Genomic DNA, 72,089 nt, shown 5'->3' on the forward strand with positions numbered 1-72,089 from the left:
AAAAGAAAAGGCTCGAACAAAGTGCGTTACGACTCCCTTGTGTACATAAGACACGACAGCGATCCTTAATTAAAAACCTGAAATCACATATAAAGGAAAAACACACAAGTTAAAAGATAGACCAAGAGCTCGGAAATATTTAATAACATATGAAAAAAAAATCTTTTAAACGTAGGAACTAGCATGTACAAAGTTAAAATTATGAATCGTTTATTTACTATGAGGTCCTGAGGTGAAAGTAAGTATGACGGATCAATTATAAATTAAAAAATATACAATAGTTTTTTTATGTCTAGTTGTATTATTAATAACTAACTAGAAATTCAAATGATTGTAATTAATAATCTTGGATATACAAAATGAAATCAATAAAGATTTTGATGTTAATTTTATTAGATATATCAGCTATAATAATTAACTAACTAAATCTCATCCCGTTACATAAATCATTGCATTGTGATACATAACTGCAGTTGCAGATGAGGTACTTATAGGAATTAGTAGATTGTCACCATTATATAGTAAAAGATGGCCGTAACAGGCAATTAATCCATATTAAAAAAAAACATAATTTTATAATTATGTTTTTTTTAAATATGGAATAAGTTCTATCACTTATGTGATAGAACTCAGTTGGTAATAGGTGACTAAATATGGGTTTACTTATTGTAAACCTAAAATAATTATCAGCAAAATCCTTTCAGATTGCCAAAAAAATTTTGGAACACACACATGAAATAGAAAGTAAAGTGTGAACTTCTGTCTTTTTAAAGTAGGTTGAAATTGGTTTTAATACCAGGATTCCCCTGATGCGGGTATTAAAACCAATTTCATATACGAACGCTAACCATATGTATCGATTCACATGAAACTAATTAAAGGGATTGTATTTTGTTCATTATCAATAGCGATCTTTAATCAACGTATCTACTATAATAATTATATGATGTGGGAATCATAAAATGATCATATTCGGGAAACATTGTTTGTGTTTAATTTAGGATTCAGCTCTGAATTTCTCGGCAGTCTCACATGTTTGTGCGTCATATTGAGATTTGTATTTATTTTGTATTCAGAATAGAATTAAATTCTAAAGCGCTGTGTTGCTTCTAGTTTACTTAATATCAAAGTGTCGTTATAAAAACAACTGAATATTATACTTATCATTATTATAATATCAAATTAGAAAACAACTACAATTGTTACTTATTAAATCATAATAATAGTTCACTAACTGGAACATTAAATAAATAAAAGGAAAGTAGTACAATTACTAACGGAATTATTAAAATTAATTTACAATTAATTAAGGCACAAAATTATAGTCGAGTCAATTGAGAATATATTCTACATATATATATGGTTTGAAGAATAATAAAAATGTTTTTTATTAATCGCAGAAATCCGGCTCCGAGACTAACTATCCCTCCGGTAGCAAACAATCGTAAATCTGATGCGCCGCTTAGGTAATGGGTTTTCGTATGTCAACAAATCGTACGTACCATAGATAGGTACTTACATATACAGTACTTGAAGGTGAGTATATCAGGCTTTTTATATTTATCGAACATCACAGTTATTTTCAATTTATATACCGAGATTTATTTTAATCGTTTAAAATTAAAAATATTAATATGAATGTATGTACCATATCATGCATTAAACTACAAAGTTTTGTATTTATTTAACCCGCATTTGTTAATCGTGATATATATGAGCATCAAAATTCTTTTATCGAAATATTCTCATAAACAAGAAATTAAACATTAATTCCAATAAAACCCACTCCATGTCTTAGTACTTACTATTAGAGTACGAAAACAATTTTTTCTATGTTTGTTTCCGCTTCTCCGTCTAACATATTTTCAAAAGAAAATAAAGGCAATAAGTGTACCGCTCGTTTCACTTAGGAAAGACTTATCTCGATAACGATAGAATAAACTGAAAATGCGAGAAAACAGTATAAGGGGCTCTTTAAACCCAACAAAATGGCACTTGCGTCGCTTGTCATCACGAGTGGTGCTTCGACACACGGCCTCCCAACCCGAGCCACTTTCATATTCTAAGACTAAAAAGCCGTTATGGATGAAAAAGTATTATGTCAATTTTATAGTTCCTGGTTTTATATTTAACATAAATCATAAAGACGAATACGAAAGCAAAAGAAGAGAGAGGTGTCTGCGATTGTTAGTGATTATGACTTGGTCTCGTTATTAGCAATGTACCATGTAGTCCACACAGCAAGAGGTTGTGGTTAACTCATAGTGTATTCGCATATTATTAGATTCATATATTCATATATTAGAATTATTCATTCATATATTAGAACAAAATAAGAAAGATAATAATAAAACAGAATATAAATAATGGATATCACATAACTTGGGCGCCTCAAAATAAGTTTTGCACCCTTAGCGAAACTCAAGACAAGAATGAAAGGTCTAGTGGGTCCGAGATCAATTATCTAGGTAAATAATAAAGTTTGGCCTGGAAGAGACTGCTTTTAGGTAGCGATAAAGTTCATTGATGTTTCATGTGATCACACTTTATGTGTTTTAATGTAATGGAATCTATTGGCGGGTAGTACAGGAAGAACCAATCTTCAAGTCACACGGGGCGGAGATTCGATGTGATATATCAGGATTTGCAAATACTCTTGGCTGACGGTGCCAGAACATGCTTTTTAAGTCAAACATAGACGCAGTTTATCTAATTTAAGAATTTGAAAAACTGAAAGAGATGAACGTACTTTTAACTTTAATAGAATAACTAAATAAAATCATTTATATTTCATATCATATGTAAGTCAGAAAACCAAACTAATTATTATTAGACAAAAACTTTTATTTTTATTTTATAAATATAATAATATATACATATGTACATACGTCGTTACTGTCTTTAAAGATATATACACATTTTTTTATATATAAGTATCAAAATTATGTATATTATAAGAAAATGATCGGTCGTATCATGTAAGGTACACAATTTTAAACGGATCAATTGAATGTAAGTTCAGAAGCCAAAGTTATAAACGTTGTATAGAGTAATAATAGGCATAGTGCATATTCATGTAGCGGTGCTGTCGAGTAAGATATAGGACGTCGAACATTTCATGGTATTGAGCATAACAGAATAGAAAAAGCCCGTGAACGTTTAAAATAATATAAAAGAGTTAAAATTTCGACATGTAGGAACGCAATACATTCCTTTATTGTGTTTTAGAAATATTAAAATGTATGGGTTGTTTAACTGTTATACGTTGTCTCCAAAGTTATTTAAACACTTGTTTTTATTTAATCTTTGTTTTTTATTTGTGATCTCTGCTTGGGTGAAATTATTGTGGTTACCTATATTTTTTATAATATAAAATACAATCCGGACTCATGTCTAATCACTTATCTCCATCCTAAGGTTGCCTGGAAGAAATCGTTTTCAAGTAAACAAGCTTGCTCATTGTTGAATGCTTATACATATTTATTTATTTTAGGAAATTTAACGTTGTAATTTTACATGTTACTTGTTATATAAAAATTATATGTATATCTGTACCTACATAATACTAAATTTATATATTGAAGCTTACAATAATCTTCAATATATAAATTTTGTGTAATCATTTGACCTATTTGTTTTGTAAATGTAATTGTTGTATCTGTATTGTAAATTATTGGTGGCGCCATGCAACGTCGTGACCCTCTAATACGCATATTTATATGGGAATCAGACAGGGAGCGGCCTTCTTTCTGTTTGAGGCAGCCGAGACGACCAGATATGGGATTTATGTGGAGTTTAATTTAAAAAAGAGAAATATAAATCAAGTACCGCTACATGGACGTATTATTTATGAAATTTCCCAATAGTATGTAAATATTTTTTTTTATTCTGTGAAAAGAATAATAAAGAATTTTCAAAATCATTACAATCCTAATTATTCGCTATTAATGTAGCTTTTATAGGAAAATCAGCAATTCATGTATAAGGTGCTTAATTTTGACTAGCAGACAGTATATGTAACTAAACTTGTCGAATGACTGAGATAGTCTACGTACCACCGCATATCTATTTGTATAGCAAGTGAGCTATTGGAGCATGATTGCTCTCGTGAATGCTCCATGCTATTGTCTATAATGTTGCTGGAATACCTACAGAATACGTCGATATTAATATTATAAATGCGAAAGTGTATCTCTTGATTTGTTACCATTTAACTATTAAAATCGAAATGGAGCCTAATAAAAATTGATGAAAAGGAAAATTGTGTCATGAGTAAATAAAGGCTATCTTTTATGTCTGAAATGGCAAGCGAAGGTTACAATCAGTTCAGTGTATGGTGTATCTAAAACGATTACAAGGCAAGTCTATAAAAACCACACTTTTAAGAATCTTGAAATATGTTTATTGGTCTAACAATGTAACTTATTATAAATAAATTAGATGATTATAGTAGGTATAATATATATTACAATCGATAGGATTACTTAATGTGAAATTATAACTGTGTCTATAATTTATTTTTCAATATTAATAGTTAAAAAAACTCAATATTGAATTAAAATTAAAAATCAAATATTTTATGTTAATATCTCTGTTAACTATATGTAATCATAATAAAATTTAGTGAGCTATTAGCTATTATTATTACTAATCGTTTAGTATATTTTAGATCCATAATATTCCCTTCTGAAAGTGATTTCATAATGATGTTTACAATGTTAGGAATGCTGAAGTTGAAATTATCAGCGAAAATCTAGACCAGATAGCAATTTTGCGTACGATTTGGAGTATGTATTTAGAATCCAACTGTAAGTATGTTTTGTTGATAAACCACTGTAATTGTATTTAAATGAAATACATTACAAATTTATGAACTCTTAAATTAAATAACCAATATAGTCTTCATCTTATATATTTCATAAATGTTGAATTAGGGTTATTACATTTTTTGTCTCTCCTTATACTTTTTTATTTTTGCGCTAACGGTATACACTACCACTGGAAAATCAAAATATGAAATCAGGTCCATCGTGTCGAATTCATCAAGATTAACCATAATGATTTTCGACGGGACTGCATGAAGAACGATATAATATGGTAAGTTGGTGGCAATGAGGTCAATAGTCCTTATTACTATTAATACCAAGCACTAATTATATAATTATTATTATTTTATATATGATAGTAGTAATTTTAAAAGTATGGTAATGTCAAAAAGTATAATTGTTTCTTATATAGACTTAGTTTTCAATTGTTGTTTGATTAGCTACACTGTGAGTGTATATAATAATTAGGCCGTAGACTACGATAAAACTTATTGTTGCCACCAGAATATTTCATGGTAGCAGTCATCCTCCAACGGGAGCATTATTTTATACGTATTTGTCCCAAAAGTAACCCCAGTCCATTACGCGAGTAAATAATTTACAAGCAAGTCGGCTGTTGTAAATAATAGCCTAGTACCTATTTGTGAACATTAAATAGTGAATGTGACGTTTCACTAATCGTTTTATAATATATTTTCATTACTACAGGTTAAGTATACAAGTTATAAATACATGAAGTAATTCCTTGGAAGTAATAATTACGGAGTTGTAATTAGAATACAGTAAAGTGTGTAGATGAGAAATTCTTGCAATTTATCCTAGTGATGTTTTAATTTTAGTAAATTACAAGAAACGCTAATAAGGCTCTTTAATATCATTTTTCACTTGTTTGAACTTTGCACTTTAAATATTTTCCAATTTAGATGTCTAAGTTATAATATATTTATCTACGTAGTATATAATTTATAGCAAAATATATATAAATTTAGATATTTCGACATACGCCTCATTATTTTCCTAATACTTAATAAATAAAACAGTAATATTTAAATTATTAATATTGCATTATTGTCAAATAATATATTAGAGATTAGTTGGGCAGAATTTTCGAAATCAGTACAATTAAATATGTTTCTATATTCAGCTGTATAAAATAAATAGGCACATCAGAATACTGTACTGAACATTAAATAAGAATTAACTTCCGCTTATTTTCCCAATAAAGTCAAAGTTCAAGCTCATTATCAGTAATTCATCGCTTTTTGAGTCAACGAAATACGCGTAGCTATAAATTACTGGCCCCTTTCTCCTTGCCCGGTATGTAAATTCGTCTTCATGGCGACACCTGGTGTAGCTATAAATTATTTAGATATCGCCTGAGATTGTGTACTTATGCTCTCATTAATATACAGTAAAAAGTATCCCATTCCAGAAAGTACTGAAATAATCGGAATATATTTGTTAAGAAACATTACGCACATATTTGCTTACTCTCTAAATTATTATTTAGAAAGTAGGTCAATAATGTGCGTAATGTAAAGGATAAAAGCAATTTAAATCAATAGCGACTGAGGCAGACATTGTACATTTTCGTTTGTAAATTGTCTGTGTTCGTATCTCTGTCTCAACTATCAGTCGCTAATCAGTTCGCTTTGTAAGATGTATTTCGGATGAATGGTGAAAAGAGGCAGCGAAATTAAAGGGTATAAAGGCATGATCGTAGTCCTACGGATCGGCAACGAGTTCTGTGGTGCTATTGATGTATATACATATTGGCGAATGTTACCACTTACCATCACGTGAGCCGCAAGCTTGTTTACCTTACCTTACAGTTATGCAAAAAAAAACTTCACAAAATAAAGATAGACGTTTAAGTAATGACTATGTATGTACTAGATAATATTTTATCAATAAATCTTATCTAGTATAAATATATCATCCTGTATTCCAAAAAAAACATATATTAAATTATTCCTTATCATGGGTGTGTACAGACAATAGATATATATGATGTGATATTTCCAATACATAAACTCTTAGACCGACGTCTTGCTTTCCGCTCTGTCGAGATTGATAAACCAGAACACAGATCTAGATTATTTGGTCGAATCCGTGCCCTGTGGGACGTATAAATTCTCAATATCCGACACGAGGTCTAAATAAAATGCAGTTGGGCGAACAAAGACTCCAGGCTCAAAGCGACATGTGTAACCCGGACGTTGGATAAAGCACTATTAAGATAGTAGAATTAGGCTATTTACACACTTGTCTGTAGTTATTAGGCTTTCGATAAAAATTACTTATCTACAGATTTTTTCATATTTGTGTCTGTCAGTTCGTTAGATTTCCAAGCCGATCGATAATTTAAATATTTCACGTGATGATAGTGTGTAACACGATTGTAATTCATGATTTATTTAAAAAAACAAACGAAACAGCGGGATACAATTCGATTTTATTTAAAATGGTAGTTCATGTCCAGTAATAATTTACCTACTTTGTATATATACTACCTGAGACGTCATTCACGCGACAAGATTTCATTAAAAATATATTATTTTCCTATCCAACAAAAGAATTCTTTATTATTTAATAAAGTAAGGGCAAGTTATGTATAATAAAACTTTGTAAAAATAAAATAAATTAAAAAAATTCATCTCTATAGGACGGACTTTTGTGTAATGAACCAATATACAAATTGATTCTAAATATTATGAATAGGAATTGTAAACAATTTATATATAAAAATAACTTTGACTTAAATTGAATTAACAATCTCAATATGACGATAAAATATATCGTTTTGTTTAGAATGTATTTTCTAAACCTATATATGTTGTTGTCTATAAGTATTTTTACATTATTTTTTCTGACTCTGTACTAAAAAAATAACAATCGTCGATTTCGATACAGTCATGTAAAATCTTATCAAGCTTCGTCTTCAGACTTCGAATCAATAGAAACAAGTTTATTTTACTTATCCTTTCACATATATTTTCGGAAGCAGTAATTGTGTTTATATAATAGTTATTTTCGCCGAGAAATTATATGTTACGGGACGGCAACAGCAACGATACATGAAAACTTTTCACTTCGAACGCTTAAACCGAACTGGACAGTGCATAGAATATCGTGAATATATTTTTAAAGATAGTAGGTAGGTAGGACTGTTATGGTCAAATCAAAACTTATATCTTGCACTCAAAATTAAACACAATTATATTAAACTTCTAGAATATATATTTTATCATAATTATAATTAGATTTAATCTTTAATATTTATATATTTACTTTCGGTTTAGAAGATTTATGCTTATATTTATTAATTAAAAATATTTTGTGGTGGTTATCTCACTCAAACTAGATGGCGTTGTAGTCACTGAGGTCTCTTTTTAGCGAGGCATGATATTGGTACGCTTACTTCTTAACAGGGTTTGAACCTACTATTATCATAGGTGTGTTAAGAATATCCACCATGTTGATAGATAAAACATTACCATTAGTATAAAATTTAAATAAGCATTGTGCTGACTAGAATAAAAACCATAATGCAATATGTAGGCACCGGACTGCTATTTCTACTTTTATTATTTACTCATATAAGTAACACCATCTAAAAATAAGCAAACTTGATAGATGCATATAGTATATATTTATGATATAAACCATATTTATAAATTATAAATCAATAAGTTGTTTGAAACATAGTATTATTTATGGAAAAATTATCTATTAATGCAATGGCATGTAAATAAATATTGATATACTTGTAACACTTTTACATATTAAAAGTATAAATATTACTAAACAATGACACGCCACAAAAGTCTGGTCTCTACGGTATAATCGGCGAGTATGTAGACCGCCTATACTCTTCTTGAGTTTATTGCAACTTTGTTTGCTCGGCAAGCAATAGAGGTTCGCCCTCCCTTGTAATTCTACCGACTACCCGCTTCCGATTGTTATTACCGAGCAACTACGGTAGCGTTGGTATCGGGGGTATACGAATGATTGATGTATACATTTCCGTGAGAGTTTTTAAATATGTTTTACTTGATATCGCCTTTCGATTAATTACACAGACATGTATTTACTTGGTGATTAATTATTTTCTACCAGTCAACTATAATTGTAGTAGAAAATAAATTTCTTGGGGAAAGCAAAACACGTAACAATTACTTGAAATAAAACTTTTCGTTCCTTAATACAAAAGTAATAATGAATAAATTATACTATATATTATTTTGGTAGAGTAAAATATAGTTTCAATAAAAAAAAATATAGTTAATCCACTTATAATAAATAATTTTTGAATATTTAAAGAGTAAGTGTTAAAAGAAAGAAAGATATCAAATGCGTGATGTTGCGGATATTACATGATTACAATTACAATTACAATATATAGAAAGTTACAACTTGCTACCTGGTGAGACGGCAGCTTGCCATGCCATTCAAATGACATTAAAAGCCAAATAAATAAATGTCTGTGAAAAACTCAGGGCCACAGGTAGTGTGAAAAATGCAATTAAAAAAAGAATGCAAATGTATTCGAAACAAAAATTGCGACCTTGTATTTATGGTCTATGTAAATGAAGGAAGAAAATACGAAAAATGAAACGACTTGATACCTTGAGCTGGAGTAACTAACTTACTTAAATATAGGAAAGAATGCGCGTTTTCTTATAATGAAGAATTAATCTTCTTTCATTATGAAAGACAAATTGCTGCCTAGAATACATTCTATAACTAACGATATTAATAAGAACATTATTTTATTAGAAATTACAATTATGTACTGAATCATTATAATTAGATGAGTATTTTGGAATCAATATTTGTACTTATAATTAACTGAATGGTCAGTTCCAAATTTAAGTTATTCTGAAAATAAATATTGTAAATATTATTACGTTATTAGTAAATTACGGATGTGTACGTAATATTATTTCCACTCACTGGCTACTTACAGTAAATTATTTTATTATATTATAAATAGATTGAGTAAAATAACTACTTACGTGTCTATTCAGGTAAAGATATTTTATTAAATTATTACATGTAACCAGATACAAACATGTACTACGTATTTGTGACGTCTGTACGAACTGACATAGAGGTAATACAAAAAACTATTCTGAAAATACAAATACTAAACACTATTTAAACCTATCACTGTAGTTTACAATTGTAATAATTATTTAAATATTACGATGAAGCTTTTAGAAGACCAGCTATTTCTACACGTTAATCTTTCATTATATAAAAAGGATATTATTAAATGTAATAAAATTATTTATGATTCGCAACTACGACTAATAAAGTTGTAGTTGGAGAGCAGTTGCCTTAAATTACCTATATAATAGATTGAATGAAACTATATATATATTTTAATACGTAAACGGTTACCTTTATATATGACTGTAATATTAATATTTCAAAGTCTATGGAATTCATAGTCAGGTATCTTTAGGTATCTACTACAGACTGCACTGACATAAAATATAAAGAAATTTATTCTTTGAATCGCCCCTACAATTGCTACAGACATTTGCCCCTTCATTTATTCATAAGCAAAAGCGTACAGAAGCTTCTCGAAAAGTACGTGACTCACTAAACTTAAATAATATACGAGAAGAGGTAGAAAACTAGCCTAGGTATGATAGGTGTATAATGTTTTTTAAACTAGCCAGTCTATCTATGTCACATGAAGTTAAACAATTGCCTAATTTTACAATAATTTTAAAGAAGAAGCCGTTACTAATATCTAATCTTCTAGTTCTCACATTAAGATAAACAAATATTTTATAGAATTTGTATGTTGGCTAATACTGCCATTTTTGGTAGAACTTGTATATAAACATGTAACAATGTAAGAAAATAGGGATAGACAGATAAGAGATAAAAATGTCCATAAATAAAATAATCTTAAATTTTAATAGCTCAATTACCCCAACCATTTAATTCAAAGTGAAACTTTGGTATGTTACAAAAATAAAATGTTTCAGCACCTGCACCTACTACGAGTATTAGGGTCGTTTTATAAAACATTCCGTGAATCCATTTCCGTCTATAAACGTGTTTATTCACTGCATAACTTTTTTCAAATAACATTATGTATTGAGTCCATAACCATTAATCAATATTACCCAGTAATCATTACTGCTATGACCTACATTGGTTAGTTTTATCCGACTTTAAAAGTTGAAACCGTTTCTGTATTGGACGAGTATTTTTTTATTTGTCGCAATTTCCGGTTGTGACAACGCCCTCTATAATACAAGGTGACCCATCTACAATGACGGCTAAAAGTATCCGTCTTTCATAATTGACAAATTCAGAACTTTATTTATTCTTTATTACATCAATTATAAAAGAAATACAATATTTTTAAACAATCCTAGATAAAAGCATTGAACATTCACTTTTCTGTAATAACACAAAGGTAATTATCACAATTGGAATCACAACTCCAAAATAATAAAATTAACATGAATTGCGTTAACAAGACTGAATTATAAGTACAAAAATACCAGTTAGACGCTGTTGTAATTGTTTAATCAAAAATATTCCAATACTTTCTTTCCATTTATTATCTAGGTATATAAATGTTACAAAATACTCAAAATTACGAGAGAAGCAAATACTAGAAAAAAGTGTTTACTGTTCTCTATATGCCTCGACTAGAGTAAACTTACCTACTCTATTATAGAAACAGTACTACAGTCTACATGTACGTAAACTCTCTCTGTACCTCCCTCGTTCGTAGTAGTTATTTGATTAACTAGCTTCTTCCATAGTGAAGAAAAATGTTATTTTATTCACTATTTTTATGTGCTTCAGTGTAAAAATAAATATTTATATATAGGAACCTGTACTCGTGTACTTGTTAAGAGTACAGTCAAGGCTGCTATTTAGGAAGCTGCCGTGTCATTTAATGGAATTCTTCGAACCTTAAGTCATACATTAATTCCTTATCTTATCATTGTCATTTCCGTCACACCGTGCTTTCGTTCGCGTGTCTCTTGAGCACTAAACCAGATAGTTGTCTTTAATTTTATTGTATATAAATCTATTTAAGGGTAGATAATCCTTTTAAATGTAAGTCGGTTTATTGCACAGACTGATACAGACAAATATGTAGTTCAGTGTGTAGATGAAAATAAAAAATATTATTATTCAGTTGATCTAATACATAGATGAGAAACTGAACATGAAATAATTTAATACTACATTTCTATTATACGACACTAATATATTATATAATACCATTAACTGTAATATTTTAGTTAGTTATAGTCATTACATAGAATGAATAGCACCATATAGAATAGAATGTACAAGCTAATTATCTTGTCTCTCTAAGTAGGTGTAGATTTATATAAAAACAGGTTAAAATTTTAAATGACTTTTATGTTAACGATGGTAGGTACCATAATGAGTCGGTAGTACAAGGTGAAGCTTTTAGAAGGCCCGCTATTTCTACATCTTAATCTTGAGTGATGGTCGCCACGCAGCTAAGCACAAAGTAATCTCCGCGAATACTTACGTATCGCCGAGAAGAAAATTAGCGAGAATCCTTAGCAACTGTATGAAATATTAAGTCTATTAATTAAAGAAGATCACAAAAGAGTAGCACGGTAAGCAATGACTCGACAGGCGCTTCTGATCTTAATGATCATATGATCCAAGTTGTAGGAATTGTGGAGTCGACAAATTTATGTTACAAGTGACGTATGGAGGTTGGGATGGCAACTTTACATTATGGGAAGGCTTGGACCTACATAATTTGATGGGGGGATCTACTTTAGGACAAATCAATTTACTTTTTTTACGCAAGGGCCAGAGAGTAATTGTAGCACATGTGTGGACCAGTATGTAAGATTCTTATGTTCGAAATAAATAAACGTCACTAACAAGTGGCAGTTAATATTATACCCACCGTATTACTTCCGATGATCCAGGTTTCAATCTTCGCACGGGGCAAATTTATGAGTAAGATTGTTTGTATAGGTTTGGGTGCTTTCTGTGTATATTTTGTATACATTTACAAACAATATATCTGAGTATTTATATCAGTGGTCTAATACTTATAACACTACATACAATGTCGCCGTGTAAATTGATCTGGGGTTTTTTCTCTGTCCACAGTCATCTCATTGTTCACTCCATTTCTTGCCTTATCATCTTTTCATCTTCGGCCTTGCTCTGCCATTATAACCATAATCATTCAAATCTGTATAATGTTTTCTAAAAAAATCATTTTAGAACAAGTCATTTCAACAAATTCATTAACTATAGAAACTTACTTTAATACTAATATGAAGTACAGTAATACATCAAAGATTATTACTTGAAAAAAAATCCTTAAAAAGTAAATTGTTAGGCTACTTCTGATTATTAACTGAATTTAAAACATTCTTTCGTTATTCAACCATAAGTAGATATCTTACTTGCGATGCGAAGACGAGAGTCTTTGAAAGCATCTTATTATATTGCTACAGAGAGGACGTAAAACGTATTTACTTTCTCATTCTCATTAAAAACGTCTTTGGTACAAATGCATATACGTTTCATGGCACTCATTAGCCTGAATCATGTCACAGAGCTAAGATTGCGGTAGGTACCGTTCTGTTTATACCACATACGTTTGCCTTTGTTTCCAATTATTAACTAGAATACAATATAGTTTTATTATATCCATACATATGTGATAAATATAGGCTTCTTATTCTCTTGCGCACAATTAATCGTTGACATATTAAAACAATTGGTACTGTTGTAGGAGGAGATACAGACTTAAAAAAAGTTTTAATGATTTCAATTACAAAAAAATCTAAAAAGTAATTTTTATCAAATCAACACATTATATACACACAATTGTTTATATTTTCATAATCTACTTGATATCAAAAATTGAATTATGTACCTATCTACGATAACACAATTTATTTTCGGTAAAAAAAAACTAGTTCCAACAATAACATAATAATAACACAACGTGTTCATAGATCGGATTGAAAAAGTCATTTCGATAATCCCTATATCGAATCTCCTGTAACAAGATTTTGTATAAAAAATATTCGTAGATAATTTAGATATGTAAGAGATACAATTTTTTGATGATAATAATAAAAATACTGTGCTTTTTTCACGTCTAGCCGTCAACGTCTCTTTGAATTTTGTAACAGGTACAATGAGATATTAGTTTCTTTTACCTTTTTACGCAATAAGAGATTGCTCTTATAGCTTATATATATTATATCGACTACTTATGTTAAAAAAAAGTAATACTTTCAGTCCTATTTGATAAAATTAAGGGAACTTTCGGCAAACTGGTCTAATATCAATACTGAAAAATATATTACGAACAACAATTGTATATTGTGTATGTCAAATATATAATACAATATAGTATATATAATATACATATAGCAATAGTGGTTGATCCTGAGATGTAAAGGTATATGGCAACGTACCTGGTAATTTCACTGGTTTTACCCTTCCTGTAAACCGCAAAACGGCCATGCAAATACATCAGCTTGGCGAGTGAAACAGAAATACAAATTTAGACGACTCTGTATAAAGTTTTCATCTAATTTATTTTAAACAAACAGCCACAAAAACTGACTACAATTGCCATAGTCTTTTATATTTATAATTAGTAATGTAATTATTCTATACAAACATCAAGTTGACACGTGATTTACAGTCCTAATTAAAATAGATTATATGTTTTTTTATTGCTAATTGTTACAAATGGAACAGTATAACTAACGAAGAGGCACGGTTGGTATTTTTATGTCCCTAATCTATGAAACGAGGTGTCAGAAGGCGGACTGTGCCACTTGCGTCGCGTGTTCAATTCCTGCGTGACCATCGCCCATTGATCATTGGTCTTAAGAGATACACGAACGACATTTTTTCACACGAACCAGCCCTTAATAACAAAATGTAGGCACCCGAATTTCAGCCTCCAAGGACGCCTGAAAATAACTGATACCTTTCATGGCAACATTAGAAGATTTGTGCTTGACATAAAAGGTAAAATTTATATAACACTAACAAGAAGTAAATAGAAAATAAAGAATAAATATAAAAAAATATAAGTATAGTAATAAAAAAGTAATGAACAGGTGCTCTAGAAATAAAATTACAGAAATATTATATTTATTTTATATTAGCAATGACATACATCATAATGTGATATTTAGATATTATATTTTAGTCTTACAGTGTTAAGTTATATTGAAAACAGCAATATGTGATATATGTTGATTATACAGAGAGACAATGGTCATTTTATATCTGCATAACGACATAACGAACAAATTGACATAGTCACTTTCATAATAACTGAACTGATAAGAAGTTACTTTTTCTACAAATCTAAAAATCTGGGAGATATTACTTCTTACAGATTATTTGTTTAATAGCCGTCAAATCGTAGTACTACATTTACTTATTTAATCCTTCAACTGGACCTGTGTGTTATGCGAAACAAGACAATGAACATCTGTAGGTACGATCCAACCCTACACATACTACTAAAAGGGTATATACCGCAACTTAGGTAACGTCTCCATCACTTATCAAAATTTATGTACAATTGCATATAACGATTTAACAATACGATGAACGATTTACTATTGAAATTTAAGACAAACAGTGTTTATTACAAAATTTGAGTATTTATAAAATAACTTTAAATAATAGTGTGTAACGAGTTTAATTTACACAATATGTAACATAAAAGGTATTAAAGTAAATTGTATTTATTTAATTCCACAAAAATCAATAGATTTTAATGGAGAGGAATTTACTGAAAGGAAATATCAAACTTCCTCGCATTGAAGAAAAGCAGCTTGTTTGCCAAAAATATATTTTACAATTTTACAAACAAACATTTTACTAAAACCCTCTGCTACTCCTTTTTGGTATTGGTAGTAAAAGCTACACAAATTGTGGAGTAAGAATTCGTGGTATCCACTTGAATTAAATCTTCACATAAAATCCAGTTCAAGAAACCTATAACCATTACATTGAAGGTGTAATAGTGACAAATAACACATATAGTAATCTTGTCAACTATCTTGAACCGTACTTTCCGATAATATTCAGTTCTTTGTAGAGGCACCATCTGCGGCGAATTACGTCCTTTGTGTGAGGACAGCCCGGGGCTTATATTGTGTCTCGATACAGCAAAACATCTCTTTAACCCTTGAATAACGACAATTTCTCAGCATTAGGAACCATAGTCCGGGTTTGCTTTGGTTTGGGCCGATTGGGTCGGACAAGGTCGGCTGGTTGGGCTCCTCCCGATACAATGAACCAAAATCTCGTATATAATATGTAACCAAAACGAATGAAACGATATTTTCTTTTCATATATAAGTCTATTTGAATACATATTATAAATGTGGCAAATATTATAATTTCTGTGGAAAGTCTGTTATAACTTCTTCTTTTGCTTTTTCTACTAAATGCTGGAACTGATTTAAATGAAATATTATAGATTAGTTTAAGCAACAGTGTTCAATTTATGTGAATAATATTGTATTATGTCATCAAAATATTTTCAATTAATTTATTCGAGAAACGCACACTATTATTGTGCACATTTTTTTGCACGTTTATATATTTCTTATGTCGACACTCATAATTTGCCGTGCAGTGGTTAATTTATAAAAGAGTTCATACTAAAACCCAGGCAAAAGACATACAATTTATTTCAATTAAGAATTACGAATCTATGAACTATAAATAGTAGTACATATTTAAAAATCTAGAAATTGAATAATAAAAAATAAAGTAACTGTACAAAAAGTCCTAGGCGGCCGAACTGCCAGTAGCACTTCTAATTAAAGTATGAACTTAGCACTGCGAAGTTAGCTTAAACTTCAGGAATTGTTACATAAAATTTTCATTTCTCTCTATTAACATAATTTTCTAAATTATTTAATAAGAATTTCGCCTTTTAATAAAGACGTTACACCATAACATTGTATTAATTAATTAATCAACACATTACTGCTGTGGCTTATAAACAAAATAAAGAAAAAAATTAGATATGTGGCTTAAAAACAATAGGAAACACTATTTAGGGAACAATTTTATTTACCTAAATCGTACTAGGTAGGCGAGATGGTGACAAGGGTTTCAGTCACCCGACTCTAGTAAAACTTATCTAAAGGCAATATTGCGTGACAGAACACAACTGCCACAGTAATCTGATTATCTGGCTATTCGGATGCCAACACAACCGTCCTACTGTCGCAGTTATATGATACTAGTTACATTCAACCGTTGCCCGCATATAGTCTACGACCCACAAGCATAAATATTAATTTTCGGCTAAAATTAATATTTTAATACTACATTTTTTATAGTTGAGAATGACCACGATTACATTATTTGGAATTTGTCAGCGCTAATAAATTATACAATTTTGAAATTTTATATAAAGTATTGAGGTTTATGTCCAGCAGTGAACTGCAGTGGGATGGAGTGATAATGATGTAATTTTGCTTAGTCATATATATACATATTTTTACGTTTACATATTTATAATATATTATTTTTCTATATTAATCTATTTTTATATTTCAATATTAGGTACTTATTAAAGTGCACCGCCTTATTGTCTCTGATCAACGCGACGGTTGACAAGTAGAAAATGCCATCAGATATGTACACAATTTTGTGTGCAAAAGAATAAGAAAATAAATATAAACTATTCACTTTTTAATATATTTTATAAGATAAGATGAGTAGGTACGATTACGATTGAGATGAGTTTAGAATATAGGCCAACATAATTAACTTATAATAAATTCCAATTATGTGCCAGTAGGCGGCTGATAGCACAAGCATTGATCGTATAGAAATGTCATTAGCTAACATTATTGTAACAATGTAGCACATAATTGTAATTAATTATAAATTATTTGTATATTTATACATATACATTTGAATGCCTACATGAAATTTTAATGAAATATGATATACATATTTACTCGTGCAAAATTTGGGAATAACAGTCTGGATTAGATCAGGATACTCTAATAAAGGATTATTAGAGTATCCTTTAATAAAGGATTATTAGAGTATCCTTTCCTGTAAAAACCCGCAGATAAATTAATAAATATTTAGTGATGGTAATGTGAAAATTCTACTTAATGCATACAACTTCAAGGTGCTTACCATTTCACCCCTCCGAAACTTGAATAAAACCTTACTATCCCCTTGCCAGCGAGCAGTAAACCACTCGCCTATCAGCCCTCACACCCTGTCGGTTCGTGTCAATTTGAATAAAGAGAAAGTAAAAAGTATAGTGTCAGGGCGCCCTAATCGGTCCCTGATTTTATCAAAATTTTCGCCAATGAAACGTGTTGGCGATTTTTACGCATGACTACTTTCCAATATAGATATGGATTGAAAATTGTCATTCCCGAGGTTACGTCAATAGTAGAAATTGTAGAATGTATCTACTATTAAATGTTTTGTAACTTTATAAATTTTATTTATAAGACATATCCAGAATGCATATACAAGATTTTTAATTTCTTGAAATAAATTATTATAGTGTAATTTTAGATCTAAACAGTGATTTTTCTAGAAAACAAATTATAGTAATGATAACAGTAAAAGGCGTGTAACGCATCGCATATATACATTTGTTGTTCTAAAAAAAATACATTAACTTTATTATGACAATAAAATGACTGAATGTCAAATGTTTCAAAAATATCAGATGAATGAGTTTAAGCTGAGTTGAATAGAACCTCTTTTTTATGCCGATTAGAAATAGATTAATTTTAGAACCTGATTCTTGTAACTCATTTATTACCAGTTTAGTACACATAATTAAATATAGCTGAAAGAATCAAAGGGCACATCGCAGATAATAAAAACGACAACTACATACGTCTGGAATATTCCTTACCTTTATTTACCATACAATCATTTGTGTTACGACCCAATTAAGATTTTTTATATTGCATTGGGGAATCAAACTTATGGCTTATCGGATGGTATGTTATAGCTTGTACATACATTTCTGATGCCCTTGAGTAAGTAAATATGTCAATATGTAAAAATGTTATTGATAATATGGTTAATATGTATTTTCTATTACATTCATCGTATGGTTTCAATATAATTTGTTATTTTACAAAACTTTAACTTTTCGTCAATTGAAAATTAAAAAATATATGCTTATTGCTGTGGTACATAGTCAAGTCTCTGGTAATTTTATAGATGCTAGAAAAGATATCATCGCGTACAAGCAGCAACAAAACGCAACACAAAAGGAGCGTTCTGATTGGAGCGCACACCCATCCAATTTAAATACGAAAAGTAACGAACAGACTTAAAAAATCAACCGACCGATCTAACGTACATTTTGTTCACTCCACCAAATTTGTAATAAATAGTATATTTGCCATTAAATTCGAGACTATCAAGCGAAGTCTATCATTTCTACAACCCTGTAATCTGCTGAAGACAACCTCACCGATCATCTGAGCATTCGAGCCGCATCATCACGTACCATTTCGACCTTCGAGCCGAACGATCAAGCAAGAACGAGCGATCTATTGAGGACTTCATCAGATTACTTCACATCAAGACGTCTACATTATCAAAACTGAACCTTGGGCAGCACCAACGCATAGTGGGAGACCTGGACAGACGAGATACCTGGCTGATCAAGAATACAGCGCATATCGGTACGACCACCAGATATCCTATCCTACCCCTATCCTGTACTTGTGTTCATTATTGTGGTAAACATCTATTGCAGTGTCTGAGACGCAGTGAGTTACCAGTGTTGCACAACAGAGCAGCTTGCCGGCAGCTAGCAACTGCTTCTACTGTTTCATACGTGAGTACTCCACCTTTCACTGTCTACCAATATGAGTGAACAATCATCCACATTAAAGTCTCGTTCTAAGTCGCCCTGTAAAATATCAATTACAGGCGATGACAACACGAATCAGTTAATTCGTGATTTAGTTAAAAAGCGATCAATTATCAAAGGCCGGTTTACCAGATTTCAAAACTTTATCAATACGTTTGAAATAAATTCAAATCTTTCTCGTCAAACAAAGGCAGATTTGAGGCTACGAATTCAAAATGCTGCAAATCTGTTCTCTGAGTTTAACGACCTACAGTCTAAATTAGAAGAATTAGTTTTAGAAGCCGATTTAGATGAACAAATCGAACTGAGAGGTCAGTTTGAAGACAGCTATTTCAACACACTGTCTCAAGCTGAATGTATGCTCAGTGGGGAAGATGACGCGTCATATTCCAAATCATGCCCCAATTCTAACGATTCCTTGAAACTTCCAGTAATTTCGGTACCTACTTTCACAGGCCTCAGCGATCAGTGGTTACAGTATAGGGACATCTTCTTATCATTGGTACATAATAATACGAATATAAGTAGCATTCAAAAGTTTCACTATTTAAAATCGTCATTAAAGGGTACTGCAGCTTTGGTTATCGATTTGTTAGAATTTTCGGCTAATAATTATTCGGTGGCATGGGAACTACTCTTAAATCGGTTCAATAATAGTAGATTATTAATACATAACCACGTAAAGGCATTATTTACTCTTCAAACCGTGACTAAGGAGTCGCCAGATCAATTGCGATATTTAATCGACAATATTTTAAAAAATCTACGCGCATTAAAACTATTAGGCGAACCAGTCGATAGCTGGGATACACTAATTATATACATAATCGTATCTAAATTAGACAAAATATCTGAACGCGAATGGGAACAATATAAAATCACAGTTTTAAAACTTTCTGCTGACTCCGAATCGCGATTGACGGTAGATACGTTATTAGCGTTCCTAAAAGATCGGGCCGACATGTTAGAAACATTACTTGCGTCGCACAATAATTATAAAACCGATTTAAATCACAAGCAAATTTCAAACACGGTAAAACACAACGTACATAGTAATGTTTCTAGCAATAAGCCACAAATACACACGAAGCGATCTTGTTTATTCTGTGACAACGGTTATCATCCATTATATGCGTGTCAGACATTTATAAGCACTGATCTAGATTCTAGGCTAAAGTTCGTCAGTGAAAATAAATTATGCGACAACTGCTTGCGACCGGGGCATCGCCCGAATGAGTGCAGGTTCGGTGGATGTAGGAAGTGTAACAAAAAACATAACTCATTGATTCATAAAGATAGTGAAGTTTGCAACTTGTCACCGATAAGCGAACGGAACACAGCTGCATTATCTATGCACTCTTCATTCACCGAGGCAGGGGGGCGCTCCGCAGCCGCCGTCATAGGCCCGGATCTTAACATTAACAAATGCTCACGCTCATCTACGCACACTAATACATTATGCGCTCAGTATCCCTGTACGCAGCCGGTTCTTTTATCGACAGCGTTAGTCGATATTTATGACAAATACAATAATATTCACTCTGTTCGCGCGCTTTTAGATTCAGGTAGTGAACGATGTATTATGACGCAATCTTTATGCGATATACTAGATTTACCAATTATACAGTCCACTCAAGAAATTCGTGGGGTTGGTAATTCGATAACACAATCGACAAAGATGTGTGATATTGAATTGAAATCCCGTATTAGCTCATACACTGCGTGCATACGATGTATTGTATTGCCGCATATCACATCTACGTTGCCAGCGATACCGAAACAATACGCGCAGTTTCGTATCCCTGACAGTGTGCAGTTAGCAGATCCGTACTTTTGTGAATCCCAGAGTATAGATATTTTAATAGGCGCAGATAAATTCTGGAATTTATTAAGTAGTGGTAGAATGCGATTACCTAACGGTCCGTTTTTGCAAAATACACGACTAGGCTGGATTATATCGGGTTCTGTAGGTGTAAACACGCAGAATACCGGTCATATCCAGTGTAATTTTACACACGTTACCGATACTCAATCACAACAATTTAAGGACCTTGAAAAAGTTACTAAATCATGTGAGACGCAAACTGATGACCAGCGAGAGTGCGAAAATCCTTTCATTACAACTACGATGCGCAATAATGATGGAAGGTTTTGCATTCGCATTCCTCTCAAGTCATCACCACATGAATTAGGCGAATCATATCCTCAAACCCTAAACCGATTTTCATCATTAGAAGCGATTGCAAAATCATGATTATTACAAATTTCTATACTGCAATTTTATTAATGAATTTATACAACTGGGTCATATAACGCGTGTTAATTTGTATGGAACCCAAATTTATATAAAACAATTAGTTTGTAATATTAGGTTAGGCTTAGGTAAAATTCCTTATGATGAATTTTATTATATTAACCATTTTAAAATTAACAAAAATATAACTATTTACACTATATTTTCATTATCTTTAAAAATTTTGCCGTTATGTACAAAGATGCATGAGTCATTACGCTGTCATCTTAATAATGTACTACTCTGGTCTGACTCCAATATTATATTAGGGTGGTTGCACATGTCACCGAATATATTACAAACGTCCATTCAGAATAGAGTAGCCGAAATTAACGAATTAACGAGGGAATTACCATGGTTGCATGTCAGTCGTAAGAAAAACCCGGCGGATTTGGTGTCACGCGATACATCATTGCCTTATCTAGCCTTTTCGGAGCTATGGTGGAACAGCCTATCATCCCTTCGTGAACTATCTTTCGACTACCACGGTATAGTTTCAAAGTTGAATGCTACTTATCCATTTATGACCGGTGTTGTTGATTATGTGGGACCAGTGTTTACATTGAATTGTAAAGGAATGGGCGCTAAAATTGTTAAATCATATAAATATAAAAATAAATGTTTACTTCTATGTTTCATAACATGCACAGTACATTTGAAACTTTTAAGGGATCTATCCACTGAAGCATGCCTTATCACTCTGAAACGATTTATTTCGCGTCGTAGTAAACCGGCCAAATCATTCAACATAACAAAATTAAATTTCGTAGATGCCATACACGGAATTTCAAACTTTCATCTAGTTATTGAAAGACATATCAATTAAGCAATTAAATCAAGTTTTATTCCCCCTGTGTTCTCCTCATTTGGTGAGCTTTTGGATGGTGGAATACGCACAATATGTGACTATATGGCTAAGTAGTCCTAATTCATTTGCCACTTACACAATGATACCCTATCCTAATAACCTTCAACCCTTAAGTCCTGCACACTTCCTGGTTGGTCGTCCGCTTACAGCACTAGTATGTCAGGACATGAGGACTGATACAGGGAATTACTCTATCATGATCAAGGAGTTGAGCAGATTTGTCATCAACTTTCGTTGAGATGGGGACGAAAACAAATGTCGGAACAGCAAACAAGCGAAGACTCAACCGCAGTTCACATTGGAACCACTCAAGAGCTTCCAAGGCCGGGGGCATGTCGCGTACAAGCAGCAACAAAACGCAACACAAAAGGAGCGTTCTGATTGGAGCGCACACCCATCCAATTTAAATACGAAAAGTAACGAACAGACTTAAAAAATCAACCGACCGATCTAACGTACATTTTGTTCACTCATCCAAATTTGTAATAAATAGTATATTTGCCATTAAATTCGAGACTATCAAGCGAAATCTATCATTTATTCACCCCGTAATCTGCTGAAGCCATCATCATCTACCATCTGAGCATTCGAGCCGCATCATCACGTACCAATCTGCATCATGATTTTTCCTTATCCCATTTATTTAGACACGGCGTAAGATATTAATAGGCTAGAAAAGATAATGCTATTTAAAAAAACACCAATATCCGTATATTGTTAAAGTAACAAAAAAATATTGTGCAAAAAAATTCAATCTCGTAAATTTATGTAATTTAGGATAGAATACTCGCTGGCATTTGTGATGTTAAAGCTACTAAAGGAACACTCCATTCTTCGTTCGCCTTAGAGCGGAAACTTCAATTAACAATATTGCGATCGTGAAACGAGGAACGGGAGTTAGACATAAGTCTTCCTTCTACTTAATATATCATGACATGACATAAAAGGAACTATCTGAAAAACTTTCTTTGCTAGTTTGTTAATATTTTTCTATTTGATTCTTATTTCAGGACACCTTGGGAATGATACGAGTAAATTAATTAGTAAATATTTAAGACACAAAACACTGGCTGATTTACTCTTAGAACCAATTTCGATCCATTAACATTGGAATGTGCCGTTCGCAGTTTTTGGTAATTTTAATTTGTATACTCTAGTGACTTGATTAAGCAATATTTCCAGCTATTTATTACATCTTTTTGATTATGGTTCAAAGAAATTGTAGATGTCTAAATTCATTGGAAGTTGATAGTAATGAGCTGATTCTTTAGTACCTGCATAAAGTTAATAGTGCCTCGATGAAATCTTATTAATATAGTTTAATACAACTCTTTTTATATTTATAATATAAGTGCGTCATATAAGAGAACCTATACATAATATCATTTATAATATTAAAAGTTGTTGTTTATATTAGTTTATACGTGAAGACAACTAGCAATCGAATATTTTTTATTTTTTCTTTATTTAGCTTCTACAGCATTACATGCCACCAGTAATATATCCAAGAATGTCCTAACAGTTCGTATTTAGTTTATTTCTATTTTACAGTTAAAGTTCTGTAATAATACAGTATTATAATTATATACAATAATATTATAATAATACAGTATATCTAGACTGTAATTATAATATTGCATGTCTTGTAAAAGGCGGCAACACATGGTAATTTTATACCGTACTAACACAATTCAACTTGTTCCACCCACATCAAAACAAAACCCTTACAAATGTTGTGGTTAAGCTAGTTAAAAAGATAATTGTTGTGTTTAATTATGCTGGCTTTGAAAAGTCCTTGAATTAATTGCTATACCCGAAAACTACATTTGGTACATAAAAGAAGTTTAATTAATAATCTTAAAATTATTATATTTTTGTGGTATTTAGATGTCATTTTGTTATTTTCACAAAGTGAAATATTATTAGAAGCATGTTGTAATTATACTTACTAGGAAAACTCGTATTACTTTTAGACATAACTAATAGAAATACTTTTTTTTATATTTTCTTTCGTAGTCGACGGTCTCGGTGGTCTAGCGGTGTAGCGCCTTACTTCCGACGGTTGTGGGGTCGATACCTTGCACGGCACAAACATTTGTATTTATGAGTATGAGTATGATTGTTTGTATTGGTCTGGGTGTTTTCTATGTATAATATGTACGTATCTACAAAAAATAAATACACATATGTATGTATAAATGTATATATATATATACACTAGATATTTGTGTTTTTTTTAATAAAAATCTAGTAGCCAGTCCATCCTTCGCTCAAGTATTTATAATGTTATAATGTCTCTCCGGAATAATATACCGATAAAACAGTGAAAAAAAATTTAAATAGGTATTTCTAACGTAATGTATTACAAATATACAAAAAATAAAATATTTTCTCTTAATAATATTGGTATGAAGTGTAAATGAATAACATTTATAAATAGGTTAGAGTAATTTATAAAATGAAAAATCATCGGAACCCGCCATGTTACACTTTTATATTTATTACGTTTAAATGGATTTCTGCTGTCACAGATACTTTCTTTGACGAGCGAAATTCCAGCGCGGCTCGTGACAGCGACATTTTCATTAAAATGTTGTCGTCAATCCGGTTGACGGAAAATCATAAGCCATTGTTGCGTTAATTCTACGAAAACCATCTTGGAAGTATTAAACGGATAAAAGGGATTACTTGAATTCAAACTTCCACTAACTCCTTCCAACTTAGTATCGTACAATATTATAATTATTTAAAACATAATTACTCGCTGTATATTAGCACATAAAGGCGGCGCCCAAGTTACATGTGTGTATATTCTTATTACTACTTGGTATACAGTGACTGAAACATAAAATATGTAAATAGAGGCATTGACGAACGTTTGAAATACTAACTTTTGTTTTACTGTTAATAATCTTAATAGTATTATAAGCGATAAGGTTGTTAATATGGATGTTTTTTATTCTTTCACGCAAAAACTACTGAACGGATTTTAATAAAACTTTACAGTAATATAGCTTATGTAACACATAGGCATGGTAAATAATAGTATATCAGATGCTACCGAATACTTAAGATACTAAAAATAAATTAAAAGAAAAGACGGGAATACAGAATGATAGAAATAAGAATATTTTTGTTATCTAAAAATTTTCGTTATCAAAAATGAAAGCCTGAAATTATTTATACACGTAATTTGCGTATTTTCTGAAAATGTTTTACATTTATACAAGTTTTATTTGATAACTCAGATTGTTACATATTTCAGAACTGCCACAAACATACGAGATCAATTTACGGATGGATTGCCACAAAGGATTTCGTAGACAAGTGTGCAAGATAGCTGACAAAAGAAACTGGGAAGACTGAACGATTTGTCGAATTGGTCAGGATAGGGACGTTCTTTGTGAGTCCACAAAGCACATTTCTATCCAAAGAGAGGATTTACTCAATGACATTCAAAGTAATAACACTAGAACTGCATTTTATGGATTACACTAGAGTACCTACAGGAGTTGCTGTGAAAACATCTGAAATGTCAGTTGTCAGTAAAAATCTGAACGTAAATGGATATTTTCATTTTTATCTTCTCTTTCTTGAACAATAGAGATTATTTTGCAAATTTCTTTCACAAATACATGTCTGGTAAGTAAATAAGCTTTCCCAACAACTATATGAATTTAAATTGTACACTTGTACTACTAAATTGAGTTTTTGAAACAACGAATTTATTTTATATTTTATCAGCCTATTTTAGATAGTAGGTTTTCAATAATTTATTTTTCTCATTGCTTTCTTGACTTAATTATTTTAGAAATATGAATGCGTAGCGGTTTTTGTATTGATTGCCGCATGCATTCTTATGTAAAATGTGAATACTATAACTATCAGATGGCAATTGTAAGTAGCTATGACATGGTCTAGTGTCTTGAGTAGTCATGCTCACTAAAATGTCCAGACTTGTGGCGGCGTGGTGGGCCGGGTCACTGGGCTCCCTAAAATATGGTCGAGCGCAGTGATGGCTGGCTCATCCGTTATACTTGTGAAAGGGTTCTGCTTGTAGGGACTGGTCTGCTCTAATCACTATGGCTTATTTACTAATTGTTTAACCAGTTGGTTATATATTCAATATTTTTTCTATTTGAGTATTTAATTGAATCAGTGCTAATTAGTTGTTTCTATTCACACACTTAAACTTAAAAATGTAAAGTAATAATAAAATTATTTAAAAGAGCAACATGCAAGTTTCTTGATCGTTCTTCTTGTGATGAGAAAGCATTCCGAATGAGCGGTAGATTAAAAAAAAATGTTATGACTAAAAGTGCTTCAATGTAAGTTTATTTGAATAAATGATTTTCTATTCTATTCTATTCAAACGAATAACATTGTTTAGTATGGTTTAGTGTGTTCCTACAACATAATAAAATAATAAATTTCAAACTTATTTTAACAACTCACTTTCTTATTTAAGAAGTTGATTATTAAAAATAATGTAAATTTCTATTTGTAGGCGAATATTTAAATTATATTAAATTACATATACCTATTACGTTTTTTTCAGTACCATTCTTGAAATCTTTAAGGAAAATATGTATGTCGTTATATAAAAGAACTAATATACAAAATAACTTTATATTGTTTTTAGTATAATTACACCAATAGTTTATTTGTAATACCACGATCAATATTAATTTGTTTTACGTTTTCTTCGAACTTGTAAACTTCGTCTTATTTATAGCAGCATCTTTTGAAGAAAGTTGTGATAAATCTACGTTGGATGAAACCTTTAACAATTACATAAAGCAAAAATCGAGCTTGGATTCTACAAAAAATATTACATAAAGAAGAAATTAGAACACTTGTGAAAAAAAAACACTTGTGGTTATTAAATTTATAATAATTACATTTTATAGATAATAATATTTTCGTTGAGTACCTAAAATGAAAAAGTAAAAACCTTTAATAATATTATGATGTAGTATGGCAGTACGTTGAGACGAGAATGGGTTTAATTTTTAAAATAATATCAGGATATTATATTATATATTAAAACACATCGAGGTTTCTAAAATAATATTGTTATAAAATTTGTATATAATTTATAGACTTTTTTTGTACGTAATATATAATGGTTTTGGTTTTTAACTAGTATTTATGATGATCTGTATTATAGACATAAAGTTAGGTAGGTAACGATAGTATAATATACGACAATCTACCTTCTACTACTATTTGTTTAGGTGAGTCATACAAAGCTTACTAAACGGTCATTTGACACACAGAACAATAGGTCTGTTCCTCAGTGATTTGGCATTATTGAAAATCATCACTTACCGTACAGGATGATTGACATGATTTTCAATTCAGTAACCGTTCATCAACAAAGTTAATCAGGGTTCAATATTTGAGAGTTGCTTATATGGTTACATATCATAATGTTGGATTACGAATCCTTATAAAGTAATATATAAAATAGAGAGTGGACAGTATTTATTGAAAACAAAATTATTAATGAATAGGGCAGAAGAAATACGATTTCACCCGGGAAGAACTTCTTCCACACTCCGAACACCCCGAAGTAAGCAATGTAACTACCTTTGCTCAGGAACGTTCCGATGTGTAGTACTGTGGGTGGCCACGCACTCTAGAGTAGTACTCAATATTTTTCTTGTTTTATATAGTTAAAAATACGTCCGTCCTTTTTATTCCAGTTTTAATTTTCATTTTTTTAATTCGAAATACGAAATTTAAGGAGCCACACGTTTTTATTTGTGGCCAGTATTACCAAGCGCCCTTTGCTCCAGTAAGCGAGTCGGTGATACAACCTGCTTAGACTAAGGATGTTAGGAATACGAACGACATAACATGTCATATGTATTCAAGAGTATAATTACAGGATGATTTTTGTATAACTTTTTAAGGTTTAGGATAAATTATTTCAAATACGTATTGTTAAAGTCGAAAATAATTAAACTGGGAGTTACATCAAAAATGCTGCCTAATCTATTTGAGATTATAACAATAAAATGACGTTGGTAATGTTGTACTTTTATAGATGGTCACTTTTAAAAATGGTCTCATAATTTAATTTTATCACAAGATATTTAAACGGTTCAATCTTAAATTAAACAAGTCAGTATTTTAAGCAATTTATTCACATTATAATAATTGTTAAGATGTTAATTTTAATTGTAGTGTATTGTATACATCATACAATTAAAATAAAATCTTTGTAGGTATCGTAAATTAAAAATGCATCTCTGAATCATAGTAAGTGGAACACTGATATCATCTATCGCATATTAGTAACTGGACAAAACCGGGGTCATTCCTAGTTGGGTATAAATAAGGTTTAAAATAAAAGACATACTGTAACAAATCGTTTTTTATATATCAACAAAATTATGCCAGTAAATGCTAATTACATTACACATTAACAACGAAAGCGAATGTGTTTCTAATTAAGTTATTTTACATTGGAAACTGTGATATGGCAAATTAATATATCAATAGAAATTAAAATATTTATATATATAATTAGTTCAGACAAATTTTATAATTATATTCATGAGTACCTGATTATTTTGTACGAGCATTTGTTACCGTTGTTACTGGCAGAAGATAAGTACAATTAACGCAGTATGCACATTGGTTCGTAGTTTGTTGCAACAAAGCCTACGACGCATTGCGAATGCTAAGTTAGTGCAAATTACTATATAAAATACTTTATGTAGTTTGTCGGGTCTTAACGCGGATAATTTACCTCATTTGATGTTTCGGCTAATACAATTTTATAAGAATTATACAGACATAATAAATTAAAATTCACTACAATTGGAATGATGTTCCCTGAGGCAGGTTAGATTTATACAGAGCTATAAATAAAACAAATAAAGCACAAGTAAATCCATTTCAGTACCTAATGTTTGTAACACAATATGTAGCTAAAATCCGTTGGCGATATGAATAAAAAAGTGAAACGTTATTAGTCAAATTTTTATTGTTTGTAATTAATTTCAGAAGTAGCCATGCCAGATTTTATACTCTATTTTTGTGTCATCATAATACATAGCTATTATCATGTTGCAGTCAGTAGTTATATATCTTTTTCATAGCTTGTAGAAGTGGACCAATATTAGAATATAATATGCTCTCCAAAAGATAGTAATGTTGGACAATAAACTATAATTATTGTTTATTTCTTTGGCTGTAGTGATAAATTAATTGCTACTAGCTTAAAGCAGTCTTGTGTGAAAAAATGATGAAATCAGAGCGTCTTCAATAAAATTTTGTATTTAGCCTTATAGTTAGATGTAATTACCACCGTACATATTTCATTACTCTGTAATCTTAATTAATTTAATACATGATTTTCTGCAAAAATATGTTCATTAAAATATTTACTTAAATTATAACCTACTCGACGTGACAGAGTCAATAAAATTATTCTATAGTATTTGTATTAATTTTCAGAAGAAATAATATTTTCTTTGCTTTGTTATTTTTACAAATAAATTTACCATCTTTAATTACAATTACATTATTTATTTACATTACGTCAATGTATCATCTAAGAAGGCGTTTCTAAATGTTATTTACATTATCAAAAGTGGATTTATTTGAAAATTATAAAATAAAATTTGTATTATTAGATTTGTTTGCCAAAATATTTTATAAAATACTATACATTTAATTTAGTAAAAATAATAATAAAATTGAACTTAGGTACTTACACGAATACTAGCATTTACCTATTCAGTTACAGATATGTATCGAAGACTTATTATTTTTATTATTAAAACAACATACGTTTTTTTCCTTAAGCTATATTTTATTTCTAATAAATAAAATTATCAATTAAATTGAAATTGCTGGGAGAAAAATATATTAGTAAGTAGCACATTATCGAAATTATTAATGTTAATATTACAAATGCTATAAAAAAAGATTTAAAATAAAATTAAAGTTACGTCAAGTAACATAGAATCGATAAGAATATGTTTTGATAGTTTTCTTAAAAACTTGTAAAATGGAGACTTTAAAATAATTAATATATTCAATTAATATAATAAAAAAATGAAAATAAAAATATATAGTAAGTAATGTTATACAAGTATTATATATATCATTGTAAACTAATACATAACTTTTATTCTCAATCTGCCACACAGTTAAGTCCTATTAATAGGAGAACGGCTATAATATTATGAAGTTAGTAAAAAATAAATTTTATAATAATTATTTACACTATTAATATTTCAATATGTAATTAAAAATAATTAGTGAAAAAAATACAACAATGTATTAGTTAGGTATAGATTATCTGTAAAAGAAACATGATAAGTCAAATTTTTAACAGGTCGATAGATCTAATTAAACTAAGTTGTAAAAAACCTGATTAGTCACCAGTCTATAAAATAAATTGAGAGCCATGCTCACCTAATCACATTCCGTTAACAAAATCAAAGATAATTTATCACGTTTCCGATTGTGTTAGCAAACTAAAAGATACAAGTAGGCAAAGTGCTAACAGCATTACGCTTAACGCGGGCGCTTCGCTTGAACTCCTCACTGAAACAAACAAGCTTTGTTAGTCATTCAACGATAACATTTCTAAAAATAATCTTATCGCGGTAGACTTTGTACAAAGTCATCATCTCTATGGTTTGCTTATATTTATCAATCTATTCGCTGCTCAATGGCTTGGTTTCGGAGCCTCAGAGGTTGATATTTTTATGACAGCATTAATAAGTTTATTGAGTGTTGTTTATTGTTTTTTATATAGTTGTATTGTTTGTTGTATTGTTATTACAGATTGGCTTACTACACTCTTTGGATTAACTGTATTTTTTTAAAAAAATAGGGGAAAAACTTGCTTGCGGCTCACCTGATGGTAAGTGATTACCGTCACCCATGAACACCTGCAACACCAGGTTAGTTGTAAGTGTTTGCAAGAGTTTCCGTCAATTTAAAAAGGAATATGTCTTGAAGGTATCGATATTGTACAGTTTCGGAAATACCATTGCATCGTAAATAGATAATACTCCCTATAATAATAAAATAAATACATAGGTGACGGTTACCACTTAATATCAGCTAGGGCGACAGGTTGCGATTCCCGTTTCAAAATAAAAACGAATTAAATACTAATAAAGTAATTTACAATTTTAATCACGATTTATTATTTCTGTGGTCGATTATACACATTACGAGCACTGATTAACCCCTTTATACATAAAAAATTCAATAGCCGAATAAACCTACCTTCGTACATGTTAACTATTTCTTACATTTCTTTTTTGTATTTATTAATTTGAAGTAAAATAACTAGTATCAGTTTTTTGTATAGTAAAGACATTTGTAGATTATTTTTATAACCTTTATTTATGTCTGTTGAAATTACTTTTATAAAAACTTTGTTGGCGTTTGTGACTCAGTGAATGAGTTTATTTATACTTTCAATGCAAATTAACTTAATAATAGCTCAATTATTATTTTACTAAAAATAATGTAGCTTAAACTGAATATAGTTATCATTTATCTAATACAAGAGCTACGTAGAAGGTATTAAGGGTTTTTCTTAATATGTAATTATGACAGATAAAGTTTACGAAAATATTAACTTATAACTAAATACCTATTATGGTATTCGTTTTACTAAATTGATAAGGTAACATGTGGGCAAGTTAAACTATAGATACCAAATAATAGTCCTATTAAATTTGCTTTCAATAGTTATGAACTATATTAAAGTTATGCTGTGTTCTGTTTGCAGGTGAAACTGTATGCAAGTACATAACTTGAACATAACTAACCGGTGGATTAGTCCCAGGGTAATGTTCTGGGAAACTATTGACATCCGTTTATAACATTATTACTAAACCGAGTTCCAGATCGTTACTGCTTAATAATTCAGTGGGGGCGTTATGCCCTTTAAGAGGTGGTGTTCATCGAAGTTCACTTAATGTTATCTATTCGTAAATATAGTACATTTAAAAATATACATGTAAGTTATAACTTTTTAGGATTCCAATGCATATCAATAAGAATGTAGATGTTCATTATTAAATCGAAATAGATTTTAATGAAGTCGAACACATTATTAATTAATATTTCAATAATATAACTAATTGCATTATGCAACTACAATAACATTTCACTGCCTTATGATGTAGTGTGCAATCCTTCTAATTCTAATTCTCAAAAATTCCTGGAATCTATATTTATATATTTCTTCGGATATTTAGTTTATTATAAACGTTTAGGCCTGGCCTTTTCACGGTAACTTACGCAATGATCTTTACCCTACGTAAGGTTACGTCGGGTGCTCCAAATATTATCCTTTTTAGGTATATATCTACTCTACTCTGTATTGTTTAATAATATAATAATATACATTTACAACTGTGGGAATCAGAGACATTGTTTATTGATGACATTCTGGTGAATTTATAACTTTCTTACGTCTTAATTTTGCTGAATACATTTCTACGTAACAAAACGATTAATTAAATTTATTATCGAAATTCTCATTACCAGTGGGTCAGTCAAAAATATAAATATAAATAAATAAACCTGTATAATTAACATATCGCCATCTAGAGCTTGTGTTATGGGTACCAGATAACTGACTGAAGCGGTGTGCTAAACATTTAGACTACCGAGACTGTCGATTAAATATAAATTAATACAAAATATTTTAGTGGTCAGCTAGTTTCGAAGTCACTACATTTCGGTCAGGGTATACCAATAGACATCGATGGCCTCGTCTAAAACTACTATAACATAAAAATATATCAATTACCCAGTAGCATAGCCTCTTTACTCTCAGCAAGTTGGCTATTCCCCACCACGGCTTCACTGCCTTCGCGCCACGCGGGCGCTACTCGTGCTGTACACCGGACTTCCATAGACCGGCCGATTGGGACACGTAGTCCCAAAGCTGTGGATACCAGGCCATGTGAGTGGTGCATCGGTGGAAACTCCACTAGCATATCTGGATCTGTCACCTGTGAAAAGTGGGTACAATTCAATATTTTACCTTACCTTGAGGGTGAAGCAAAAAAGCAAGAAATATTGTTAATTTTTGAATATTGAACCGTATAATTTCAAATACAAAATATAATTAATAAAAAATATTGGTAAATATAAATTATGCTGCCAGTACGTCGACAACATCAGACTCATTGTCCAAATGTCATTTGTCAAATTATTTATTGATACTATTAAATCTAGAATATATAAACTATGAAATTATGCTGTCAATACTTCAGCAACAAGAGAGTTTATCATTTTGTCTAATATGTATTCGTCTGTTCCATTATAAGTTTGTATATATCCATTTTAGTTTCATAATAATTTCAGATGAAAATATTTGCTTAATAGTTTTAGGATGTGATTCAATACAACATGACAACAACAACACAACAATTCTATTATGAGATAGATTCGCTTTCGAGCTCTTCCATGTTTTGACAAAGTAATACTACGTTGTTATTTCTTTTCATTCAAAGACAGTCATAAAAGACGACTATAGGTACAAAGTAAGATATATCAATATACTAGAGAAGGAAAACTTGAAATTAATTCTTATATCTAAGGATCTGGCAAGCGGGGTAATATTGTCTCCAATACATATTATACGGAAAGAGATACCTGCAGTAAGCTTAATTAGTTTTAATGAAAAGTTACATGCAATAATGATGTAAATATTTTAGTACCTTGTTAATTGTAACAAGGTACTAAAATATTTACATTCGAAAAAAAATACGATTTCTATTGAGAAATTGTATTTTTTTCAAATGGTCGTTTATTTTTTAATAAATAATATCGTAGTTATATACAAAAATTATTTGTTATAGTTACTTAAATAATAATTCAATTTGATTATAGTACATATATAACGTAATTTAATATTTACATATATTTATAGATATTAATAAGCGTAATTAAATTAAGTTTAACATAAACAACAAGATTTATACTATTCAGTTGATTTTCATTATCAAAATATATGATTAAAATACGGGTATAACTTCTATACTACTATATATACTATATATATCTATATAAATACTTGGAAGCCCATTGTTTTCCTAAGAGCTGAATATGTCGATATTGTTGAGATAACCTCGTTATACCTATCATTAATTTTAGGGAACACTGAAAGTTTCAAATAGTCTACTATTTTGAAACTTCCTGGAAACCATGTTGTCTTAGGTTCACGCAAAATTAACTTCCTGGAATTTTTAATGGAATTGTTTTTTTAAATTTAGATTAAAAAAAAAATCTAAATTAATGAAATATAATTCTTTTGAAACATGGAATAAACGTGAAAACTATTTAGAAAACGAGAATACAAAATTTCTCATTATGAACATAATTTTGAATAATATTCTATCAACCTTAGTGTTTATAGTTTTAAATATTTTTATGTTGTATTTCAGATTATTTATTTCTAAGCAAATTATGCATTATTTTACCAATACTCTCTTTATTATCTCACTATCTACATATTTTTTATATATAACGTGTTCTATACTACTATTTTATATAATCCTCCTTCATAATAATACCAACTTACCTTTTCGCCATCTATATCCCAACTAAGGACAGCAGCTGGATATGATCGACCCGATGTACAATTCAAAAACATTGTGTCCCCTCTTCGATTTTCTTGTTCGTTGCCAGTTATTCTAGGTCCTTCTCTAGGTAGATCTGTGTAATAAGGTCATAATTTATTATTATTATACATATAGCTGTTCTACAAATATGCTACTTAATTATATATGTATTTATTACTAAAGAATTACCAGAACTCATTGAAGTTATCTAAATTCAAACTCATTTATAAAATATGCAAAATTACTGCAAATATATATATTGAATTTGGGCGGAAGATTTTTTTATTAATAATATATGGCATATATTCAGTAAAGAATAAATATTTTCTTCATAGGTAATTTCATTAAAATCTGTTTATATGAGATAGAGTAAAAAAATCTAAACATCTTCACAAACTATCACATTTAGAATATTAGTAGGATTTCTTTACATGCCATTGGGATTCAACGAGGAATAAAGATTTGGAGGCCCTGATAGCTTTACCTTGATAAGATCTTAAGGTATATTGTAAGTGGGAAGTCCCAACCACCCTCTATCCGTGAGAAATTGGATTCTGTTTCAGCGGTATTCAACTATTTATGAATTTCAGGTTTATTTATTCATTTTTGTTTTATGTTCAAAGTTCCTATATGATATTTAAATATTCAATATTTTTTTACTATTCCAGATATTTAATGTTGACTCTTCATATTTAGTTGAAATAAACAAATATTACTATATAAAATCAAACATTTGGTATTTATTTTTTTATTGCAAACATGTTGAGACTGTAAAGGAAGTGTGATATTTTTTAAAACGAGTATTTTCTTTATAATATTCAATTTATTCTTGTAATATTCAAATTACAATAATAAATCAATTTAAAAAAATAAAAATGCCTTTTATTTCCTAAAATGACAAGAATATTACATGCACTCACTAATTATTTATATACATATCATATTATTGATGTTTAACATATTATATTTGTTATTTAATTATATTATATTATTATTTTTATTATATTATTTTATCTATATTCATTATTATTAGCATGCAATAACAATAAACATTTAATTTCTTTTTCAAATTACAATAGTGATACAAATTTTTAAAATAATAATATGTTTTGTTATTACTAAATACATGAAGTAAAAATATTATCATTAATTTTAGCCGAGATTTAGGCATTTTCTGTTGATAAGGTCATTGTAAACTATTGAGTAAACATACTTTGACATAACATACTCAGTTTCCCCAATTAGAAACTAACTATTCGACCTTTTCGAATCCAATATAGCAAGGAATGAGCTTGTTTTCATCTTTTGAAATAATGTTTCATTTATTATATTATTGTTCGTTTATTACAGAGACTACAGCATGGGGTTTTTTAAGAAGGATATATTAAGGTTTTTTAAGAGTTGGCAACGCGCATGCAACACCCCTGGTATTTCAGGCTTCCGTAGGCTACGGTAACCATTTACCATATGGGCCGTATGCTTGTTTGCCACCATAGTAGTATAAATAAAGTGTTATTTTCTTTTTTAGTACCTTTGAACTCACTCAATTATCTGTAAAATTATAATACTAGTTTGCTAATAATCTAATCATAATAGGTAAACAATTCTAATTATCCTAGTAATGAAAGCCAATCAGATCCATGTCTTATCTCATCCTTCGAACCGGAACACTGCTTGTAAAGCAAGCTGCTCTCGGCACAAGTCAATTAGTCTGTCATGGTACCACGCAGACCTTGTATAGTCTCCTTTGATAAGTTTCAGGTGGTGATCATGATTATGTTTCGGTTATAAATATGTTCTAGTTATAGTCATTCCGATTGTGAGTTAAGATATCGGGTAAAAGATTTTTCAACAAATTTAAACATGGATCAACACATAGACTAAAGAAATATGCCTGAGAAATGAATACAAATTAATGAGTTTATCTCTTAAAGTAGAAATTATTAATTCATTCAATACGCCACTGAATATTTTATTGTTATTGGTTGATTATAATGTTACATGTACAGGCATTACTAGTCTAATAATAAACCTTATTTCGTGACTTGATTTTAAAACGAATTACGCAATACCACTAAGATACAATGTATGCGGTATCCTACAAAAACTATCAAATTAGAGAGTAAATGACAAACATAATCATTTTACTAAGTCGGTACTACTACAAATGGAGGAATAGAGGGTATGTTTCTTGGCAAACTTACAAATTACTTCCATTCTGCCTTCATCGGCAGCAGATGCGAACGAAGGCGCCTCTGCGGAAACTTCGCATCTGTACACGCCGCTGGATTTTAACATCAGCTGATGCAAAACCACTCTTCGGTCATCTGATTTTTGGAGCTGTATAACAATTTAAACGTTTATCAAATAAAAGAACATCTGGTCACAACAATATGTTATAAAAGAATATAATAATGTAATTAATAACCCAGTTAGAAAGTGCCATCATATTATATTAAATGATGTTAAAAGAGTGGGTATATATTACACACTCAGAATATTTAGACACGAATTAATTCTGAAGTTCCTAATTAAGCGCATTCGAGAATAAAATTGCTTTTTTTTTTACACAAGGTAACCTAAATATGAAAAATATTCCTATGATAACGGGACTGTATTTAAATGTGATTGGACATATCACTAATATTTGAAAAATCGTCTTTATTATGTTTCATACAATATTTTGTAATGGAACATCATTACTGTACATGTACGAAATCATTCAACATTAGTGATTACTTAACCATGATCCGTCTTATCCGTCTGATGTAATTAAATATATTGAATTCACAATATCGTATCTACAGAAGTATTATTATGTGAATAGTTCCAAAACTCGCATGGATTGTCTGGCTTCCCGTTCATACCGATCTACATCTTTTGTCAGATATTCGCCAGCGATGTTCCTATTGTGAGTTCGGAATAGACAACCCTTTTGTAAAATGGATTTCCAACAGTAGAAATGCCTTTAGTATTATACGATAATTTGATAGTATCGCAATATCGGATTGTATGCTACGTAATATTTAATATATTATTATTTTAAGTATTAAAATAAAATTATATTCATCCATCTTAAATAGCCAAAAGCTGACATATAGCACTATTTTATTGGATTTCATAATAGTCTTTTTTATTTCTGGAGACTGATGACTTCTTCTTGATCGTACACGGTTTATCTAATAATAGCTTTAGGAAAATCAGGTCAGTACCTAATATGGAAATTTTCTAATTGTTTAAAATAAATGTAACATATATAAAAGACTAGATAAAATGTATTATTATTTATGAATAATAATTTTTGTCTAGTCACAAATCAATTATTCTATCTCTAATATTTAATACAACCAATCACGTTTTGGCTTACCAAAACGTTATTGGTTGTATTAAATGTATATATGTATTAAACAATGAACTCCTAGATCTAGATTGTTTACTACATTATTCTTGCCTATTCTAAAAATTGTCCACCTAATTATAATTAGGATACAATTTAAATATGCATATTTAAATATACCCTTTAACAAAAAAATTTTTTTCCGTTATTTTGATCCTTGTATAGATAGATACAAAATACATAAAATGGAAGACAGGTACATAGATATATTACAAACTTCAGTTAGTCTATTTTAGTACTATATAATCTGGATATATTCACAGAACAAGCTAGTAATCATTATTCATAATGAATTGGATGCTGTTCACTAATCTAAAATTAAATTTAAGGCTCCCGAATCACAGGCACTGCCTAATATATTTACTATGTATGTATTCTACATAATAATGACATATGTTTTAATATAGAAGAATTTAATAAAGAAGTTTTATATTATACTAATATCATATTATAAATGTGAAAGTAAAAATAGACTAGTACGGTAATACGAATGTTCAGATTTAAAATAAATCTATCATTTGATACCGGAAATGAATGACAATTTCAATCGTATGAGAAGGTAATAAAATTTAGAAATATCTATAATGTAAAGGTAGGTATCGAAATGCAGAAATAGTTAATACTAGTTTTAATAAACTTATTGGAACTTGAATATTACATACAGTAAGTACAGCATTTACTATAGACTATAAGTCTTTCTCATAGTTAAGATTTGAATAGCGGGCTGTCTTTGGATTTCACCATTAGAAACTGTTGTAATAAAAATATTGCTTTAAGATCTAAATGACATGATAACATACTAGTTATGAAAATAAGTACTTTAGTGTGAAAATGTGATGACATCAGTGTGAATGGTTCTTAGGTGTACATTAATAAGTAATATTTATAAAGAAAAAAATATTAATTGTAAGACAACATGATTCTTCCATTTTAAAAATGACGTATTATATTATGATGGATGGAATAAAATGTATCTGTCTTATTTGGGACTGTCCAATGTCTAGAAAAGTATATTACGTTCATTTCGAAATATAACATTACTAGAAATTGAACAAAAAAATATATATTCCTATTTTGTGTATCATGTTCATTATAAAACAATAAGAAATAATATTAATTTATCTACAAACGTAGAATACTTGAAGAAAGTTGTAAGATTAAGCTTACCTCGCGGGGATATATTATTATTATACCTGTCTCTAAGGTACCGGAAAACCCTCGTCATTTATTCATTTATTTGTCAATGAAACAGTAGGTAAATCTACAGAGTTTTTATCTTCCATTAAATTGACGAAATACGTCATAATACATTATTCAGAACGGTGAAGCTGAAAAGACTTCCTTGCGCGACACACATCTGCACTCCCAATGCCTACTTTACAGTTGGCTATTGACGTATCGGGGCCTTCACGATTCCATTGTAGATACTAACATCTCTCAGGCATCAGTCATCAGTATTGACATAAGTTGTCTATTTTACTCATTATTATATAATGTTTATATTTTTTATACAGAAATTTCGTAAATAAATACATATTAATTACAATCCATAAATAATATCTACTTAGAAATGTTTAGCTTTTCATTATCAATCATGGTAATTTTTGTTTTCGCTTTTAGCTTTATCAGCGTAACCCTGTTCTTTCATAATTTTATATGTTCATTATTGTACAATTCAAATAAGTTTTTTTAAACTAACTGTTTTAGCTATGTTCATGTATTTTTCATAAAAAAAAAGAGTATTAACCTATTTATACAGGTTTATTTGGCTGGTAGACCACATAAAAATCACGAAAGAAAGATTTCATAAATGGTTTGTACTGTTATGTATACTCGTACTTATTTCCCGCGTCAACACTAGTTTTTTTAGACATGGGTTCCAGTCATTGTTATTTCTGTGAACTAGATATATAGTTACACTTTATATTTAGATAAAATGATGTGTATATAATGGGTCTTATTGACTAATCGAACAAAATGGAGTAGAACGATAATTATCCATTACTCTATGACATTTTTAAAAGGGTTGTAATAAATCCACTTTAGAATGACAAGAGATCATATTAGCGATAAGTGTATTTATTATACTTATTTAAATTATTATTATGAATAGTAACAGTTCATTGAATAATAAATCAAATATCATCCACCATCCTAATACTACTTATTAAACTAAACTACATTTCTCCATACAAAGTAATAAGAGACAAACTACTTAACATTATATGGATTCACCGTGCCAGAGAGGCAGAGAGGGAAACGCCGAGTAGTTACCGGACTTGGGATCCGGGTATAGGTTTAAGGAGACTAGCCTGCTATTGCAACTTTAGATACACGTTCTAGTGTAGTTCTAGACAGGCCAAGATATTTTAGAAGATTGTAATATTTTAGAAATAGAGAGTAATCGCTAAATTTTGCGTCCTTGCTATTTTTAGTCAATTCATTAATTTGTTATATGTGTTTCTTTTTATTGCGTGATCTTTAGATATATTTGTTTTCCACATTGACCTCTATGTACCTCAGATAATATTTATTATTACAGTTAGCATTAAATTACGATATTTATATGAGTATAGTATAAAACTGTGTTTCAAGAATTGTGTGACATGATGTCCACCGCTACCTTTTACCATCGCACCGCCATCGAAACTGAATTCATCACTGGAACCTAAGTGGTCTCGGACAGTGCCATACACACTCCACACAGAGGAGCTTCCTCCCGCGTACACTTAGATTGTAGAATGAACTACCTGCCGAGATTTTCTCGGGAACTACAGCACGGGGTTTTTCAAGAAGGGTATATTAAGGTTTCTTAAGGTTCGGCAATGCACACGTAACACCCCTGGTATTTGGTGGCATCCATAGGCCGTAACCGTAACGGATATAATAAAACCGTAAAAGATATAACCAACAGATGGGTCGTATGCTTGGTCCGTCTAAAGTAAAATAATATCTCAAGCTCTCTCAATAAGTTAATAGTATCATTATTACATAGTCAATTTAAGTAGTATAGTAATAGATTTGTTTAAGTTAATATTAATAGTTGAGCCTTAACTCAGATTTTAATTGAATGAGGGTATCGTCAAGTTTGATAATATCCTACTTCGCTAGTTTTGGCATTAACCACAGCAATTCAAATAGCGATGGTTAGTCTCGAAATAGTTACTTACGTCAACTTTGATCCCTTCTAATTTGTATGCATGCTTCGGTGGGTCGAACTTCGGCATGTACCTGTAGAATTCTTCGTTATCTCTGTACCATTTCACCGAATATAAAGTGTCCGAACCGAGTTCGTAGTCACACTCCAACTGTGCCGGCTGTCCTCTCACGCGATATGTTGGAATTGATACTCGAACTATTCTTAGTAACAGTGATTCTGGAACAAGGTAACAGTTATTTAAGTAACAGCTAGATTTAGATGTTTTGATCAAAGTTAATAATAGTGTTTTGCTGAAAGTCTGGAAATTATGTTAGGGGAAAATGGAAGTTCATTTTATGACTTAGCGCAGTGACCTGTGGTTTTGCCCACGCGAATACAGCTTCTGTTCCTTAGAAATACAATAAATTTGTATATAATTAATAGCTCCCGTCCCGGCAAACGTTATTTTGCCTTGAAATAAAAAAAAAATTTAGGCATGGACTACCCCTAACATTTAGGGGGTTAAAAAGTAGAGGTTGGCCGATTCTCAGACCTACTCAATACGCTCACAAAATATCATAAGAATCGGTCAAGCCGTTTCTGAGGAGTATGGGAACGAAAACTGTGACACGAGAATTTTATATATAAGATAACTGTAATGCGAATGTTGAGATGGATGTGTAGTGTGATAAGAATGGACAAGATAAAGAATTAATATATCAGAGGAAGTATGAAAGAAGTATCTTATGAAAGAAGTGTCTGAGAAGTTGAATAGTAGTCGTATTTCTACCTACTACTATTCAATTTCTTATACCATGCCTATGGGTATGTCATGCGTAGGCATAAAGAAAATAATTTAAAGAAAGTGTTATATCCAATGTAAGCATGTGGCCATCAAGCACACGGTCCGTCCATCTCTTTTAAGGTCTCTTTCTACACTTATTGGATATAAGAGCAGGAGGAAGGCCGAATAAGAGATGGGTGAACTCTGTGGAAGATGATATAATAAAATAGAGTAAATTAAGAGATTACTCCGAATAAAGATAATGGAAAAGATGTCGGCGTAATACATATGTATTACGCCGACCTTCTATTTAATGGGATAAGGAAGACGCACAGAAGATAATATAAATTTCTATGAGCATTAGAATGTTCATTTTAAATATTTTAACAATCATATCTATAATAATAATAATAATAGCATTGCGCAGGATATCTGAAAACCAAATTAAGAGAAAATGGTGAAATACTTTATGTGTAATTACTTGCTACATATTATATTTAAAATGTCAAATAAAAAGTATTATTGGAATTAGTTTTCGAGAAACTTGTCGTTAGAAACAATGTGACAAGTACAAAGCCGACAGACTAGACTAAACAGCCACTGTGTAGTTTCACAGTACCTGTCGAACTTTAACCAAAAATATTTAATATTCTATTTAAAGCTGTCTAAACTTTGTCTGACAGTCTTATTCAATAAAATTTATTATTAGAATAATATATATTTTCGCCGCTGTTATCCCAGAGAGAATAGTCGAAGGTATAATGAACTGACGTTGTAGTAGACATAACACTTAACATTCCTACAATTCGCTTACTATAATTGAATCCAACATGGCAGAGGTTGTGTCTATCGCCGCCTGTCGGATTAGTTTCCTTTGTTCGAGAGTCCATCAGAAATATAAACTGACAAATAAGTTGTTTCCGTGTCTGTCAGATGCAAACTCATAATTAGCAGGTCTAAGTCTGTGTAGGCAATCATAATGAAACAACGTACTAACTCTACTACGTACCTCTAAATAGAGTTAAAGCGTTTTAAATTATCCTTTTCCTTATTTTGAAATATATAATACTGAATATTTAAAAGGTCTCCATACTGAATATTTTAGGAGATTTTAGTTTTAGGTAATTACATTGAATTGAGTGAAGAAATAATAATTGGAATGTAAATGTATGCCTAAACTACGGTAGCATCGTAAACAGTAAACGAAACTAAAATAATTAGATTATTCTATCCGTGTACAATATTAACAACTGACGGTATGTAATCGACCAGATTTTACGTTTAGCTAAAAATCTCGAATCCGGTTCATACTCGTAGGTTAGCTATATTTGTTCTTTGTAATTTTAACTTCAATACAAAAGTGAAAAGTTTGTATACAGTAGTGTACTCATAATACGTAGCTATGTCGTATAAATTTCTATAAATGTATGTTATCCTCATCATGTGTATATTCGTGTATATATTTTTTCTTTTTACATTAAACTTCGGAGCTTGAAAAGTATTTTATTATATTAAGATATAACATTGTTATTTTTAAATGAAGTACATATAGTGGTATTTATAGTAGTATATAGTATTTAACTATTCTTAATTAAAATACGTAAGTATATTAGGTACATATGGAATAATTTGAATGCTAGTCGCTTTAGTTTTCTCCGCGTAGGCGATAAATACAAATATTTATATGTTTTTATATAGGTAAAATTGTTATCAAATGCTTACCATCTCGATACAATATAATATATACGTGGGTAGATATAATCGTTTATTATTGCACAAATTCAAAAATAATATTCCAGTGGAAATAATTATTTTCTTTGTTATAGTATAATAAAATTTTATATTTATTTAATATTAAGTACGCTTTATACTGAACTGTATTAACTAAAAATTACAATTTTAGTCTTGCCTTAGGATAAATTTTTCAAGATTTATTACTTCGGAGTTAATGCAATTTATTATTAGATACCAATGTAATAAACCCAGCAGTTTTAATGATATCTTGAATTTATACAAAATTATCAGTATTAAATAAACGTGGAATACCTAAATATTTCATTGACAGATAAATTACTAGACATATTGAATGGCTTATCACTTAATTACCCGGGGGCAGTGACGTGTGAACAACATCTGTTTCACGCTACAGATGGTTACAAATTTTCCTTAGTCTATTCTGTTCTGTTCTAAGTCTATTTGCCATTATTTACAAATCTATGGTAACATAATTACGTTTTAATAACATTACTTACAAATCAAAACACAAATAATTTATTAATGTTCATGTTTATTTTAACGTTAAGTTTTGTTTTGTATGAATATGTTTTTTTTTGTCGTCCAGGTCATAGTATAGATTTAAATCGGAAGACCTGACGAGAAACTAAACTTGTTTTTTATATAATAACATATTTTGGGATGAAAACCAGTTTAGGGATTTTTATTATTTTTTTCTGGTAGATATTGCCTCACTTCTGGTTTAATTATATCTTGCTTATCTTGAAATTAATACGGAGTACCTACTTCAAATATAATAACAGTGTAAAAGTAATATTATAAGCGCAGCAGTATGTAGCGAAGAATATTTGATTTATTTGTTAGTCTTCCTCGTAAAAACTACTAGACGGATTTGAATAATATTTAGTACGCAGAAAGACTAGATTGTGTCTTAAAACATGGATTACTTTTACCTGAGTTTACCTAGATAGTGTAATAAGAAACAAGATAGTATAAACAGTAGTAGTTACTTCATCTATAGTATATTGTACACAGTATGTATATTTGCACTTTCTATAAAGCCTTTCTCTGGGAAGCACTTATATACAATACTAGCTGTTCCCGCGACTTCGCCTGCGTGGAATTTATCTTGATTTTTCTAAAATAAAAGTAGCCTAAGTTACTCCTTATTACATCAGCTACCGACCAAAAAAGATCCGTTAAAATCGGTCCAGCTATTTCAGAAATTAGCCGGAACAAACAATCCAAACAACAATTGTAAAAAATGTTATTTTGGTGTATGTACTGTATTTATATTCAGATGCATTTTGTAAAAAACGGACACTCCAATTTTATTTATATATATAGATATATAATTTGTACTTTCAGATTTTCTGAGGGCTCCGTTTTATTTTTTTCTATCTTCATGCCTTCATACCTTACTGTTCTTGACTGAAAAGAGACCTAGAGATCTTGTTTTTCTACTAAGCTAAATGATTTTCATACTTTTCTTCTTAGGTATTTAATTAGTTAATTATACAACTTACTTCTATGTAATTCTGATACAATACCGATTATTTCTTATTGGACTTCGTTTAGATTTTTGATAAAACTCATCATCCTTAACCTAATTTTCGGGGTCAGCGTAACATGTTAATCTTTTCCATTCATCCCTGTTCGTAGTCATCTCGTTATTTACCCCCTTTCTTACCGTATCACCTTTCACACAGTCCGTCCATCTCTTTTTCGGTCTTTTTCTGCCCTTCTAACAATCCACATTCATATGTTACACCTTCCTTAAAATACAAACCAAAATTATTACTTCATAATTTGGTCATATTTGCTAAAACAAATTATACCTGGTATAAAGATCCATAACATTCATCTGTGCTTTTTATATATATCCTGTAATTAATACAATACCTACAATATGTTGCTATATGTTTACATTAATCATAATAATTCGACGAATTGACGATCGACTCAGGCGTAAGATTAATTCACGTATTCATCCGAATAATACTATGCAGATGCATTATTATCATTAAGCTTTAATTTAATAAATTATACGTCATTAATTAAAGTAACTTGCAAATGATAAAGTATAAATAATTTACATGCCGTAACGACTGTTATCCCAGATAGGGTAGGCAGAGATATTGCCAACTGTCGATGTTGTGATGATACATGACATGCCACATATACGAACCCAATGTGATATAAGTGAGTTTATCACCATCTGTAGGATATTTTTTTAGTTTGATATCAGTGTTCACTTCACCAGAGTCTATCATATATAAATGGATATATTTGATTGGCAGTTTACCTTCAAACTATGTATTCATTATAGAGAACGAGATTCTTTCAAGATCATTTAGAATTATAAATATAGTTTGCATTGATTGTTATATGTAAGACTGAAAAATAACCCTGTGAGTATCTAAGATTTAGAATAAGTAATTTAAATATTTTTGTACTCTGTTCTTATATTATTATTCTTTAATGTTGTCTTCCGTTTCCGGTGCTCAAATAAAGAGAATACAATTGTCGTCGTCCGCCTTTATTATTTACTAAATCTTAGTGGCCATCCTCACACAAGACAAACCCTGTTATTTTTTTTCATAGTAGATATTTCTAAACGACCTAAAGAAATCTTCTGAGATAACTTTAAGTTTTATAAACAGATTAATTTCACTTTTAAGGCTTTATGTATTTTCTATTATATCTTAAAATCAAATGCTGCGTAAACCGATGTTGAAATCCGGACAAAACGGATTGAGATTGTGGGGGAGGATTATACGATGCGTTTGTCATCAGTACTCTGCAGCCTCAAGCGACATCAGACCCATCTCAATCATATTCAACGGTACAAAACAAGAAAATAATAAATACTTCGAACATTTACGGAATGAACAGTCAAAATTATAATAACTAGTAATGCAGTCGCATCATTATTCAGGTGGTTTTGAGATAAAATATAGCTTATTTCCGTCTTTGTAATATAGTCTGTCTTCATCTTAATTATATTAAGAGATACAAACCAACAAACAGAGAGATAGAAATACTCATACATTTTTAATACCAGTACAAATACAAATTTTAAGTATGAAAGATGTCAAACGTATTTGACTAAGTAATAATATATCTGTAAACGAAATCCTTCATTTTCAAAGATTTATAATATATTCTTACTTAAGTATAACATACAATTTATATTTATTTATAATCCTTTAAATTTATATTTATAGGTACAATTCTAAGAAAAATACATAAATAAAATTATAGTCATATTCAGTATGACACGATCATTAAATTAAAATTGCAAAGTAATATACGTAAGTTACAAATTCTTATAATATTAAAATTAAGAATCTTAATTGTAATATTATAAAAAAAAATTTTTTATATTATTATACAAAATTGTATATATCAATATTTTTATTCATATGACATTTTTTTAACCTGATTTTTAGTTTAATATTAGTATTTTATTTATAAATAGATAGGTAATAATTTACAGTACCTATTCCCACCTGAGAAAGCCACCTACTCCGTACAAATAACTCTATCACCATTTATTTCCCCGGTGGTTTGTGTAAACTGGACTTTGAAACAATCATTTGCAAGTAACACAGGAACCTTGTTAACCTCAACAAACTTGTCCTGTTTAATCTTTGTAAGTATAGCCTTAACTTGGTGGTGCTACGACGTCATCAAGGTAAGTTAACTGTTTTAGTCAGTTAATTCTGTTTATCTAGTTTAATATACACGGCTGATGGTGTACGTACATTTATAATGTTTCATACATATTTATATGATAAATACACTTGCTTGTACAAAATTGCTGAATTATTTTTAAAGCCTATTGCCTATTAATTATGTGCATGGATAAACTCAGATATACCCACCCTGCTGAGACATTATATAACATTAATTTATGAAATGAGAATTTCATAAATTAATATACAAACGTACACTAATAATAATAGATCTAAAAATATTTAAGTATATTATTAATGAGCACCACAGTATCTGAATAGTTATGCGATATATAAACAAATTATATGAATAAGACTATAAACTATTTAATTTTCGATTGTTTTTTTTTTTTAATTTGAGACTATTTATCATCTATTGTAGTATAATAGTACACATATCTCATCTTGGCTATAAAGGGCTTTTCGTCGAACTATTCTAATGCTATTGGCCCTAGATAGCTTCATCAGATTAAAAAGGAGACGAATGCAGGAGCCACTTCACTAATGAAACTGCAGAAGATCAACTCATGCCTAACATATCGTAAGGCAGACTGAAGACACAAAGAGCTCAACGACTTTGTTCGTGAATCTGATGGAGAAATAATGCAGTGGTCTCAAACGCTCTTAACACGTTCAAACTACAGAAAAGTTTATCTGAGAACAAAGTTTTGCACGCATGGTTTAATTTAATTTTCACGCATAAATTAATATATAATCCAAAGTGCAAACTACATACAAAGTGTAAAGTACAAACATGGATATGGTACTAGGTGTCGTAACTAAACGTATACGTATATTGCGAGTCAATGTTTGCGAGCCAATTAGGTGTTCATTGAATATGTTTAAGTTTCGAGCCAGAATTCGGAAATAAAATTGGAAGAGACTTTCGAGATTCTTATAAATAGTATCAAAGAAGGAATTCAGTGTTTTTGTTCCTCTAAAATTAAGTTATGTATGAGGTTAAATGGTGGTATTCGATGTATGGTTTTTTAATAAAGTAATGAACTAATATCATTTTAATATCACTTATCAGTTACTAACATTTCCGGTTAATCAGACTTGTTAAAGATGTCAATAAAAATTAATAAACCGTGGTGAGATCCCGTGATTTTTTCTACTTGTATGCGTTGTTAAAAATGATTTATTAATAAGTAGTTACTACTATGTTAGATTACTTAAATATCCAAATAAAATATATTTGATATGTAAATATTTGTATGGTGTTATCAAGGTATTTTTATTACCATTATCATCTGCTTCTTCCTTATTACATTTATTTGGGGTCGGCTTAATGTATTTTTATTACAACTACGTTATAAATCCTAGAACCAATAACTACTTTATATTAATTAATGATAGTTTTGTTGTGGGTAAATGTAATAAATAGGTAATGGAAACGTGTTCACCTATATTTTTCTAAGAATCTGTTCCATAGATTAATCGGAAAGTAAGAAGCATGATGAAGCGGTAATATCGTGAATTCATGAGTAATTGAATCATTACAGGCCGACCTAAATCGCAGGAAATTAATCTTCGAATTTTGATTGTGCATTTTATTGTACTATAGGAGTTGTAAACTTCAATTATTTATATATTTTATTATTTAAGTATTGCTGCAATGTAATATTACTGTTAGTGGTATACACGCATATTATAAAACGAATACATATACATACATACGAAAAGCAAACTGCTCAGTAATTTCTTTTTTCGGAAGCCAAATAAATATATATTATCAATTGAATTTCAAAAGACTTTATGTCAGCTTGTTTTACGAGTTTTGAAGGAAATGTTTTGTGACCAAAACAGCGAACTCCGCCACATTTAGCGAAAATTCGTGGATGACAAAAAAGTTTCTTTTGTTATTTAATTTTCTCTACACGTATTTGTGAGGGGTCCCATTTCTTGCAGTAATATTTTATCTTTTTCATCGTTTCATCAATCCATAAATAACGTCACAGATGCTGTAAGTATATTGATTGACGATGAAGGATATAGAGAGCAGCCAAGTGAATATGTATAGTATATATACATATTCACTTGTATATATATACAATAATATAAAATCGGAATGATTAACGAATACTTTCACGACCGTTATTTGAAATAGAGTTTGAAATATTATCAAGTGTCGACGTCGTGGTAAACATAACACTTGACATGTCCCTATTTATCTCAGTATATTTGAATCAAACAGGGCAGGAGTGAGCCAAACGCCTTCTCTGGACTTTGGTTTGTTATTGGTGTTTCCGTCACCGGGAAGTGAGTCAATAATACAGATTAACACTTAAAGCATATGGTTGCTGTTCAGATTTGAATTGAAACCTGTCTGAATCGCTGTAGTAATCCAATAGGCCACGAAAATCTCTAATAGAAAAAGATAAAAACCCAAAATCTACTATAACATGTATTTAAATGATCTCAAACACAAAAAGTTTAGGAAGTAGTTATAATATATTACGTAGCAATCTAGTAAAACAGGAGAGCTGCAAACAGAACAATAAGAAGAAAATCCACCATTTCCTTCCATACTGTACCTACTCGTTTATTTTATCGGACATTGAAATCTAACGATCTGTTCTCGTACATTACTGCTTTACTTTAAACATTACATAAAGATACTATCTGTTTATATCTTTTTAAATACGGGCTTATTTTATCCATTATTAAGTTGAACTAGATAAAATCCGCATTTTTGCACATGTGCCTACCTAGTACCATAAAACTGAAAATAGCAAAAATAATACAGGGATTCACTGTTTTAAAAATTAGCGAATACCTACATTATTATACTAAATTTAGATTCCAAGGAGCTTGCTAAATATAATACTTATGCTGCACGTTAAGAGATAGCCGCTAACATATACATGTATATATATTAAAAGAAAATATGCAAGTAAATTGATCTTGCTTTAGTTTATAAGAATGATTGGTAAAATTCTACGGACTTTTAGTGTGTTATCTAATTTTTATAAGAATTCTATGAATACATTCTTTTTTTCTTAACTTATTTAGAACCTATTTATTAAAGGCCAAAGTTGAACCAAAATAAATAACATTGCAATTATCAATATTATACATATTATAATCAATACGTTTATAGTAATGTGGTTACAATTGGTGGTTTTTCAAAAGGGCGGTAGATTACATTACAGTCGTGCACGTAGTTGATCTATACTCCAAAGTACTCTGATATATAGTTATAATAGGCGAGCTGTATGATTGATATTCAACAAATGTGTGCAAAATACATCGTAGCTACAAGTAAGAAAAATATACATAACTATTATGAATATTGTTCTGTACTTAAATGTTGTGTGTTTTTTATTACATTAAAAAAAAGTATTTTCGTTTAATTGAAATCGACTGTTATTTATTATTTAACCAAATTAGTAATTTTATAGATATTTCTTTGCTTTTCTTTTATATTTATAATTTTGGATATCTCTGCCAATAATTACAATTGTATTTATTTTGTTAACTATTTATATGCATATTGCATTAACAAAATACTAAAAAAAAATTTTATTTTTTTTAATTATTATTTTTGTTAGAAGTTATATTTATATATATAAATATTCTAACAAACATAGGCATTCATTTACCCTTGGCGCCCAACATGGGTCTCAATTTCCGTGCCGATTTACATATAAATAAGGCATTCAAGACTCAAATACTTTTTATACAGCTCAAATGTCATTTATTTCATAAAATATAGTAATATTAAAAAATGTATATCAAATTTACCTTTTACAAGTAAACTAATTATCGCCAATAACACATACATCCTCATGAAGTTTTTATGTAAACAGCTGCATCACATATCACAGATTATATATTCCTGCTTGAGATTGTCATATCCACTTAGTCACACGCGACTTTAACAACGATAATCGTAAAGTTCCGAGTCGTAATGAACTATTTATACGTAATATTTGGATGTTGTTAGCTATAGGGAGACGTCCGTCTCGATCGGTGGCGTGCACACAACTGAGCTTCGGCTTAAGTTCGTTCAGTTCGCGGCAACTCGCCCCGCACCCACTCGGGGTCATAGAGACCTCTTTATATTTTCATGACCTATGAACAAGTCGATAATCGTTTTTAATGTTATGTTTACAGTGATTAATTGGGCATAACTATATAAATGATAAAGTTAGTATATGAACATCGTATTAATTAACAATGCACGTTTTTAATATTACATTGAATACGTACATTTAATTTTTTTTATATAATTTTCCAGGAATTAATAGGACAGTTATTGTGTATACGTTTAAATCATTATGATTGAATAAAGCCGTCTGACCTGTATATTACATATACATTAGATAGAAGCTTCCTTACAGTGTCAGATAGTAAGGCTTTAATTGTTGGAATTGTTGGTTGAATAATGGGCGTTTTTATATAATGGTCACTGAAATGCCTCGTCTCTCTCCTTTATTGATACTGTTACGATGATAGTTGTAACATTACTTAATATTTGTATGTCAAATATATCAAGTGGTTCGAATATATCAACATTAGTGACAGTTAACATGCTCTGCCTGCTATAACTGAGCCGTGTGTGAGTCGTGTGTATATTTTTGTATGAATTGTTAAAAAAAAAACAAATATGTTAAGTTTTAATGTATTACTCAAAATATAAATTTATTAGTCAGTATATATACTCACTTACTTCTATTAATTATGATATGATTCAATAACAAAATAATACATGAATTATTTGATTCCGACCGTCAAATTATTAATATTCACGTGAAGTTAATATCGCTTTATGAAGAATTTAATTTCCTGGCTTTATGGCACGGCTTGATCATTTAACCGTAAATTGCTTTTTGAGGGTCAAATATTGGTCTTAAAATTGCTTAAAACTCATGGAATAACACGCGTAAGTTTAGATTAAAATTAATATCTCCAGCTTCTATTATATATTCTGGAGTTGTGGCTTGTGATTAATATTATGAATATTTATTACATAAACCCATTTTCATTGCAGTACATTAAAATAAGAGATTAGAAGAGGGAATCTGGGATTTTCAGACTGGGAGAAGTTATTGGAATTAGTGTACGTACAGATATTTCAATTATGATTTAGTATACTATATAGTTATTATACAGTTACTTATTGAAATTTATTCTCACAACTTGACTACTGGTTTTTGTACTATGGAACGGCTTTTAACATTTTTTTTAAATAAACTGTAGAATATAGCAGATAGTAAATATAGAAATAACTTGAATAAAGGATAAAGTGTTCTACTATGTACTTATAACGGAATACGCTTTGCGCGCGTTACGTTCCACGGAAGCCTGTGACGTGCTGTCTCAATTGTCGCACTGTAGCTTTTTGTCTCAAAGTCCCTTTTTTGTAGTCGCGTCTACTACTCTACGAGTAAATACAAGGGGAATGTTATACCCACGAGTGTATTTTATTCATCACATAGAAAGTTTAACCATTGTTCTTGTATTACGTCTCTGCAGTGCACAATAAATTACGGCATTTGTTTTAAATAAAGGCATTGATTCAATTTAAATTAAGTTTTTTTAGAATTAGAATAATTTATTATTTAATGTTGAATATAACTCTTCATAATTATCTGATTTGAGATAAACTTCATGCAGTATAATATAATTTGTTGTCGTCGCTCTATTTTTTGTGTCACTCTGTTTTGATGAGAGATGTAGCTTTGTAAAACTTTATTTTTTTTAGAAAACTGTAATGTTTTTCTACTCTTATACGTTATTTTTATTGATATTATCTGATTTTGATACTGACTTCTCTCACATTGTAAGCTATTCTATTATTTCATTACATAATAGACAAAATTTGTATAAACTAGTGAATTCTTGTAGAGATCCCATGCAGTTCGTAGACTTAGACGTAGTGCATATATATATTGTGGTGATCTAATGGTTTAACACACCGCATTCCTTTTAATGGCCATAGGTTTGATTCTTCAGAGGATACAATCAATTGTATGAGTACGATTGCTTGATCGGTCTGGATCTATTCTATATATATTACTAGCTACTTCGCACGGGTATACATGTATTATATATATATATAAACTTTTCTCTTGAATCACTCTAACCCCAAAAAAAACCCTTTAAATTGCTATTAAAGATTTAAGCATACATAGGGATGGGCTGAGAGCGACAGCGACTTTATTTTATTTTATGGAGTGATAATGACGAATGTATTTACAAAAAAAAAATGCATCTATGGATTAATATAATTTGTCTAGTACGCAAACCACAAGCTCTGCTTAGCTTATGACTAGAATACGTTGTATGAATCGACCGGACACATTATTATTATGTAAAGAATATAACAGCTGTAAATGCTTTGGCCTATACACAAACGCATCTTGTTATTCTTTCTTTGAATTCTGCTATAGATTCAGCGACATGCATTCAATTCATTGTCATTTAAATACTTCGGACTGTTTATTTTTCTTCGGATATTTCTATCATGTACGAAAAATTCGTGGTAAAGTATAATTATCCAGGTTTCTAGCGTCTTGGAATATTTTAACACTATTACTTCCAGCTGTTTATGGCAATACCTTATTTCTGTATGAAGTCACTGCAAAATAGATTAAAGAACGTTAAGTATGTATTTCATATGTGTTTCTATAATTTTAACAACTAGTACGACGACGTATTCTTTATTAATTATATTCGTTTAAAATGGTATCCACTGAGAGCTTTAATTAGATCAATGATTTATATTTTTTCTTCATGGATTCTGTTGTTACTCTTGCTATTATACTGGAAAATTTAAAAGAGGGAAGAATTTGCTTTGATAGCTACTGTATTCTTACTGTACTCAGTATTTTTAGCAAAAAAAAAAACGATTATATGAAAAGTAATTTAAAAAAGAGAGACTAATAACGATGACAATATAATAAGTACTTGAAGGGAAAGCGATATTACAAAAAAAATAAGGTGTCGCACCCGTCTACGTCACACATGTTCCTCTTATTAAGGTAAAATATCATTAGCCGTCATATCCCTTATAACGGACGTGTATACGACAATTTTTCCTACACGTCGTCGGATCGTAACACTTTATCGTTATTGTACGTTGCCATATTCGAGAATATAGGAGCATCATAAAATCATAAACAGCTTCAGTTTTCGCGTTATCCCTTACAAATTTCTTTGGGTTACCCCTCAATAAGCTATTATGAATTTGGTGTTCAGTACGTGATCGTTTTTGATGATGATTCCCTGTTATTGTACCTTTAAAGTAATTGTTTCCAATAACTTAATAAGTCAAAAATAATATATATATATTTGACAGCCTCAGTGGTCTAACGGGTTAACACCGCCTTACGAACCGATGAGAGTGGTTTCTAGGTGTTTACTATATATATTGTGTATGTATTATATAAAAAGTGTATCCATGCATTTATTTCAGTTGTCTAACACCCATAACGAAAGCCTTGTATTCAGGAATGTTTTGTTCATATATTATTTTATTACTGTGTTCAAACCAATCTATTACAAATATGTGATTACTATGTTGATTATGAGTGTAATAGATATATATCACATTGATATATTAGATTAGTATTTTATTAGATATAATACTAAGATTAGTGAAATATCAGACAAGTAGTTCTTGTAGACAATAGAAGAGAATATAATATATAAAACGAGTATAAATAATAGACTATAAATTTTAGATATTAGCATTAACATAAATAGATTTTGTTTGTTCATGAGAGATTTTTTTATCAATTCATATTTGCCAAAATATTTACTGTCATCAATGTTAGCTGCATTGATTTACGTGTTGCTTATATTTACATAGATCTGGAACTAGAGAGCACGTTTTCTTAGGGCATTACCGGTTGACAACCGGTCGCAGGCGGCGTACTCAGAACGCTTTATCACTTAATTTGAATCGTGTCCCGAATTTAGAGCACAGCCAACTCTTAGGCAAGCAAAATTGTTAATTCTAAATATTCCAATCTGGATCTAATAAGTAAATTATAAACAAGACAATAATTTGAGCTTATTGTTATTAGACGAAGCCAATTAAATTTATAGCATGAATATTTATTCACAAAATGAATTAGTTTAAATTTAAATATATTATAGGAAGAAACTGTTACTAGATACAGTGATTTAAGAAGATGCTTTATATGTATAATAAATATACGGATATTTTTTAAAATAACAAATAAATATAGACATATATGGACAATACACATTAATATTTGTAGAGGTATTCAGAACCTGAACCTCCAAGAGGTTCAGCTTCTGATTGAGATAGACTATAAAAAAGGATTATTACGTGATATTTTAGTTGAATGATAAAAAGGTATTTGTATGGTTTTACGCATAAGAATATAAACGAATTAAAGACCGCCTTCGAAGTCTAGATTGTTTTTATGGTCATGCGTTACATTCAAACATCGCATGATCCAAACATTTGTATTCACGACTGTGATTGTGTGTATTGGTTTGGCTGTTTTCTATGTATATATTATGTGTATATTTAAAAAAAATGTGTTTAATTATTTCTTCTTCAGTTGTTCAGTAATCATAGCAGTAGCTTTGCTTATTATCCAAGGTTATTCTTATCTAATAATTATATTTATTTATAGTTTTTCTTATTCTGTTATTTTTTTTATTATTCTTTTGTGTGTGTGTCGAAGATGTAACTTCGTATAAAAAAAATATATGAAATTAACGTAACCTAATATCAGTATCATATTACTATTGCAAAAAAGCAAACTTTCTTCAACAGTCTTATTTTTAAGTTATTAATACAAACATTTGTTGTTATACTTACATGAGAATGTAATGCTTTGGAATATTGTTATTTTTTGTTTTATTATATATATTTATAATTTGTTAGCTTAATTTTAAAGCTCTTATTAAATAGAAATTTCTAGTACCTTCAATTAATGTAATAAAAGCATTTATTTTATATCTGAAATTCTGAAACAATGTTATGGCTACTAAATCGTCAAAACAGCTTTTAGTGGCAGTTTATCAGTACAACTTACTTAATTTATACAAGCAAAGATACAATTATACTCCAATAGGTTTCATTATCGTCATTTGTATCAATTTGCTCGCTAATCGACCAATTACAATATCTGATTGCGTGTAACAATTATAGTAGATTGATTAATTACATTAACAGGGTTGCGTAGTTGCTAGACATATTCATTTAGTATTATTCAAAGACAGTGATATAAAACTATACTTATGATATTTGTTACTGATCCATAAGATAACATACCTGTTTTGAAATGTTATATATAGTTACTAGAGTCATTTGCTAAAAACATGTTCTAAATTTATTGAATAATAAACATATACCGGTAGACATAGAGGCCTTCAAAAATTATTTAGGTGTAAGACGTCTCGGTAGACGCACCCTTGATTTAAAAAACAAAGACACATAATTATATTACACAATACAGGGTCGTGAAATGTTAAGTAACTGTATCACATCGGAAAATGTGTAAATTACGTTTTAACAACTGACATACCTTACGTTATTGGTTTCATGGGTAACAGAACAAAATAGCTCATTCCTATGGCACTCTCGCCTTACAGGAATGTTTATGAAAGTGAACATTCCATATTTTCAACGAGAGCGTCTCACAATGACAACCTCACCTCCCACTAAATCAAACATGCATAAATCCAGGCCGTTCCCTTTACGCTATTATGTCATCTGAAGCGATTTATGATCGCATCTAAGAGATTTCCACAAGGGAGAATAACGTGAGTAAATAGTATTGAACGTAACTCAAGGAAATATCCATGAAATACGTTATACGTTTGTTGTGATCAATGAATTTTTCTGTTTACTCAATGCTTTCTATTTCTTAAACTTGGATTAAGAAGGTAAATAGAAATTTAATCTTAAGATGTGTTTGGAAATATTTCTTTCAATAATAACAATTATATAATATAATTATTTGCTTGATATATCTATGTTAATATATCAACTTTAAGCACAATTATCTGTCTAATTACGTTTTATAAATAATATAGTTATTGTATCATACTTATTAACAAATACTACGAAGAATCTTGTTTATAGATTGTTACGATGAATGGTTTAATATTAATTTTATTTAATTCAAATAATCTGAACATTTGCGTGAATATATTATCTGAAATAATGGGATAAGAATGAAATCAAGAGACAGGTAAATAGGACCGATAATGGAAAAAACAGGATAAAATAAATTATATGGAAAGATGTAAAGGTGTTACAAAGTAAAGAATTGCTATAATTTTAACGGAAATTGCAAATGAAACAAAAGGAAAAATAATATTTAGAGAAAAAATAAAAAAATAACCTTTTTCATATATGAAAGTACGCACATTTGCAGTACAAGTTAATAAAACAAGGTACTCCTGGAGGCATATGGGTTCTGCTGATGGTAACGTAATTAATGCGTAACCTTTTTAACAACACATGCGGTTAATTGAGTTTATACATTTTGTCGGTACCTACTCATTTTTAACTGACTTGAAAAGAGTTAGTTCTATATTTTTACGATGAAGTTGTGAATTGATTTTTATGGAAGAAGAGATTATTTTGTAGACGTTTAATTTGCAGTGAAAATAAACAAACAGTTACTTGTAAAACATACATAACTATACTAGTTTGTTAAAGAATCACAAATTCAACAAAACTAACAATAACAATAGACGATGTAAATTAGATTATCTTTCTACATGTAAAGTTCTAATTACTACGAGTATGACTTCTATTAACAAGGGCCACATATTTGTTTAATTCTTGTGTTGATTCAAATTTAATTTTATGAGTTCTACCACACTGTCTTATTTTATATTGACAGCTACAATAAGACAGTGTCTGTTTTTAGAACATTTTTGTTGCGAACATCTGTATTATTCTTATAAGTCATAACTATGTATATTATTTTTATAACTTTAGTTCTATACTGTCATAGTCATGTAGTTTCTACTATATATTTAACGAAATAGTATTATACTTTTGTATATAGTTATACTGTGTAAAAAAGTTCACAAATAAGAAAAAAAAACAAGCATTGAGAGTGGCCATAACATACAGAAGAAACACCTCAAGCGAACAGCGAATTTCAATTTGCCGACAATTACACGTCAACAGATGCGAGAATTGAAAATCCACTTTTAGGGAAATTGCTATTTCGAAATCAATACTAAGCTTCTTCAGTCAAGTATTGAGTGTTACTAAATAATTATATTTTATAGCGATGTCCTTCTACTATTGATGTCATTTACTGAGCTTGTATGGGGAAATATTTTGGCTTGATAATATAACTGAAAAAATATTCATAATTCAATAAACATACATCTTATAAGGTACATCACATACTCACATTAGGATTGGCTCTTTCAACTAATGTTTGAAAGTAATTTCATATTCAACAGTGGGTATTGAGGCATATTTTAGGTGAACGTGATTTATTCTGCGATATTACGCACCCCGGCCTGGCTTGAATGGCATTACGTTGACAGCTTATGAGGTCCTTTATTTATGTTTGATTTATGTAGTGAGCAGAGATATAACGTTGGCTGGGCTCGTGGTTAGTGAACGTTTTTCGCTATTAAAACGACAGACGACTTACTAAGCGACGGTACGTTTATTTAAAATTCCATTTCTTTTCCGTGTCTCTGAACTTTATTTATTCTTGTTTCGCCGTATTACCTGGATATCTCAGTTATTGTCTTTTAAAAAAAATGTAATGTTATTTAGTGTTAAATTCAGCGTGTGTAAATAGTGTCAATATTTTCAACTGTTATTATAACAAATTTTCTCAATTTTGCCTATATTAGTTGTTATACTATCTAAACTTATTTAAAATTCTTTTTAATTTAATGATACATATATAACTCATGGGTAGAAATATCTTTCTGCATAAATAGATGTAACTCGTATGGCTTTTATCACTATAATGTGGTATTTTAATATCTTTTATGTTTTTTTCTTTATTATTTTTATTGAAATCTGTATAATATTATGCTATTTGGTAATTGTATTGATGTAAAACTTTCTCAAGTGTTTTCATTTCAATATACACTGTTTTCAATATAAGGTTCCCAGGACTGGAGAACATTAATACATAAAATTATAACGAACCAAAGGTTAAATTCACTTGAACGTTCAGAAAAACAAATCGCGTTTGGTGTTAGGCAGTGTCATGCAAATTTTCTGTGCTTCCCGAATCCGTTGTACAAAACAGCCATTGTTATAAAAATAATTGGGGTCAGAATGTCGTTAGTCCTCTCAAGCTATTACTCTGTTTTGTCCATGTAATCCTGAAATCTGATAATTTGCATCATTTTTTATTCGTAATTACTCTTGAAGGACAAAAGGCTTGTTTTAAAATTAAACTGCTTCACCTCCGATGGTCGTTGGTTCGAATTCACGCATGGTACATACATTTCAATTCATGAGTATGACTGTTGATATAGATCGGGGTGTTTTGTAAGTAATCATGTATATACAGAAATAAAAGAATTTCTTGGTTTATTTCACTGACACGGAAAAAAGTGACAGAGAGTTTCACTGGAGCGAAACCGTTTAAAAAACTAATTTAAATGAATAGTGTATATTTAATCATTTTATTTCAAATTATCCGCCCATAATTGTTCCGGATATTGTTTGCAAAATCATGTTTTCAATGGTTATTATTAAAATAAATGGCTTTTTCAACGATTTACTGATCCCACGGGTTCCGTAGTCAACGAACCGGCGCAAACCAGATTATTATTTACCACTTCAGCCGCGTTTTATTACTACCCACAAAGGTTCAAATAAAAAGATGTGTCCGGTTTGTTCATACCACAATAGAGAATATTTATGTTTCTTATCGTTCAGGACTTTCTTATTAAGTTATTCAATAGCCACAGATTCATTATATATTTTTATGACTTAATTTTAAATTATGAATAATTAAAAAAATAGAATATTCTTAATTTGACCGGGATTCGTTTGCTGTAATAATAAATTAAATAAATCGTCTTGTACTTATTACGGACGGATGATTATTTTTATTACGGATGTTTTAATTATTGTACTTATATATACATTTAATAGTTAATTAAAATACTTATAGTAATTGTACAATCAAGTTAATTCGTGACGAAAATGCTCGATCAATATTACGTTTATATCAAATAAATGTGTAAAACTAACACACCTTAATAAAACAATCCATTCTGGATGGATTATTTTAAAGTCCCATTTAAAAGTTCATTAAATTTTTAAAGTGTAAATAACTACTAGATCATAAGATATAAAAATATATAATAAATAAGAACAATCTGAAAGCTATCGGATAAATTTATAAAGTTTTAAAAAGTTCTGATAGATATGACACATATTTACAATTACTTCGACAATATCGGATGAGAAAATATGTTCAAATTACATAATAATATAGTACTGTATGAACATATTCGGTATCCATACTTTAAAGTACTTAGGCATCCAAACAACCATGCCGACACTCGCAGTCTAGAACATCTATCACAAGTTGTCTAAAACAGACGCTGGTGAGTGCGGACATGTTGAGCTGACGATGTAATTGAAACGGCGACTGTCATCTGTTCCTGATGTACCACAAAATAGAACTGTTTAAACTAAAATAGTGTTGGCTTGACTGTGACATGCTGCTTTAATGCATACTAATAGTCCCCTGCGGATTCGCATGCGCGATACATGCCATTTTTAGTAAATAAAAATTGTTTCATAAAACTTAACATGTCCTATTTTTTATGTATAATGATGTCTAGAGGCTAGATCGTGCTACTGAGATAAATTGGTTTTCATGGTTTAATTGTTAGAAAATTACAATTACGAATCTTAGCATATCTAAGATAAGCTTATTAGTATTTTAGAGAAGATTTTTGTAAACTGTAAAATATAAAAATCCCGTATGTATGTAGATATATATTTCCCGACATTATTCACATTAATTATTAGTGGTATTCTATGTGCCGTGTCTAGAATATATATAAGTATTTCAATATTAATTTGCTTCGAAACATAATAATAATAAAAAATAATAAAAATAATAAAAAATGCCTTAAAATCTATGCCAATAAAAAATCATACATTTAAATTATCTTTAATAACTATAACATTCGTAATATTACGAGTAGTAGTGGTATTGCATGTTTCTTAAATCGCAGGCGTAATTATAAGTTATATTAACTAAAAAAATGGAAAAGGCAAATCGACTTTATAGTTAAAGTCTTAAAGTTGATTTCCAACATTTTTTATTCGATGCAGTTTATTATGAAGCGTGCAAAATTATAATAGTGCTATGATTACCGTATTTTCATTTTCGCGGTGATCGGTTTTAGCTACGCTTTTGTTGAAAGTATATAAAAAAACTTGCTAAAAACGAACCTAAGTAACTTTCATGACTCGTTGCTTGCGTGTTATATTTTTGCACATTACTTCAAAGCTTTTAATTCTACATATTTTACTTGATTTCATATATTTTACTGTATATTGGATCAAGAATATGCTTTATTAATATGGCTCAATGCTTCTATATTACATTCTTTGAAGGATAAACTCATATTATTTGAAGTAATTTGCCTAAAGCTTCGTTTGCAAATTCCTACTTTTTACATTTTCATCTTTATACATTTAGTCTATATACTTACTGAAATTAAAAAGCTTTTATGGTGTTTTTACTTCAGTCTCTAATTACACTCCAAAGGCGTCGCAAAATGCCTTCTTAGTCATTATAGGTGCCGTGAGCGAAGCCATAAAGCAAGGAAATGCTTTATGCAAATTATTTCACCCATACTAGTCCTCCGCAAGCAGGAGGCATACATACGGAACCGCATTAGTAAATACACACGTGCTTACCCTCTTTTTCAACGTGTTACCAACGAACTAATTAGCTTAAAACTTTGCGGCGAGTTCAGTCTAGTCCAGTAGCAACAATAGAACCATTGTAATCTATTTCTTTAGGCTTTGAGGCTGATTTATGAATAACATTTAAAGAAACTATTTATGTATTATTAAATGCTATATTTGTTCTTATTGGTAAAGTCAAATAATAATAAAAAGAACAAACATGTGGAAGCATATTTAACTAAAAAAGTACCAGAAATTGCACTAGCTAGTTTATAAGTATGAATACTTATTTATTATATAATGTAAAATTACAAGACATGCGTTGTCTTATGTAAAAAATGTAAAAAACATAGAAAAAAATATTCGTTTATTTTTTCATATACATATTTAAAATTAAATAATTAGTATTGTACTAACTGGTTAACCATAGGTGACTTCTGCATTCTATTAGCCGTAAAGTAGCGTACCTTGATACATTGAATTCTATAAGGATCTAGGGTACTTCACGATGATGGGTGGATTACTCACACCATGATAAATTGCTTCAAATTATAGTAGAAGCTGTAAGTTTTTCAGTAGCTAGAGCCCAAACAGTATGGACATACAAAGAACAATACTAGTGCTAATGCTAAGTATTACAACTGACTGGGCTATTTTAATGGACTCGTATAAAAAGTACTACAAAATCCCAGAGGATGTAGGTATTTCATCATCCAGATCAGATATATTTATACATTCGAAAAAAAAACTAAACAGGTAATATTGGTAAAACAATTAAATATTACGAACTAATAAAAGAATAAACGAATAATGACTATGTGGTTAATTTATTTGCGAGCGAAATAGGAGCGAAAGCTATACCAGCAAAAACTCTTTACAATCTAATAAAAGATCTTGGACTGTCTAGAACTGTAGTGAATTCAATACTAGAACGTGTATCTGAAACTGCTCTGAATGACCAAGTAAAGGAAGTTGCGGGTAGAAACTAGAGTCATTGTATTTAAATACTCTCATTTATACATCTATACTAATATTATAAAAGTATATATGTTCGTGTTTCTGTTTGTAACCTATTCATAACTAAACGGCTTTCGGTGTGAGTATAAATTGTATCGAGGAAGCTGCAGTACAAAAAAACAGATGAAATTGCGGGTAACAGCGAATAATTTAATTAGTTAATACTGTTTTTATTATTAGTTCGTAAACCTGGGTGTGTCCGAGTCCGACTTGTATTGTTTTATTTTCTTAGTTGATAATAATTTCTGATCTTACTTGAGAAGATTGGTAATATAATAACTTATTGAACTTCGGCTTATTATAAGGGTAGTTAGTATAATATTATGAGAGGTACTCTTCAGAAGAAGTTAGCATATCATATAAATTAATATTACGCTATTTTAATTTGTCCTTTCCAATATGCTATACTTTTAGATAATAATTTTAAAATGTTGATGCAAATGTTTTTTATAAATTAATAACTAATAATAATTGTAAAGTAAGAAAAGACACTTATTTAATTTTATAAATATTTTCCATATTAGATCATATATAGAGGAAAGGATAGTAACAAATTTATGAATATTGCATGGCATTGCATTTACATGTATGTTTTGATGTGATAAAAAATAATATTCTCATTTTATCAACTCTCTGTTACCGTCCTTTGGGACGGTAGTACCACCCACGTCTTGACTGAATCAAAGGCCTCATAATCCACAAACACAATGTGGCGGTATATTTTATAAAACTAATACATCCCATGTAAAATTGAAAGGAATCAACATAAGTCACTGTAAACTCCTTAGTTTTTCTGTTTATGAATATAGAATGGTGCACAAACCTGTAACCAAATGTTAAATGTACAGGAACTTTGTAACGACTCCGAAAACCATGACAGGGTAAGCATACAGACTGTTACTCTATGGTGAGGAATTCGCCAGGAAATTACCCAATTCCTATTATTGTTTCCAGAACGAACTGTGTGGAAATCATAAAGATATAGTACATAGCTAGCAATAGTACCACAAGTCCACGTTACCAAAAATACCCGTAAAAATACCCTCTTACCCATAACTGGTCAGCACAGTACAGCGCAGCATCGTAATTTTGATAAACAAGTAAAAGAAAATACTAGAGTCTGTATTACGACTTTATAATAAAATCTAAAACAATAATTTTTAGTAATGTTTTAAGACCAATAGAAAAGTAAACCTTATCGATTACAGTAATATGTACGTATCTGTACAAAAAACTACAGAGAAATTCATATAAACTTCTTCTTTGTATTTTATTTTATAAAACAATATAAATAAATTGGTATCTAGTACAAACACCAGTATTTAAATAAATACAAATGTTTTATTTGATTACAATTTTTATGTGGTAATTTTTTTCATGAAATATGGAGTGTATATTTTGTTGTGTTGCCAGAACGTAAATTTTAATAAAAAGTGATAAATTACTCTGCGGGCGCAACGTAAGCCATATTGAAATATTTTGAGTCGCTCGTTAGAATCAAATGTGCGGTGTCGGATGGAGTGTAGCTCGTAGAGTGAATTCATTATCGCGGTCGGGCAGTCGTTAGTGGTTTACGAGCCTGTTCACAAACTCTTTGAAATAATGCTCCCCTGGTACCTTCATGCTTAAACATGAATATGTATATGGGATATGTCTAAAACTACGAATTCCATACAGATTCTTGTACTCCGCGCATTATGGTATGGTGCGATTGACAGATAGTATTTTGACAAAATTTACTATTTTTGATGTTTTTGGGATCTAAGTTAGTAAACTATATGTAATTGTAATATTTTCATGTGTATAACATATAATAATTAAAATAAATGTAATGTTACTTATACAGGCCCATCAAGTCCTAAATGAAGCAGATCTTGTAATATAGATAATTAAATTACTAATATATTTATGATATAAGTAATTAAAAAAAATGCCTACACCAAAAAAAGTTATACTCAACATAAATATGTTTACATTGTGCAGGTATTGCATCCACTATTATTGGAACTTGAGGTTGGCGCTATTCCGTAAGAGCACCGAGTTCGTCGAGGTTATATACTCGTTATATATAATTGTTTTGTCGAATACAGTGAAAATTCATAAATTACCTACGTTTTAGTGAATTTTATGGCTGTCAGTCGCACCACGTTATAAAACGCGGAGTATATCATAGTTACTGCACTACAATTATTTGTACCGGCTTTAATCACGTTTATATGTATATGTACCTACTAATGTGCTGCCTAGTTTCAAACTTGACAGGAGACCTTATTCATGTGCATCTAATGGGGTACTATTAATAGCATTAGATATACAAGTTGCGGGTATAACTGTATTGTAGAACGCAATACAGTACTGAATCCAATGGAGGCATTGTATAAATTTGTGTTTGCAGTAGTAAGTGCGTCCTTAGGTGCTTGGTTCAATTCCTGGTTGCGGTTGTCAAGGAAACTAGAAGACTAGGTTTTTAAACCAGTTGACGATATAAACGGGTTGGTATGATGGACTATATATTTATTTGTGTTTATATATGTATGAATTATTTCTCAATAAGTACTCTCCTTTTGAAATATAATTTTCCTACTACGTATCATTTTCGGAATAAAATTAATTTAATTATTTAACTCTCCCAATTTCTGGGTATTCAAATTTTTAAATACGTTGTTATAATTTTAAGATTAATGTCTTTTTCAATTCGTTATGACAATTATAATATATACATATATATGTATTATATAATATGTACTATATATTAATAGTATTTAACATATACAATATCATTAAAACAATTGTTTAACAACCAATAATAGAATCGTTTATCAGTTTATTCATAGACATCTCCCTCAAATAAGAGGGTATGTTTTTTGCGCTGTAATGAGACATTCTTTTGGAAAGTCATCTAAAGATCTTGCTGAATGTTGTGAATGCACAATATATATCTTATATGCATATTGTCTTTTCATAATAGTTTACCACATTATTTTGCTTTAACGAGTCAGGTTTATATATAAATCTTGTGTTTAAAAGGTCGGCAAACGGGTAATCAGCTTGGCCTGACTTCATTATACTCGCCTTGAAGTACTTTTTTATGTTAAATGTTTTAAATAACAAAGAATGTTGCTTTTATCTTAATTGTGGTAATTTAAGAACAAAATTAACAATTCAAGTATATATATTTTTCTATTTACCTAATGATAACTTATTTTTAGACTTCTATTTCATTTTTTATGGAAAAAAATTTGACATACTTACGTAGTCGTAGTACCTACGTACATCTAAAATTACATGTTTGTTAAAGTTTTCTATAATATTTTTACTCTAATATTAGTCTATATAACACAATGTTGTATTCGTTTTTTGATTTATTACTAGTTCTCAAACTAGTTTCGGCAAAATACTTAAATATTAGCCAATATTTCAAATTCTTTACGATATTTTTTCTGCAATGTCTATAAAGGAACAAAGTCTGCGATATCTTTTTCAAAGTTTGTTCTTTAAATAGTATTCCGAATAACGCTCAGGCAATAAGTAACAAATTTACAATAATACAAGTTTTTATTTCGTATCCAATATTTATCACGAACTATATATTCTTTATTGCTTACACTTTTTATACGCAAAAATGCTTTTAGAATACTTAACTAGAGGTGGCATTGAGCGGAGTATAACGAAATTTCCGCTTCTTACAATATTTTTTCCTATACTTTCTCTAATGAGGCTTCTTTTTCCAATAGCGATTCGAAGTTTTTCCTCTCCTATTCGTGATGTCCATGCTACTCAGTTCACCCTTCGTAATAAGCGGCTAATGCTTGATATTATCTATTATTGGCTATTACATATAAAGGCGAATATCTTTCATTTAATTACTTATAGCGTTATTCGTACCTACAGATTTAATCTACAACATTTGGTGGCCCTCTTCGGTGGATATTCCACCGGAAACTCATTATATTTAATTGATCTTTGATATTATATTTGGTAATTATTATGTTTACTCTTTTAACAGGTTGCATTTGTAGTCGGCAATGGAATGTATGGGTCTCTACATTTTCTATTTTGTAATTTGGCAAAAACCCTAGATATTATTCTAGATTCTATAGTATGCATATTAATATCACAATTGCTAAGGTTTATTTGTCTGCATGTCTAGTTTTAATGGAATTTGACTTAAAGGGAGACTGTATTACGAAGATTATCATAGGCTATCTTTATTTACAAAAAAGCAGGCGAAGTCGCAGGTAACAGCAAGTTTTTTATTTTAAAATATAAAATACTTGCTGCGACTTTACCCTGACCTGCGACTTAAATAAATCTTGACACTATCGACCTAAATATTTCAATATTTGGGTAGATATTGTCAAGATTTATATAAATATGAATTTTAGTATAAATTTCACAGGTAAGCGAGGTGACCACAGCGTATGTATTTTATACGTTAATATTTCAGAAATTTTTTGCAGCGTCTCTTTACTATAAGTTGCGTATACTCATTTAAAAAAAAACAATATATGCACATAAATAACATAAAAACTTGATCATGTTAACACAACATGCATATACATATTATTATTGTACTTATGTAAACAGTCATAGCTATATGCACATAGAAACGTCGCTTTTCACTTCACAGATAAGTTACAGCAAAGTCGCTTTGTATCAAACACCTACACCAGTATAGCTACATGTGGGTGGAGCATTAAAGGTATGGCGAATGCGTAGGACCCTAACAATAATAAAAAGGAAACACCCCGCGACGTGCGTGACCACCGACTCAATGCAAATTATACTTCCATCCATTTCATACAATAAAACCAAATGAGCCTTTTTAACGCAACATGAAAAATCGATATAATATACAATGTTTTCTTTTAGCAGGTAATATTAGTATTTTGTTAAGTCATTTTTACATAACTGTTTGGAATAGGAGAGCAATATTCTCAAATTTCGATAGATATGTGTCATTTGTTTTTGATGTTTCAGATACCTTAATGGTTGAATGGATTCAAATAAAACGATCTCGTATCTATTCAACATTTTAGAACTATAGGTTCTAATTCTAACGATAGATGATGATATATAGTACCTACTAAAACTAAATAAGTGAAATTGAACAATACAGAATAGAGCAATACAATTATTTTGTTGAAATATAAAAAAAAAACTCCGGATGAAATACAATAAAATATCTTACCTTTACGACTGTTAACCAAGATGGAGTAGGCAGAAGCGTTGTCAACTGCAGATATTGTGATGAATGCAATGCTTCAGATGACCAAGTTTCTCTCGGTATATTAGAATCCAACTTGGCAACTTGGCAGGGGGCAACACGTACACATTACAAAATAGACCTCGTACAATATTATATAATAATTTCAATACATTCTTAATACGTACTGCAATATAATATTATACTTCAATCGAGTATATAGACAAAGAGATAATATCATAATAACTTTCTTACCGAATAGGTAGGGTTCGGTAGTGTGGGGGTTGTACAATACAATTCAATGATGAGTCCCTTTGGAAACGATATTCCGCTGCGGCCGATTTCTCTCGTTACATAATAACATAGGGAATAGCGAAATGTTTGTAATACGATGTTTGGTGTTAATGTAATACATGTCATGATGTTGTTATTTTCTATTATTTTATTATTAATATTTTTTTCACTTTTTTAACAATTTTTCTATCCATCAAAAAATTTACTGAAAATATTCATTCACAATAGGAAAGCTCAATTTATGTTGATGTCATACACATTTTGTAGCGACAGATATTTGTCTATTTTATGACAGATATTGTTTTTATATAATTAGAAAGGCATACAGTCTGACGGATGACTGATGGTAGTGGTAAACGTCATACTTGTATATATTTGAATAACACTACAACATCATTTGACGACCGTGATACCGCTCATGCATTATGATTCCATAGGACTAAGATCTCCCTTATTCAGTAATTTTACTGTTTTATCTCACAATTCATAGCTATTTTAGCAACCAAGAACAGCTATTTTTTCTGCTTTAGCAGTAGTTTACCTTGTAGCAAGCTGTTAGACTGCTGAAATATAGCACTGGGGTACCCACGGGTTTGTCTACTTGAAAGTCTACCACGATATTTACTATCTACTAGTAGGTACTGCTAATAGTAAGTTTATATTAGCCGCCAATTAGAACAAATTAGTGATTAAAAACGTTTACTGTCTATGTTTTAAGAAACAAATTTGAAAAAATATTCTTTTATGAAACAAATTTGTTTAAAAATAGAAATTTACTTTACAATAAAAATACATTTCTTCTAGTCTATTTAGTGCGACCAATTTAATCTCGATAAAAACTGCATTTACTTGAACATTATTCGCGTTCATCTTTGTGTAATTGAATTTCAGTTCATTGAGTTCTGACTTTTAAAATCTTATTTTTAATATTAATAATAAAAATTGTTTTCAATTTACCTACCGATGGCATAAAAGAAATAATATGCTAATATACCGTAGTTTCTTTTCTATTAACTTTAGAAGGGAGGGAAAATATTGTATAATATGGTTTTTGTTATTTGTAATCACAAGGGGTTACTCTGGTATCAATCCAAAACTATTTCACAATATTTAGGACAAGGACATAGAACGTTTTCATTCAATGCACTGCTTGCAAGATATGATACTTTTATGAATCTTTACAAAATATTATGTATATAAGCGATAAATACCTTTACCAATCGATGACTTATTAACTATATAACATTTACAAAAACTATACACTACTTCAAACTAGTCTTGTGAGGTTACCTGATGGAAATAAAGCACTTTTAAGGATTATATGTAACTGTTTCGATGGCCTCGGTGATCTAGCGGTTTAGCACACCGCTTTACTTCCGATGGTCGCGGGTTCGATTCCTCGGACGGTGCAAACATTTATATTAATTATTTTTTATTTGTTATTTATGCTTTAATATACCTTTTTTTATTAAGGAGATTGTTAGCAATATGGATCTAGTGACTGACTTGCAACAATATAGAATGTCAAGATCCACACGGTTGGAAAACATTAAGGTGAATTTATCAGGATGGGCTAATTGATCTGACTTCACACTTATCCTTCACTGTATATCGTCAGAGTAGACGGGTGTACTACATAATATTCATCCATTAAAAAATCCTTTGTTAACATATTCTGTATCGTTGCCATACCTTTTTGTAAAATATCATTACTATATAGATATATATTATATATAGGACTAAAAATATTGTGATATGAAATCTAAGTAACTTTCAATCCACTAAGGGATATAGATATAAATATTGTTATTTACTAACACAAAACACTGTCCGCGTACGATGCGGGTGGAAAAATATCAAGAGTAATAAAGGGTTGTCCCTTGAGTCCTCCCTGGCTACCACACGATCATAACCCAATTACCGCTCAACCGCATTTTTATGAACCCGTTACACCTTTACCATGCCCTTTGCAGAATATCTTATACAGCATTCTATACAATACGGGTCAATAGAGAAGAGAACTTAAAATAGCATATCGAAGAAGCAATGGAACGAGATTTCGTGCATGAGTGATGTTTAGAAGGTAAATTAAATTAAAAGGAATGTTCAAATGAAAGTTTCTGACATTTGTTGACACTTCCAATTCGCTCAGTTAGAATGAGATTGGAATTAAAAATAGGAATGAAAAGATTAAATACAAAATATAAACTCTCAATTACATTTTAAACAACTGAATTTATCTACATATATATATATATATATATATATATTTATTTGCAAATTTTTCATTTAAGAATATTTGATAATTAAAATCAAGGCAAAATTGTAGAGATCTAGGAATAGACATTTGGGCAGCCTCAATTTTATTTCTTATGATCGACTCAAGGG

General features: G+C 30.0%; 2 protein-coding genes across 2 annotated transcripts; one reads left to right on the plus strand and one right to left on the minus strand.

Moving 5' to 3' along the window:
* Positions 1 to 19,738: 19,738 nt before the first annotated feature.
* On the plus strand, positions 19,739 to 21,997 carry LOC131843607 (uncharacterized). Its single transcript, XM_059192281.1, has one exon. The coding sequence runs from the start codon at positions 19,739 to 19,741 to the stop codon at positions 21,995 to 21,997; it is 2,259 nt and encodes a 752-aa protein (XP_059048264.1).
* A 9,217-nt stretch (positions 21,998 to 31,214) lies between these two features.
* On the minus strand, positions 31,215 to 52,290 carry LOC131843689 (uncharacterized). Its single transcript, XM_059192380.1, has 6 exons — positions 52,063 to 52,290; positions 42,092 to 42,297; positions 37,729 to 37,864; positions 35,485 to 35,618; positions 33,706 to 33,910; positions 31,215 to 31,472 (listed from the first exon to the last, which is right to left on the minus strand). The coding sequence occupies exons 1-6, from the start codon at positions 52,106 to 52,108 to the stop codon at positions 31,378 to 31,380; spliced, it is 822 nt and encodes a 273-aa protein (XP_059048363.1). The 5' UTR covers positions 52,109 to 52,290; the 3' UTR covers positions 31,215 to 31,377.
* Positions 52,291 to 72,089: the final 19,799 nt, after the last annotated feature.

Source organism: Achroia grisella, unplaced genomic scaffold, assembly GCF_030625045.1.
Source record: "Achroia grisella isolate CSIRO2021 unplaced genomic scaffold, CSIRO_AGI_Agris_v1 utg327, whole genome shotgun sequence".
In the NCBI taxonomy this organism is placed as follows: domain Eukaryota; kingdom Metazoa; phylum Arthropoda; class Insecta; order Lepidoptera; family Pyralidae; genus Achroia; species Achroia grisella.

Excerpts from the sequence above, each read along its gene's own strand:
- LOC131843607 (XM_059192281.1), top strand. The coding sequence starts at position 19,739 with ATGAGTGAACAATCATCCACATTAAAGTCTCGTTCTAAGTCGCCCTGT.
- LOC131843689 (XM_059192380.1), bottom strand. The coding sequence starts at position 52,108 with ATGAGGATGTATGTGTTATTGGCGATAATTAGTTTACTTGTAAAAG. Across the intron at positions 37,865-42,091 it reads TAGAAGGGATCAAAGTTGAC|CTCCAAAAATCAGATGACCG; the intron begins GTAAGTAACTAT and ends ATTGTTATACAG. Across the intron at positions 31,473-33,705 it reads TAAAGAGGCTATGCTACTGG|TGAGGAGTTCAAGCGAAGCG; the intron begins GTAATTGATATA and ends TGTTTGTTTCAG.